The 71,854-nt window shown below is 43.9% G+C and overlaps 2 protein-coding genes across 3 annotated transcripts in view; both read right to left on the reverse strand.

The window, feature by feature from the left end:
• Positions 1-3,303: 3,303 nt before the first annotated feature.
• Positions 3,304-40,881, reverse strand: MAML1 (mastermind like transcriptional coactivator 1). 2 transcript variants are annotated; one of them, XM_046666738.1, is made up of 5 exons: positions 40,311-40,881; positions 13,850-15,265; positions 11,188-11,427; positions 9,126-9,222; positions 3,304-6,817 (listed from the first exon to the last, which is right to left on the reverse strand). In XM_046666738.1, the coding sequence occupies exons 1-5, from the start codon at positions 40,617-40,619 to the stop codon at positions 5,838-5,840; spliced, it is 3,042 nt and encodes a 1,013-aa protein (XP_046522694.1). In that variant the 5' UTR covers positions 40,620-40,881; the 3' UTR covers positions 3,304-5,837. The 2 variants fall into 2 exon arrangements, with proteins under 2 accessions (XP_046522694.1, XP_046522695.1); XM_046666739.1 differs by lacking the exon at positions 11,188-11,427.
• A 1,836-nt stretch (positions 40,882-42,717) lies between these two features.
• Positions 42,718-71,854, reverse strand: part of CANX (calnexin) — a 31,689-nt gene continuing 2,552 nt past the window's right edge. Inside the window, exons 2-15 of the mRNA XM_046666169.1 lie at positions 59,072-59,248; positions 58,713-58,786; positions 58,216-58,274; positions 57,604-57,745; positions 57,057-57,138; positions 56,383-56,575; positions 54,253-54,442; positions 51,339-51,452; positions 50,875-51,031; positions 49,369-49,584; positions 48,603-48,722; positions 47,244-47,373; positions 47,054-47,133; positions 42,718-45,081 (exon numbers count right to left, since the gene is read on the reverse strand). Coding sequence (XP_046522125.1) covers positions 45,028-45,081; positions 47,054-47,133; positions 47,244-47,373; positions 48,603-48,722; positions 49,369-49,584; positions 50,875-51,031; positions 51,339-51,452; positions 54,253-54,442; positions 56,383-56,575; positions 57,057-57,138; positions 57,604-57,745; positions 58,216-58,274; positions 58,713-58,786; positions 59,072-59,245 — 1,785 coding nt within the window. The 5' untranslated portion in view covers positions 59,246-59,248 and the 3' untranslated portion in view covers positions 42,718-45,027. The remainder of the gene's footprint in view (positions 45,082-47,053; positions 47,134-47,243; positions 47,374-48,602; positions 48,723-49,368; positions 49,585-50,874; positions 51,032-51,338; positions 51,453-54,252; positions 54,443-56,382; positions 56,576-57,056; positions 57,139-57,603; positions 57,746-58,215; positions 58,275-58,712; positions 58,787-59,071; positions 59,249-71,854) is intronic.

Raw genomic sequence — 71,854 nt, forward strand, 5'->3', positions numbered from 1 at the left:
TCCCTCAGGTCTCCAGCTCTGAGGGTGACATGACAGGAGGAGGGACAGCAATGTCTGCAGCTCTTGACTTTGAAGGTGACTATGTAGTTGGGCTCCTCCCCGAGTTGGAGAAAAGCACCTGGGTGCTTGGGAAAGTAGAGAAGCAATCTGCCACCGTACCATTCAAGACGAGAGGTGCTGACGGTGTCAGTGATAAATCCAAAGGGGATCCAGTGAGCGCTCATCTCGGCTGCATCAAGTGGAATTAGATCCTTCATGACTTAAGAATCTATCATTCTTTTCCTTCTGTAAACTTGAAATGTTCTGCTTTCCAGATACAGGGACAAAGGAGCCCTCTGCGTGGACACCTGTGACGCCCTAACATGCGCCCTGCTCCCCCCGTGCCGGCTGCACGGGGCCTGTCACCTCAGCGGGGAAGGCTTCCAACTTGGCCACACAGGACAGAGCAGGGAATCCTGCATCCCCATGCCCCTTGGGACACTGACATATGTCTCCTGCTTTCTGTGGCAGATAGCATCTCCTTTTCCTCATGCAGGTTTCCCCTCTCAGAGACTGCATTCCAGGACATTGATAATGAGGTGGATCCATGAGTTCTGTCCTTGTCAAGCTGGTTTCCACTTTGGTTGAGGGTCTTAAGTTATTCTTCCAATTTTCATGAAATGGTCTGCATGCACTGACTAGAGTCTGCAGCCCAGCTCTTGCAACCATTCAGAGAGCAAATTACCTTTGAAACATAAGCCCAGTCAATCTGAAAAGTGGCAGGTGCATTACCAGCTCGAAGACAAAAGGGGAAAGGTCCAGTAAGGCAAATTTATCCTGTGTGCAGGAGGACAGGTCTGTTTCCCAGACATCGCCCACCATTGCTTGTGCTGGCCTGGGGGGTGTCTGGAACTTTTAGTTGAATTCAGCCACCAGCCTTGGACCAAGTTCACAGGCAACCACCACTTTACATCTTTCAACAGCTTTACAGCCACAATGCCACTTCCAGGCCCTCATCAGCCAGCTGGCCTTAAGGCTGCCTTATTGATAATGCTGCTGCTGATGATGATAGGGGCAGTCCAACCCCAGGGTTGAACATGGGATCCAGTCTTACCTTGGGTGTCTCCTTAGCCTGGACTGGCAGAGGCCCCGGGGTAGCGCAGGCCCATATTGCAGACACTGCTGTGCTCAAGGCACCCCATAGCAGGGCAAGGGCCACTCCCCCACTATATGCAACAGCACATCCTTCGTGTTTTTAATTTCACACACGTTGGCATCTGTTAATTTTGCCTGTTCAGCATTCCTCCTGTTAACAGCACCCCTCTTCCTTTTGGGAACTTCCTTTCCTGTCCCTGTGGCCGTGAACTGCTCTTCCCCTGAGCTCTGGCTGGCTTTTTTTTTTTAAAGATTTTACTTTTCCTTTTTTCTCCCCAAAGCCCCCCAGTACACAGTTGTATATATTTTAGTTGTGGGTCCTTCTAGTTGTGATATATGGGACGCCACCTCAGCGTGGCCTGATGAGCAGTGCCATGTCTGCGCTCAGGATTCGAACGGCCAAAACTCTGGGCAGCTGAAGCAGAGTGCGCAAACTTAACCACTTGGCCACGGGAGGCTGGCTCCTTTCTAGCACTCGGCCTCAGTTAAATGTCTCCTTGGAGGGGCCTGCCCTCAGCATCATATCTAAAGTCATCTTGGGGTTCCCCTCTATCCCCTCAGCCCCAGCGCCTTCCATCTCCTCACCCTGTTTCAGTTTCTCCCTGACACTTAACACTCCAAAATCATCTTGACCTGTCTATGATGATTATGTTACACAAGACTGCAGACTCCAGGAACAGTGCCTGAGCCCTCCTATGCTGCTCCTCTAGTCCCTGGCTCCTAGCGCAATGCCTGGCCACAGCACGTGCTCCGTAAACATTTGCCGAGTCAGCTGCCTCCATCGCCCCAAGAGCCCAGCTGGAGGCCTGCAACAGATGTGGGTGGTGACCGAGTTCCAGAGATCTGAACTGCCTGGCTTTCGCCCCTCCTGAGGCCTGGCTGTTTAGTGCGTCCTTTGATCTGGGAGTTACCTGCTAACCTTAAGAACGGGCTAGGAGCAGGGAATTTTTAGGGTTTTATTAGCCAGATTTCTTTTCTATTGGCTGATAACACGAAGCCCAATAAAACCATCATTCCAAGTTACTTCATAAATATTTAGAAATGTTTAAAATAACTGTATCATATCTCATCAGATGGAAGTACCACAATTTACCTAATGCACTCCCTTTGACAGCTATTTAGATTCTCCTGGTTTTTGCAGTCACACACTGTGCCACTATGAACACCTGTGCTATGACCTTTCTTCTGCACCCAGAATTATTTTCAAGGACGGCTTCTCAGAGTTGGAATTGTTGGGCTGGACAGATGGCATTAACATTTTGAGGAGCTTGACGCCTTCTTTAAAATTTCTCCCCACAAAGTTCTACAGGAGCCTGCCTCTCCACTCCAGCCAGCAGAGGGTGATTACCCTTTACTCCTCTGATGGGCAGAATCATCTCATTTTCGTTCTAATTTGCGCTTCTTTGATCACTGGTGAAGGTGAACCGTCCCCCACCCCGCCCCAGCCCTTCTGCGCACCTTCAGCCAAGACTTCAGAGTCTTGAGTTTTTCCTTTCCTGTGCTTCCTATACGAGGCTATATGTAGGTTTCATTAGAACAACCACAGTTAATTCCATCACAGGACAGTTCTTGCCTCGCCTCCTGGAAGGCTGCTCTTCCCCACCCTTGCGGGCACTCTGGCTTCTCCAGGTCTGACCCACTGCTAGCCCATGGTCACCAAGGTGAGAGTTCACTGAGATCTGCTTTCCAGGCTCCTTGGAGTGGCTTCTGCCACCATCATCTCATGCCCCCTCACAGTTTGACACTGACAGCAATGGCTGGGTGAATGCGCCAGAGCCCATGTTCTTCACAATAAAAGGGAGACGAAATATGACCTGGAGAACTGCTTTGAGGGTAACCCTAAGAGCTTTAAGTAAAACATTTGATCTGCTAGGGACCTAAAGTACCCCTGAGTTACCTGGTCCAACTTCCCTCACGTTAGACACAAGGACACAGGTGAGCCCCAGAGAGGGGAGAGGCTGGTGGCCCTGAGTAACGTCAGTTCTCATTTCATAGCTGTCGTCACACAACAGAAGTTACTCTGAGGTAAATCAAATCCCCGGCCGCCACCACCATGCAATAAGAAAGCAGCTAAATCACAAAAGAAAGCCAACCACCAAACAAAGCAGTCACGGCCAGGTCCAGCTCCTACCTGCTGGCATGGCCATGGGAAGTCAAGTACACGGGCAGTTGCATACTAGCAAAATATTTTTATTATTTTATAATGATAAAACAAGGAAAGTAAAGATTTCTTTTTGGTGTATACCAGAGTTAGGGGAAGTAGAAGAATAAGGGGATTAATAGGATTTTTATGTATTCTGATGACAATAAAAAGTTAACAATACCAACTGTTTGCCATAAAACTTATCATAGCTCCCCCAAAACACATATATAAAGGATCATAGTTTTAAAATCTATAAAAGTAAAAAATATACAGTCAGAAGCTCTAACGCTTATGCCATCTTTAATAGAAAATTGTAAACATTTATTTACACAAAGCGAATGTGTATAACAAAAGTCCGAGCACCCTTTTGAGTCATGGTTCCTGGAAGATGGGGATCTGCGCTGAAGCCGAGTCACCTCCTCCCTTGCCCACGCAAAAACCAGACTCATGAATAAAGCCACGGGCAGCTCCCTGGGGGGACCCCAGGCGTCACATTTTATTGCTCTGACACTGCAGCAAGTGAGCAGCCTGCTGTCTAGGCAGCCTCAGGACTAAGGCAAGGGCAGTCCTCCCTGGGATGGGAGGCACAGCACCCCAGGACAGAGGTGAGCAGCAGCCAGAGGGAGACCAGGAGAGGAGGAAGTGCCCATCACCAGCCTTCAGCCCACGATTTTTGGTAGAAAACCTACTGAAGTCACCCTCCTTCCCCTTCAGATTGGGGAACTCACTCAGAGGGTGGAGTCTTCACTGGCTTAATGATTCATTCCCTTCTTTGAGAGCTAAACTCAGCATTTGGGCAAGGCAGGGAGGGTATTTAAAGGGGAAATGGCCCAAACACCACCTGTGGTGGCAAATGGCTATTAGAGAAGAGGATCTGAGGGCCTAAGTACCCCCATGAAAGGCACTACTGGTGCAAAATAATTACCGAAGTGTGTACAACCCTTCACCCCCTCAAAGCCATTCAGGCTGGCTGTGTGAATATGTTCCTTGGCTCAATTCTTTACATACGATACTCCTTGAATTATCCATTTTGAGGCTCCAGGGAAAACAAAGCGGGGTTGTGGTTTCTCCGAGACCACTCTGCATATAAGCCACTCTATTCAGTGTACTATCTTCTCTCCAACACTGTTTAAAAGGGTCTCACCCTGCGCTACCATTTTGCTTTTATTATACCGAAGTGCTCTCTCCGTCTTTGCTTTCCACAAATAGCCCACAGGTAATCGCCTGCTTTGTGGACTCTCAGCTTAGTCAACTCCACTAATTGAGAGAGAAATCCATTTGAATCTTTATAAAAGATGTATTAGTGTTATAAAGCAATTCTCTTTAAAAAGTGCAAATCATATGGTATGGGAGTGCAAGGAGTAGTACAGCAGAGCGGAAGGCCGTTCTCTGACCAGGCCTGCAGACTCCCTGCAAATGGGGCCACCTCTTTTCTCCCTCCCCCAAACCTTTCCTTTCTGGGGATGGGATACCTTCTTCCCTACAATGCCAGGGCCTCCTAGGAATTTCACTGACTCTCTCTTTTCCCCTCCAATCTAGTAAATCTTTGCTTTAGAGGTTTTCCATTTGGGCTGGAGAAAGGAGGAGAGGCAGGAAGAAAGGACATGGGAACTGACGATGGGGTGAAGGAAAGACATCTGTGCGCAACTCAACAATGACCACCTTCCTAACATGTTAAACGTAAGTTTTCAGAGAAACTGCAAATGGCGGGAAGTTACAAACAGAAGAACACATAGGAATCCCAAATATGCCATTTCAGCATTTAGCCTGGGGGTTGCCTAGGATCCCACTACCAACGCCCTGGGGAGGTCCTTGACAGGTCCTGGTAAATGCCAACCTGGAAGAAGAGCGTTCTAGAAGGAGGAGGAGCTGCTGGAAAGATCTGTCACTCGCTCTGCTATCTCACGGCATCCTGTTCCTTTTTGGCACATGCAGTCACAGCCTGCACTTACACAAATGATTTTCCAGTGACCCTCATTTTCCCCTGAAAGCTGACAAAGAGCACGAATAAAAAAGGCTCTTAATCAAAAGGAAACCCTAGGTTCCCAATGCCACTTGATCAATTTAAACCACCACCTATCCTAATCTGTTTTAAAACCTTTTAAAAAAAATTTTTTTCTATGCTACAATTTGCAAATAGTTCTGCTATATAAAGTTTCAACAGAACCTGTCCCCAACACTAGGGCACGTGGAGAAACCTTGGACTGAGTCAACATGATAGCAGACTTTTACAAGCCTGACATCGTGGGGCTTCACTGTCGTAACTGTTGGTTTTGGTCACTTGGATAGAAAACCACCTGTAGAACCCTGTCCTGCTGTCCCAATACCAGGTACTGATGCCAGCAGAGGGGCTGGGGCCAGCCCAACGGACCACAACTGCTGGCTCAGAGCCTCGGGCCCCACAGGTCCTGGCAAGGGCCGGGCCTCAGCCTCAGGGCTCTGGCTCTACCCGTCCAGCTCCCTGGGCCCTGTGCTTTTGGTCCAAAGTACTTGCTCTTTCTTGAATCTGAGAACAAAAATACAGGATGTATAAACACTGAAAACACCACAAATTCTGCTGTTACTGAGGCCCTAAAAGGTCATCCAAATCATTCATCCACTCTTCCGAAGTCCTGTTCTTCAGCAGGGAGTCGATCAGGTCGGCATCTCCAGCCATGCTGGCCAGCCCGCTGCTGCCTGGCTGCCCACTGTAGGCAAAGGGCAGCTCCTGGCCCGCGGTCCGCACGGGGTAGGCCTGGGTGCAGTGCAGCCCTGCCCGGCCGCCCATTGGTGGAGCGGAGCTCTGGCTGAAGGCTCCCAGCTCAGGCCCTGCTGGGCTCAGGCCTGGCAAGCCCTGCTGCGGAGCTCCCTGGGGAGGTGCTGGGGCAGGGGCACTGGTCCTCTGCTGTGTGCTCACAGGGGGCAGCATGGATCCCGCTGCAGCTGCCGAGCTCATGGGGGCCATGGGCCTGCTGGGCATCGCCTGGGAGAATTGCGCACTGGACATTTTCAGGTGGGCCTGCTGCAGGTGGAAACTGGAGGCTGCAGTGAAGGGGCTTACGGTGTTGTTCCCTGGGGTCTGGCCACTCAGGTTTGCCATTCCTTGATGTTGCCATGAGGGATTCTGGCCTCCCATGGCCGCTGACACCCTTGGGACCTGTGGCTTAGTTAAACCAGAGTTCAGGGTTCCCTTATTGTGCTGTTGGGAGAGGCCAGAGCTCCCCAGAGAGTTCTGCCCATAGGCAGCTGAAACTGAGGTGTTCTGGCCCACGCTGGCCTGCCGTGGAATGTGGGCATGTCCGTTGGTGACCTGTGGCGGGGGCTGGGCAACTATCTGGGTTATGCCAGAGGCCATGCCATAGAGGCTGCTCTGTGGCATGCTTTGGGAGCCAGCGAACTGAGCCACACCTCGGTCCTGCTGGCCTGAGTTCGAGGGGACAGAGGAAACTGAAGTGTGCCCAGGGCCCATTGGCATCAGATTCCCGGCTGAAGGGAACACTCGAGGACAGCTGGAATTAGATGGACCCAAGTTGTTCATGCCAGGCATGGCAGCAGAGGACCCTAGAAGACAGAGAAGAGTCTGTCAATCAAGCTGGCATTTCTTGACCACCACTGTGGAGACACCTTCAAGACCCAAGCTGCAGCTGCTACCCTACAGGGAAGAGAGGCAAAATCAGAACCCAAGATATCTCATGGTCAATGGAACCTCAAAGAGCGCACTGGGGGCCAAGGGGCAGCAGGTTTCCCACAGGGTGAAATGGAGGCTTGTCTGGAGCAACGAGGGGATTAAGACAGGCAGAGAGGAAGGGGCAAAGCCCAAGGGGAGGGCAAGCCAGTGGACTCGGTTCACCTTTCAAAGGCCCACCCCATTTCTGCTCTGTGGTAGGTCCTGTGCTGGGCACTGGGGACTCCAAGACGGATCCAATCTAGGATCTGCCTTTGGGAAGCACAGACTCCATGTGGTGTGACAGGGTTACACCAACAAAGGCTGGGCAGCAGGCTGTGGGAGTGCAGGGGACTGAAGGTTTAATGCCTGGGAAGATTTGGAGAAGGCTTCAGAGAGATGATGACAAATATATTGGGTTTTAAAAGCGTAGTTTAGTAATTAATAGTTTAGAGCAACAGTATTCTAGACAGAGAAAAGAACATGCAAAGGCACAGAGTTACGGAAGGCAGTCTGTGTGGGGACTCTGTGGCTGGGGTGTGGGGAAAGCATCCAGTTGGTTAGAGCTAAGACTGAAGAGACAGTCCTGGCCAGATCCAGAAAAGCTGCGGCTGCCACGTGAAGGGAAGAGCTGCAAGGCCAAAGGGTCACTGGACCAGGATTGTGGTTTAGACTCTGCTGGGCAGAGCTGTTAAAATCACTTAGGTGAGGGGCTCCTCCAATGTGGCACGGGGGGTAAAAGAGGGAGAATGTGAGCTCCTATTCCTTACACCACAGAACAAGGTGGTCGTGGGAGGGAGAAGTCTAGACTGACGTTGGCAGATGTTTCCCAAGCACCTGCTCTGTGCGAGGCGCTGTGCTGGAGAGATAGCAGGGAACGGGAGGACAGAGAGGTCCCGTCCTCAGGGAACCTGCTGTCTGGGGCTCTGCCTTCAGCAACAGATGCACAAGTGATAACACTGAGACAAGCTTTTGTGGGTAGGAGAGTGATTGTCCCAGGGCTGGCCACGGCTCAGTGCTTTGTTTCTCTTCTCTCCCTCTCTACTAGCACCTAACTGAAAACTGGGCTGAAGAAAAGAGGAGAGCTGAAATAGTCTGTTTCACTCCCACTGACAGCCCACAGCCACATTACGGGGGGTGAAGGCAGAAGAGCTGGCTGAGACCCAGGCTTCTGAGATGCCTGCAGATTTCGACTCCACAGTCTCAGTTAGCACACACATAAAACTCCATCTAGTCTCCTCCAGAATGCTCAGCTGTAGTCAGCTTCTCTGAGACACTTTATAGTGAGAGTCATTAACCAAGAAAGGAAACGTTTTGAAGATATTCCAAGAAGAGCTAGGAAGGCAGGTACAGACAACATTTTACTGCACCTGTCAACTAAAATCTATGTATTTCTGGAATGACAGCCTGAGCAACGGCAGTCAGGTTCCCTTGCATATCTGAGACATGACAGCTAAGACCTCAAAGTGCTTCCTGCCCTTTTCTGATGCTGCCACTCGTGACACCAAAGTGAGCAAACAGGAAGAAGTGTAAGGCCACACAGTGCGTTGTCTCTCCTTATCTGGAAAATAGGAGAGGGTCATTTTTTGAAGAGACAGATAACGGCAGAAGCAAAGAACTTTCTTAAGAATTACAGAAGCCGTTTCCTATTGATAAGATATTCTCCAACTAGAAATGATTTTGCTTCAGGGGCCGGCCCGGTGGCGCAGCGGTTAAGTGCACACGTTCTGCTTTGGCGGCCCGGGGTTTGCCAGTTTGGATCCTGGGTGCGGACATGGCACCGCTTGGCAAAGCCATGCTGTGGTAGGCGTCGCACATATAAAGGAGAGGAAGATGGACAGGGATGTTAGCTCAGGGCCAGTCTTCCCCAGCAAAAAGAGGAGGATCGGCAGCAGTTAGCTCAGGGCTAATCTTCCTCAAAAAAAAAAAAAAGAAACGATTTTGCTTCAGAAGAATGTATAGCCAGGGAACCAGTCAAAGTGCTTAGCCACAGCAGTCTGCCTCAATGACCCTGTTTCCTGGCCTGCGGGGTAAGTAGAAAGCCAGGCTCCTTAGGCAGACTGAATTTACTTGAGTGAGTAAATCCATTTAGCACCTAGCGTGAAGCTAGGCAGACAGCAGGAACTCAGCGCAAGTGGACCAGACCTTTGCTCTGTCGGTGCCTGCCTCCCCTGCCCCTACTCCATTGCCTCGGATGCCCCTCACCTGTGAACTGTCCAACCTGTTGTGGGAAGGTGCTCTGTGTCGGGTCTTGGTACTGGGGTGGTGGGCGGGTCAGATGGCGCTGGAACTGCTGCTTCTCCTAGAAAATGCCAACAACAACAGAACAAACCAATAAGATGCACATAAAACAAAAACAGAGTTAAATCAGAGAAAAGTGGACTACCTAACTTTGTTACTCACAGAAGGACTCCTGTGGAGATAACGCTGGTGATCTCATTTGGGGGATTTTACAAAAACAGTATAAAACAGAAGGAGGGGGCAGGTCTAAGGAACGACGATTTTAAAAAAAGGTGGTATTATCAGGTTAAAGAAATGGAGGGCAGATCAGGGAAATGCAAATCAAAGCCACAGTGATACACCACTCCACACCCACCAGCATGGCTAGAATCAAAAGCCAACTATATGGGGCCAGCCTGGTGGAGCAGCAGTTAAGTGCGCACATTCCGCTTCGGTGGCCCAGGGTTCGTCAGTTCAGATCCTGGGTGCGGACATGGCACCGCTTGGCACACCATGCTGTGGTAGGCATCCCACATAGAAGTAGAGGAAGATGGGCACGGATGTTAGCTCAGGGCCAGTCTTCCTTGGCAAAAAGAGGAGGATTGGCAGTAGTTAGCTCAGGGCTAATCTTCCTAAAAAAAAACAAGTAACAAAAAACAAAAAACAAAAGCCAACTATATGTGGCAAGGACGTGGAGAAACTGGCATCCTCGTACACTGCTGTGGGAACATAAAGAGTGCAGCCGCTTTGGAACACAGTCTGGTAGTTCCTCCAAAGGTTAAACATAAGAGTTACCATACGACCCAGCAATTCCATCCCTGGGCAGAACACTCATGAAACTGAAAACCTATGTCGACAAAAAGGGGAAACAACCCAAATGTCTATCAACAGGTGAATGGATAAATAAAACACAGCATACTCATACAACAGAATATTACTCAGCCATAAAAAGGAGGGAAGTACTGATACAGGCTACATGGTTGAACCTTGAATACATTTATATGAAATGTCCAGAACAGGCAAATCTACAGAGACAAAAAGTAGATTAGTGGTTGCCTAGGCCTGGAATGGGGCAAAAACTTTTAATGGGTATAGGGTTTCTTTTTAGGTGATGAAATGGTCTAAAGTTGACTGTGGTGATGGTTGCACAAGTCTGTGAATATACTAAAAACCAGTGAATTGCACACTTTAAATAGATGAATTGTATGTCATGTGAATTATACCCCAATAAAAAATGGCAGAACTGAGGCAGTGATGTGGGTTTTAAAGTCATCCTCAATCAACTTTATCCTCTGGGCAGCTAGTTCTTCTCTTGTCTTAAAGATGTAATTTAAAATCCTGAGAACTCTTGTACTTGGTGCCCGTACGCTACACTTGATGACCAAGTAGGTAAACTGCAGGACTTGGAGGGGGCTTGTCGGTCCTGATTCTAGGATCCTAGGACCTCAGGGACATCTTCATTTCCCTGCTTCACGTTCTGGCTTATAATAAACTATATTGGGGCCGGCCCCGTGGCCAAATGGTTAAGTTTGTGCGCTCTGCTGCGGTGGCCCAGGGTTTCACCGGTTCGAATCCTGGGCATGGACATGGCAGTGCTCATCAGGCCATGCTGAGGCAGCATCCCACATGCCACAACTAGAAGGACCCACAACTAAAAATACACGACCATGTACCGGGGGGCTTTGGAAGGAAAAATAAAATCTTAAAAAAAAAAAATAAATAAAATAATAACAAACTATATTTACAACAAAGCTGGGCCCTGCAGGGAACCAGCGGACCAGTTGGCTTAGTGCTTTGGTAGAGGCCAACAAGGGTCATGGAAAAAGGTTCCCAATACATTTAGCCACAGATTCTGCCTCCATTAATCCCCCCTAAGTGACATAATGCTGTTTCTGACACAGGCCACCACTGTCTGAAAAATGCCACACTCCTGGAAAGGGGTTTAAAAGGGCAAAGCACTTGAACAGTGGACATGCCGCCACTGTGCTGACCTGGGAGGCAGGCAGAGGTAAGGGTGGTGGGGCTTTTATTCCACCTTTCTTTTTACCTGTTCTGCCAGAAGGTGCTGCTGCCTTTGCAAGAACTGCTGTTGCTGCAAATGCTTTTGTTGCTGCTCCCTCTGTTTCTGCTGGTCCAAAAGCATTTGATGCTGCTTCATTACAGCTGCCTGCTGCTGGCTACTGAGATAGGGGGTGCTGCTGTGAGTACTGGCCACAGACGCAGTGGGCGGCTGCGCCCCACCGCTGGCAGCCTGGGCTGGCACAGGGACATTGGGAGGGTTCTGCTCCTGTCAACAGAGATAAGGGGGTCTCAAGTCAGGTGGGACACAGTGAAGTCTACAATCCCAGATTAGAGCAGATGAGCTCTGCCCAGTGAGAGCCTGGCTCAAGGCTTTCTCTTAAAGCCTCGGTTTCCCTGAAGACGATTCCAGTGCAACCATCCTCCAGGGCTGGACTGGAGACCCAAAGAGCTAACACCAGAGTGCCCAGGCCCAGCAATGAACAGTCACTGGCTCCAGGTTAGCTTTGCTTCCTATCATTCACCAGTGTTAAGGTGTGATTTTACACTTAAACTTGTATATCTGCACACAACAGTTCTAGTATGCAACTGTAGCTTAGAAATGCTTGCTTACTGGAATGCGTGAGTGCAGATGGGCCCCCAGAGGAGGAAGGCTCTGAGGGGCTCTGGTGGATGGAGACACTAAGTTCCACATGTGCAAAACGTGGATCCCTGGCCGAGGGGCTGGCCCTGAACCTCCTGAAATTGTATAGTTTGTCGACGTGTGTACAGCATTTCTATGGTTTGTCCACGTGTGTAGAGCATTTTCCTGGGAAGAGACTGCTTGGCTTTTGTCAGATACTCATGCTTAAAAAATACTGCATACTGATGAGAACTTTAACCAATATTCTCTATTAATACATAGACCAATAGTGACAGTCATGTCAAAGGTTACCACAATATTATCCCAACACCATTACTTACATTTTTAAAGAAGGGGAAAATTTAACTCAAAACAGGAAAAGGTAAAAAGCAATGATCACTTAAGTTCAACTTTATGAGCTCTTCTCCAATCCTCATTTGTTTGTATACCTAATCTTTACAAGATTCTAATGTCAGTGCAGATAGATTCTGATGTAATTTCTTCACCCCAATCAATGGAAGCGTATGGGCTACACGAGTGCTCCATGAAGGGCAAAGCGCTACTAAAATCGCAGTTGTCACTGTGCTGCCCTTCCTGAAGGTCTCTGTTAGTGGCTGTGCAGCAGTTTAATTGCTGAAAGTGGAAGTATCAATACTGACACATGCATTCTCCTGTTCAGAGATGCTTAAATTGCTTCTGGTTTTTGGCTATTAGAAATAATCATGCAGGGCCGGCCCGGTGGTGCAGCAGTTGAGTTCGCACGTTCCACTTCTTGGCGGCCCGGGGTTCGCCAGTTTGGATCCCGGGTGCGGACATGGTACCGCTTGGCAAAAGCCATGCTGTGGTAGGCGTCCTACATATAAAGTAGAGGAAGGTGGGCACAGATGTTAGCTCAGGGCCAGTCTTCCTCAGAAAAAAGAGGAGGACTGGCAATAGTTAGCTCAGGGCTAATCTTCCTCAAAAGACAAAAACACAAAAATTAAAAATTAAAAAAATAATAAAATAAAATGACACTATTAAAAAAAAAGAAATAATCATGCAATGAATATCTTGTAGATCACTTTCTTCGTTTTTTGGATTATTTCTTGCAGGGGTATAATGTGTTGATGCTTATGAAAAATATATCATGCCAAAATACTTTCCAAAAGCAATATACCCATTTAGACACCCCACCAGTATATGAGCGTGTCAATTTCCTCATGCTATCACCACTACTGAGTTTTTAAATTTTTTAGTATTTTAGAGTGTGCTACAAATACACAAACTACACACAAAGGTATTCACTGCAGGCTTACAGTAGTGAAAAACAGGAAGCAAGGCAGTACGCCTACACTCTGGCACATTACATACTGCTGTCACACAACTGCTAAAAAGTATCAATGGATCTGCATACACAGATGTGGAAGACAGTCCAGGACAGCGTGGAGGGAGAAAGCAAGCGTGCTTCATCTCTGTGGAAGTCCGTGTTTATTTACTGTACAAGCTGCAGCCACGAGAAGGCTTCCAGGGAGGAGGCAATTTAGAACATATTTAAACATGAGTGGAAATGCCAATAATGATCAGGATAAAACTGGTACTTGGCCATTCTCCACCCTACAGAGCCACGTGATTCTGTTAGGTTTGAGCGTCATGACTAAAGAATCACGGAGTTTAGATGTGCTGGGAAGCAGTACTCACCTAAAATGTTATAAGCGTTCTAAAACTTAAGGTAGTTTGAACATAGAGATCTGAATCATGGTTAAAAAAAAGCACAGCCTCTAAGAAGCAAATTAAATATGATCTTTACCTGCAAAATACAGCCACAAATGACTTAAACTGTGTAGTATCAAAGAGACATGAGACTAAGTGCAGTTGATTCCTCAAATGTGTGTATACTTAAAACCAAGTTATACTAAGGACTTTTACCCTATTTTTGTTTATTAAGAATCAACCCTGGTTTGCTCGACCAATTTTCACTGTCAAGGGGGTTAAAGGATGATGGTAGTTGCTCCCTCCCTCTGTTCCTCAACTACCTGGGAGTTGGTAACCAGATGGATTCCAGGAACAGAGAGTAAAGCCACATGCTCACCTGGCTAGGCGGAACCAGTGATCGGAAGGGCATGTTTCCCGGCGGCTTTGGTTTCATCAAAAACAAGGAGTTCTGCTCGCTGCTCAGATGGGGCAGCTGCTGGGGAAGATAAGCCATCAGGGCCGTCTTGCTCTGGCCAGACCCAGGGCCACTTTGCCCACAGTCTGCTTTGTAATGAGAAAGGGGTTTGGTATTGCCATAATCCAGCACCGACCCTTGGTTAGTCACAGCGTTCTGATTCAAGTTACTTGGTGGCTGGTGACTCAGCAGGTTCACATGGCTGGGCTGGAGGTAGGGGCCTCCGGGCCGAGGGGAGCTCTTGTTCATACTGGGCATCATGAGCAGTTTGGAGTTGGTGAAGTCTTGCTTATAGCCAGGAGGGCTGGCAGGCTTCTCCATAGGATAAGGGACATTTAAGGGACTGTGGGAGGGGCCTGTCTGCTGCCACGTGGACATCTGGCCTGGGGCTGCTGCTGGGGCAGCCTGCTGTGGGTTCTGGATCATCTGCTCACGCTTCTGCTTGGCAGCAATCTGCTGGAGCTGGTGGGCAGAGGATAGCTCTGAGGCCCCTCCTGGGCCCTGGCTAGGTAATACCACACTGGAGAGGGCTCTTTGCGCATTCTGGGCCTGGGCTGATGCTGGCATTAGGTTAGGACTGGGATTGTCTGGCCCGGGCTGACCAGAGGCATGGAAAAGAGGCTGAGAGGCCCCTAGGCTGGGTGAATCTGTGCTCACAGGGCCAGACGAAGGCCCCATAAAGGTCTGTCCTGCAGACCCAGCCCTCCCTTGTGGAGAGCCTAACTGTTCTTGCTCAAAGGCTGCTGGAGAGAATTCTGTCTTAATATTAATGTCCTGTGCCAAAGGGGTCTGTGTGGCAGAACCAGAAGACTCTGGGTCCTTCTTTTCTTCAAAGTCCTCATTAAACAGATCCTTCATGTCTTCATCGGGCACTGACCTGTTCAGCTCCTCAATGAGCTCCTTCCACTCCTGCTCGTTAAGGTTGAGATCAGGCATGAGGTTGCTTTGAGATATGGAGCCTCCGGCCCCTGCGATCATGCAAGGCAGGTCATCGACTGGCTCCTGCTTCAGTTCTTTATTCAGGCTCAGAGGAAAGGAGTCTCCGGGGTTGCTGCCTCCGTTCAGGTGGAGGCTTGAGTCTGCTAGACACTTCTTGTTGATGGAGTCCAGTCCCAGTGAGTGCTTCCCGCTGGCCTGGAGGGCCTCTGCACCAGGCTTGTCAGGCTGACCAAGAGGGGAGGCCGGAGGCAGGCCATTAGAAGAGACAGCTACTCCCAGAGGGGTCTCCCGGCGGGTCTTCTTGTGCCCAGGAAAGAGATCTCCATAGCCATTCTGTTGATCGCCATTCTGAGGGGAAGTGGCGCTATCGAGATTTCTCTTCACTGTATCGTGGAGATGCTGAAAAACATGGAAAAGAGTTACTTAAGTACACAATGTCATATATGAGGCCCCTCTGCTTCTAACAGTGACTTAAATCATGGGCCTTCTCCTGATGATTTTGCTTGCCCAGTTTACACTCCTCACTTCTGAGAACACACCCCCATTTCCCCTCTGGGGTTGCCTCTCCCTCCCCTAGGTTCTGTCACCTCGCCTGAGTCAGGATGACTAGCTCAGCTGTGGGAAAGCAACCCAGCTGCAGCCAATGCATCATTCCCTGGACTTGTACAGCCCTCTCTCTTTGCAGGATACGAGCCTGGTGCTGGCCATAGTCATCTAGTCTGAGGGTGTACCCAAGAATGGAGCCAGTGAGAAAGAGCCAGAGGAGACATATACCTTCTTGAGGGTAGCGTTGGAGTCCTGGATCTACTTATACTCAAGACCAGCCATTCCCCTGGATTTTTCACTTATGGGAACCAATAAATTCCTTCTTGTGTGTAAGCCAGTTTAACTTGGATTTTTCTTGCTTTCAGCTGAAAGAGCCCTGGCCAGTACAGTCCCTTTCTCAGACGTTGGTGCGGCTGACCACAGCCCCAGGCCTCCATCTTGTTACACAGGTCAGTTTTCATGCCCTTCTCAGCCTTTCTAGGATCCCTTGCCTAGCTCCACCTCTTCTCTCCAGGCTGGACAGCTCCTAGGCCTCCATTCCTGCAGGCTCTGCCTTTTGGTTTTTTTTTTTTTTTGAGGAAGATTAGCCCTGAGCTAACTGCTGCCAATCCTCCTCTTTTTGCTGAGGAAGACTGGCCCTGAGCTAACATCTGTGCCCATCTTCCTCTACTTTATATGTGGGACACCTACCACAGCATGGCTTGCCAAGCAGTGCCACATCCGCACCTGGGATCCGAACTGGCGAACCCCGGGCTGCTGAAGTGAACGTGCGCACTTAACCGCTGCGCCCCCAGGCCAGCCCCTGCCTTTTGGCTTTTGTCCCACTCTCCTCCCTGCCAACCCGAGCACCTTCCTGAGAGTGCAGGGGCAGGAGTGGGGGTGGGAGGAGAGGAGGTGGTCTCCTTCCACTCTTTCGCCAATCTGTGGTCAGCTGTCAGGACAGAACTCCTCCACTCACAGCCTCTAAACTGGTGCTACTCCTTTCCTATGTTCACTTTCATTACATTTTTGTCCTTCACCCCCAATCCCAATTCCATCCCTCCCTGCCAGTGATCCTAAGCATCTATGCTATTTGCAAAGCTGAGCTATTTACAAAGTGACAACAGCCTTCATGTTCTTTACACCAATTTCAGAGAAGTCAGAGAGCAGCAGGCAGCACTCTGCACGCAGTTCTCTGGCTGCAGAGAAGGGCCACACTGAGCCCCCACACCAGCCAGAGGAGCCTGAGTGCAGGAGGACTTCTCCCTGGGCTCCACGGCACTAGCTTTCAGCTAGACCCAAATGCTCAACGAACAAGAAAACAAGGAGGGCAGTTTTCTCAGTCTCTGAGTCCCAATTCTTTTTTCATTTTTTTAAGACATTTTATTTATTTATTTATTTTTTAAAGATTGGCCCTGAGCTAACATCTGCCACCAATCTTCTTTTTGTTTCTTCTTCTCCCCAAAGCCCCCAGTACATAGTTGTAGATTCTAGTTGTGGATCCTTCTGGCTGGGCTATGTGGGACGCTGCCTCAGCATGGCCTGACAAGCAGTACCATGTCTGCATGCAGGATCCAAACTGGTGAAACCATGGGCCGCTGCAGCAGAGCACGGGAACTTAATCACTCTGCCATGGGGCCAGCCCCTGAGTCCCAATTCTGATGCTCTCATTCCTTTTGTTCCTCCACTTCAAGACTTCCTTAACTGTTAAAGCCGACTACACAGTGCTCTATAAATCCTGGCTGAGACAACAATTTTAAAAATCCGTATCTTGGTACCTAAGTTAGCTCAGAAAAACTAGGAACATTCGGGAAACAGAAGTGCAGGGCAGAAGTGTGAACAAAAACACAATCCTAGGACCCAACTCAAGAACAGGGCCCTTCTAACAGGACATCTGCTGTACTTTCAAGTAGGTTCTTCTGCTTCTTGCTGCCACCTAGGGGTCAGAGGTGGGAAGGGAACCACGCTCCTAAAATGGACACGATAGATGGATCCATTGTTTGAAGTTTCCTTTGGGAAAGGTAATTTGTACTCATTTACTCAGTCTGAAGGAAATCAAAATTAGTTGCTAATTTTTCTAGGATTTTAATTCATTCTATTATTTAAATTCTTTTTGGAAAATCATTTGTTCCTCAGTGTCAGGTTCGGGCTGTCTATAAGCTCGGGAGCTCAGTTTTCCATTTTCCTAAGGGGAAGATGGAAACCTAAGACGTCAAGGCACTTGATGAGTCAGCTGGGTGTCCCAGATTAGAAACAGAATCCTTCTTTGCCCAAACAATTAGAAAGGCTATCACTCCCTCTTTCAATATCCACATGCAAACAGCTGCAGACAAGTTCCGAAGTAACAACCCACTTTTGCAATACCAACTGCTTCTAGCCAAAGGAAACACCAGGCCATTTTCTCAACTGCTCACAAAATGTAACTGGAATGGTGTAGGCGGGGGCTTGGAGTGTAGAGTGTGGTGGCTCTGGCAGATTTTTAAGCCTTGAGCATTTGCAGGAGTGCCTGATATATACAGGGCACTGGAGAAGAAGGCAAAGATGAGTAAACCAGGGAGCCTAATCCCCAGGAATTTACAAAAGAGATGGAAAAATGGCCTGAACAGATTATAAATTATAGAAGGACAAACAGAGTAGGAGCTATAAAGCATACAAGGCTGGCTGCCATGTATAAATGTGTGTGCTCGTCTCCAGCATATCTGGTACTTCTGGGCGCTCAGCTCAGAGGTTCCTATTTTAACTACCAAATGGTCTTGTGGTACACGGGTTCCAGTAGGATCCACTTGCAGGATAACATGATCTGGTGCTCACTTCCTCTGCAAGGGGGTTTTGCTGAAGAATACCACATGCCTGATGGTAAGCTGAAGGCCTTGAATGCTCACTATCTTCCACCAATGCATTCTGCAGGCCTGACTCCTACCATAGCCTGTGTCACCTGCCATCTTCCACTCTGGGAGAGGGGCCCCAGGATGGCAACGCTGCTCTCAGTCAAGCTGGAGTTGCCACACTTTGTGGACACCAAATCAGCATCTTGTCCCCTGCTTGATGCACTAGTCTAACTGGACAGTCCCTCACCTAGTCTCTACTTCCTCCCTCTTACATCACCCACTGATGAGGATCAAGGCCGCCCCAGGGAGAGAAGCCAAAGGCGTCCTGCCCTACATCCGATCTGCATCATCCTCCAGAAACATAGGAGGTCCTGGCCTGATCTGATCTGACTCTTATCTAAAGTTACAGGACCACCCAATAACCAGACCCCACCTCCTACATTTTAATGACTTTTTTACATAATCTGTCCTTTGTCTTGTAAAGAGATAATTCATATACCTATGCCTTAACTTTAGCCCTACCCTCAACCCATGTTTGCAGCTCTGACTGCCCATGGGTCCTGTCCCCATGCTATTCTCTGAATAAAGGAGTACTACTACCAGACCTTGAGAGTCCAAGAAATCTTTCTTTCGACTCCTCGGCTCGCTGAGCCCGCATCACCACCACTGAAATTCTAGTGTGCTTTGTAGTCCAACACTCCAAAATGATAACACCTATACTCTTCTACTCTGAGTTAACAGATGCGGCTGAGACACAGGGATGGCTCTCTCATCAGTGCTCCTTACACACTAGCAGCCACCTGGGGCGGCCACCTGTGCTTCCTGCCCCTTCTCACTGGGCATTCGCTTTTTCCTCCTCCTCCCTCTTCAGTCATCCTCCTATCAAACAATACCCCTGCCTCCCCAACAGCTAGCATCTTGGTCCACTGCAATATGGCTTCCATCCTTCTGGAAACTGACAGGATGTTGGATGTGGGGGTAAAAGAAAGGAAGATTTAGGAGGACTGCTTTCTCTGAGGCTGGCAATGATCTTCATGCTGCCAAATATAGTCCACATTTTCAGTCTTTCCTTTTCCTTCTCCCTCCATCATCTGCCACTTAATAATTCCCTTCATCTTTAAAGTTCTCTTTCTTCATATTTCTTTACCACATTATCTTGCTTTCTCTTCTACTTTTCTGGTTGTTTCTTTTCAGTCCTTTGAGGTAGATCTTCTCTTCAAATAAAAATATCAGAGTTCTCTCCTCTTTTCACTCTATACACACTCCAAGTGATCTCATCCATTCGCCTGTCTCAAATTCCCATGGTTGAACATCGCACTCAGAATAAACCCAAGTGCCCAGGGACCAAGTGCTGATCTATCACCTCCTGCCCGCCTCTAACCTCCTCTCACCCTCTCACTGGCCCTCGCTATTGTGCACCATGCTTGAGTCACTGCAACCTCACAGTTCCTCAAATGTGCCTGCTCATCCCTGACTCAGGGCCTTTGCACTTGCTCTTCTCCTTGCCCAGAACACTTCTCCCCGCCATCTTCCCAGAGGTGGCTCATCTCATAATTCAGGTCCTTTATCTCTACAGTCATTCTCTGATCACCTACTCCTCCACCACAGTCACTCTCTATCTTATTTCCTTGTTAATTCCCCTATGGAGGCACTCATTTGAATGGGTCAGCTCCCCTCATCAGAATGAAAAGCAAAGACCCCAGTACCTAGAACAGTGCCTAGCACTTAATAAATATTTGTGAAGGGGCTGGCCCGGTGGCACAGCAGTTAAGTGTGCACGTTCCACTTCAGCGGCCCGGAGTTCACCAGTTCAGACCCCAGATGTGGACATGGCACCGCTTGGCACACCATGCTGTGGTAGGCATCCCACATATAAAGTAGAGGAAGATGGGCATGGATGTTAGCTGAGGGCCAGTCTTCCTCAGCAAAAAGAGAAGGAGTGGCAGATGTTGGCTCAGGGCTATACTTCCTCAAAAAAAAAAAAAAAAATGTGAATGAATGTGCTATCTCTAACCCACTCACGTCTACAGAGCTCCAGACTCCTGTTTGTCCAACTACCTAGCTGGTGCGCTCTACTAGGGTATAACACAGACAACTCAGACTAAATCTGTCCAAACCTGAAGCAACTTCTCCCCAGTCACGTTTCCCTTTCCTCAGTTCTTGTCTCAGAGAATGTCACTACTACGCCCCCAGTCACATAAACCACAATCTAGAGAGTGGCTATTGCTCCTCCTTCTTGACTCCCCTCATCCAATCAGCACCCTAGCACTACTGAGTCCACCTCCTTAGCACTTCTTGAATCCATACACTTCTCTCCATTCATTAACACCAATTTCTCTTGCTTGAATTATTTTAACAGCGTCTGAAGCTAGTCTTGTTGCAACCCCAACTCATGTCTATGGTCCCAGTGATTGTGCCGAAGGGCAAATGCTCTTCAATGGCAGCTTGTTGCCCTCAGGTCTTAATAATCCTGGGCTTGGCCCCACCATCCTGCAGGCTCTGGCATGGGTTTAACGCCCCACTAACTTGCAACCACACCCATGCTGCTTTCTAGTAGCATGGCTCACTGGAACTCCTCAAAAGTACAGGCTGAAACATACAAAATTATAACTTAGGTTACAATGGTTAAATATTGGCAATTTCAACCTAATATAATGCTTGCTTTTCCTTTCCCCATGAGCTCTTCTAGCACCCTGTATGTATACTCAGAGGACCCTAAGGAGCCCTGATCATTATTGAAAAAGACCTCCTTTGGGTAAAGTGGACCTATTTTCATGCAACATTCAAGGTTTCAATGATTTGAGGAAAAATCCACTAAATCCACATCAAGCAGCAACTTTGATAAGGCACAAATCTGAGGCAAACGCTACAAGGACAAGTCATTCCTGCCTTGCTGTGCCTCACAGACCACTCAGCACCTGCACTCACTATGCATGTTGTTTCAGAAGCTCACTCGACCTTTGAAGGCACCCTGAGGAGGAGAATTATTGTTCCTGTTCTCCAGCAGATGGAAGTCAGACGGTGACACAAGGTTTCCTGAGGCTTGAGCATTCCAAGGTCTTGGGAAAGATCTGCTGCAGATCCCTCCAGCCCTGGCCCTCCCCTGCCAGACTGAGAAGGGCTCGAATTAATCCCACTGCTGAAAAAGGAGTTTGTATGCTCGTGGATGAAGCACCAGCAGCAAGGAGTGAGTCAGTTTCAAACCAGAGAAAAGGAGCACCTCCCTGAGGCCACACACAAAGAGCTCCATCAAGGTGTCGTTACCAGAAAAACAGGCTGTGCCACGAGGAAATCCACACACCATGGCCACAGACGATTCTTTGTAAAATATTTGAAGAAAAAGAAAAAATATCACAGAAGCTTCTATAATCTGCTACTAAAGATTTCCACTTTATGACATTACTTGTCTTAACAGTTTGGTGTCATCACTCATTCAGAAGCATGTGAACACCAAAGAGATCTATGAGCACCACTCCTTGCCACTGAATCCACCATCAAGGACATAACAAAAATAGTTCTGAAAAAAGCCTTTTCCAGAAAAGTTTATAGTTTGGTGCCTAGACAGTTTACCATCACCTTTTTTAACTTTTTATTTTCAAAGAATTATAGATTCATAGGAAGTTGCAAAGAGAGCACCCCTCACCCGGTTTCCCCCAATGGTGTTTCTTACATAATTAAAAGCACGCCTTAAAAGCAGGAAGAAGATATGGATAGTTCTTCTACCCCTGTGTGTGTGAATAGTTCTATGTCATTTCAGCATATGACTATCACTTTTTTTGACAGAAAGCTTTTTAAAAGCTTTAAAAAAAAAAAAGCTATTTAAGAAAGTAAGGCTATATATTTAACACAATGTAATCTCTTCCTGCATGATTATAAAGCAGAAAGTTAAAATTTATACTCTATATTGAGAAACAAAATTGCTAATAGATTGGTTCTTGTTGGCAGAACAGTCCATACATTCTCTTCGTGATAGAAAAACCAAATTGGGAAGCCCCATGAGGGTCAGAAGGTTGTGTGGCACAAATGAAAACACAGCAGATTATTGCTTGTTTATTTATTTATGTATATTTTTTTTGAGGAAGATTAGCCCTGAGCTAATGTCCGTGCCCATCTTCCTCTATTTTGTATGTGGGATGCATGCCACAGCATTACTTGATAAGTGGTGTGTAGGTCTGTGCCAGGGATCCGAACCAGCGAACTCGGGGTCGCTGAAGCAGAGTGCGCAAATTTAACCGCTATACCACTGGGCCAGCCCCAGCAGGCTATTGCTAACTGGCTCTGTAACCTTAGTTAAGACACAATCCTTCCAGGATCTGCTTTCTTGACCTATAAAATGGAGATGCTGGGTAAGATGACCAAAGTTCTACTCAGCTGTAAAGGTCCATATTCTACCCTTCTAAAATCAATTATTGCCCTGTGCAGGGAGATGCCCTCAGGGTCCATACAGTAGTCATTCACCGAGATCCTACTATGTGCCAGACACTGCCCTATAGAGGCTGTGCACAAAATGATGGTCAATTCAGATATTCACCAGATTTTTACCAAATTCTAGGTAGGGCAATAGGCACTAGGGATAGAAAGATAAATAAGATACAGTTCCAGCTCCACGCCCTGAGATGTGATGGAGAAGCTATGGAGGCAGGCCAGAATATTATGGGAGGAAAGAGAAGGGAGGGTAGGACAGGGTGGGGATGGCAGGGCTGACTTCCTGGAGAAGGGGACACCTGTGTTAGGTAATAAAGGAGCAGAGAAGTCATCCAAGAGAAGGGGGAAGGCATTTAAGGCTGAGAGATGAAGGCAAGGACACACAAATGAGTATCCAGTGGGACTGGATAGAGGGAGGCAAGCAGAAAAAAAGTTTCATGTTGCTGAAGTGTAAGGGGCACAAGACAGAGTGCTGAGAGAGAGGCGGGGCATGGACTGTGAGGGCCCCAAAGTGTGATTCAGTGGAAAATTTCAAAAAATACACAACACTAGAGAGAACAGTATAAGGAACCCCCATATGCCCATCACCCAACTTAAACAACTACTAGTATTTGACCATTTTGTTTCACTTCTCTCTCTCTCTATCCTCCCCTCCCCAAAACATGGATTATTTAAAAAACAATCCTAGCATAAAATATCATTTAATCCACAAACACTTCAGTATATAGCTCTAAAAAGTAAGAACTCTTAAAAATATATGCATGTTTGTATAATATCACAATATCATCATCACACCTAAAACATTAAGAATTCTTTATTATCACTACCTCAAACCCATGAGGACGGCTACTATCAGAAAACCAGAAAGTAACAAATGTTGGCAAGGATGTAGAGAAACAGTGCACGCTTGTGCACTATTGGTGGGAATGTAAAACGGTACAGCTGCTATGGAAACAGTATGGTGATTCCTCAAAAAATCAAAAAGTAGATTTACCGTATTATCCAGAATTTCATTTCTAAAAGAATTCCATTTCCAAAAGAACTGAGAGCAAGGACTCGAACAGATATTTGTACACCCATGTTCATAGCAGCACTATCCACAATAGCCGAAAGGTAGAAGCAACTCAAGTTTCCATCAGTGGATGAATGGATAAACAAAATGTGATACATACATACAAGGGAATATTATTCACCCTTAAAAAGGAAGGAAATTTGGACACGTGCTATGATATAGACGAACCTTGGGGACATTATGTCAAGTGAAATAAGCTAGTCACAAAAGGACAAATACTGTATGATTCCACTTACATGAGGTACCCAGAATAGTCAGATTCAGAGAGACAGAAAGTAGAATGGTGGCTGCCAGGGACTGGGGGAAGGGGTGATAGAGAGTTAGTGTTTAATGGAGTTAGTGTTAAGGTACAGAGTGTCAGTTTTGCAAGATGAAAAACATTCTGGAGATGGATGGTGGTGATGGCTGCACAACAAATGTGAATATACTTCATGCCACAGAACTGTATACTTAAAGTTGTTAAGATGGTAAATTTTATATTTTACCACAATTAAACAATTTTAAATTCTTTATTATTAACCTATATCCCATCAGTGTTCAGATTTCCCTCTCATCAATACCTTTTGCAAACAAACAAAACAGCCCCTTTATTACGGAAAATTTCAAACATACACTAAAGTAGAAAGACAGTATAATGATCCCCCACATACCCACTGCCCAAATGAAATAATACACGGCCCATCTTGACTTACTCACGCCTGACCCACGCCCACTGGGCTCACCTAGGAATCACACCATTCTCCTACTTCAGCACGGATCTCTGAAATATAAAAGCTCTTTAAGAAAATAACAACACCATTATTGAATGTTTAAAAAAAAAAAATCAAGCCAGCCCTGGTGGTAAAAAAAAATCAGATTGTTGTTAACAGGGGCTGGCCCAGTGGCACAGCGGTTAGGTGTGCACGTTCCACTTCAGTGGCCCAGGGTTTGCCAGTTTGGATCCCGGGTGTGGATCGACACACCGCTTGTCAAGCCATGCTGTGGTAGGCGTCCCACATATAAAGTGGAGGAATATGGGCACGGATGTTAGCTCAGGGCCAGTCTTCCTCAGCAAAAATGAGGAGGATTGGCAGCAGATGTTAGCTCAGGGCTAATCTTCCTCAAAAAAAAAAAAAAAAGAAACAGGTGAAGCTAATTTTAGTAATATATTTTACTTAAAACAATATATTACCATTTCAAATGTAATTAATATTTTAAAAAGAGAGATTTTGTATTCTTTTTTGGTACTAAGATATCAAAATCCAGTGTGTGTTTCACACTTTTGGCATAATTTAACTTCGACTAGGCACATTTCAAGCACTTAACAGCCTTCCATGGCTGGTGGCTACCGTACTAGCCAGTGCAGCTCTAGAAACTAGCTTTGAAAGTGAGTTTTTGGGACAGCACTAAGAAAAAAGTAGGCATCCCTGAACCTGCCCCCTGGTTCTAGCAGCAAGCTCCTTACTGCATACAAGGCTCCTCACAGCCTGCCCTCCTGTGTCAGGAGGCTGAACTTCAACACATCAGGCCCCTCTGCGCCTCTCCACTGGCAGCTTCCCTGCCTGAAAGTAATCAACCTTGGCCCTCCTCTCTTTTCTCCCAAGAGCCTTCTCACTACCTCACTCAATGTATTCAGTAAGGATCTACCGAGCCTCTTGGAACCGGCCACTGTGTGGGCCCTAGAGATACAGCAGGGAACAAAAGCAACGCTTGGTCTCCCGGAGCCTATGTTCTAGTTGGCTTTTGCTCCCAAGAAATTAAGCACAGAAAGGGAGTTTGTGGGGAGTTTTTAAAAAGGCACTCAGCAAAGGGCTTGTGGAGTGTGAGAAGTCTGAGCCAAAGTCTGCAGGAGATGAGAGTAAGCTGTACCAACATCCCCAGAAGAGGTTCCGGACCGAGGGAAAAGCAGTGCAGAGGCTGAGTGGGAGAGTGCCTAAGTGGTGATGGTGGGAGCCTGAAGAGAAGGTGACAAGAGGGGATACAGGGGGAGGGGAGAGAGCGAAAGCTGAAAGCAAGAGAGGGCAAGAAAGAGAGCAGCGCCAGACTGAAGAGGGCCTGAGGGCCTTGGTTAAGGGCTGGCTTTTCCCTCAGCTGAGATGGAAAACGCACAGTGGTATCCCAGCAAGGGAACAAGATCATTTTGGCTGCTGGGCAGAGAGTAGACCACAGGAGGGCTAGGGCAAACAAGGAGACCAATTAGGAGGTAATAATCCAGGTAAAAGTAACAATGGCTTAGACCCGGGTGGTAGTGGCAGAGGTGGTGAGAAGTGACCAGTTCTGGATGTGTGTTGAAGGTGGAGCTCCATGTCTGTCTCTGTCAGCTCTAAGGGCAGGGTCACTCCCTCATTCACCTCTGCCTTTTCAGCACAAGAATGGGACATGACTGGTCATCACTGTTCAGTAAACAGACCCTAAATTCTGCCTGTTGGTTGGGACTGGCTAATTTGCCAAACCAGGAGAACACCCCATGGTTGGCCAGGTCTTCTGGCAAAAGCTCATAGCCGGTTAACAGAGGTAATTAGGAGATCGAAAACAACAACAAAATAAACAAATGCTTAAAAAGAGATCTCCTAAATCAATGAGAGCTACCATTTATTAAGCACTTAGTCTGTGTTGGCAGAGCAACTCTGCAAAGGAGGTGTGGTTATTACCATTTCATAAGGAAGGACACTAAGGCTTGGAGAGGGTAAGGGGAGCCCAGAGGAACAGATCAGCGGTAACTGTCGCTGAGAAGCAATGTCAGTGTGGGAATGTGTGGAGTGAAGAGGGGAGTGATAGTTGCTTGCATCTTACCATCCTTGAAGGAGCAGCAGAGAGCACTGGGGGCGTGAGCTGCACACATCACAGCTCGCTGCCTGCCATACGAAAGGCTGGTAGAGCACACAGAACACACAGACGTTCATAACTCTCCACAGAACAACTTATGCAGGCTGAATGCATGTGCTCAAATTGTACCACAGATCCCAACTTATAACACGGATTCTAAAGTTTCTCTAATAAAAACGCTTAGGACAAAAAACAAAAAAACAAAAAAAACCGCTTAGGACAAAAGTGCAGAAAGGTTGTATTCCCTTGAGGTGAAATGGACAACCTGAGGGGTAAACTATAAACGGATCAGCGCAACGTTAACAGTGCCCCTTAGGCAAGGTTCCAAAGGGGCTGTGGCTCAAGACTTCTGAAGATTTGGAGCTGTGGATTAGCTCCACACCTGATGACCCCGCTACTCCTCTGCAGCTGCCTCAACACAGGTCACCCACGAGCCTCATACGGCTAAATGCAACTTCTCAGCAACCCCCAGCCTGACAGGGGCTCTCCTGATCCCTTGTGATCTGGAATCAGGAAAACGAATTTCAAAAATCAGAAACTCCTTATTCATCCCTAACTCCTCATACTCCTTCCCAAACTTGCAATCAGTCACCACATCCTGTTCATTTTACCATGTCAGTATCTCTGGAATCTGGCCGTCACCTCTATTGCCACACTGCCACTTTCTAGCTCATCATTTCTTGCCTAGATCAATAAAATAGCATTTTAACTGGTCTCCCTGCTGCCAGCCCTTCTCTACCACCTATGTTCACCCCCAATCCATTCTTCACATCACTGCAAAGATGACCTAAGGTACAAATTTACTCATGGTTCACCATTATTTAAATCCTTTAACTGGCTCTCGACAGTACACAGAAAGAATCAAGTGCAAGCTCCTTGCTACGGTATGCAATGGTTGTTTTATGCATCCACTTGACTGGGCTATGGGGTGCCCAGTATTTATTTATTAGTCAAACGTTATTCTGGGTGTTGTCTGTGATGGTGCTTTCTGGGTGAAATTAACATTTGAATTGGTACAATGAGTAAAGCAGAGTGCCCTCCCAGATTTGGGTGAGCCTCAACCAGTCAGCTGGGGTCCTGAATAGAACAAAAAGGCTGAGTAAGAGGAACTCCTCCTGCCTGACTGCCGTCAGCTGACACATCAGTATTTTCCCTCCTTTGGACTAAAACTGAAACATCGTCTCTGTGAGGGGGGTCTCAGGCCTGCCGACATTCAGACTGGAATCGCATGATTGACTCTCCTGGGTCTCCAGCTTGCCAAGTGCAGATTTTGGGACTTACTGGCTTCCATAATCACGTGAGCCAATTCACTATAATCAATCAATCAATCTTTCTCTCTCTATATCTCCTAATAGTTCTGTTTCTCTGGAGAACCCTAATACAGTATGTAAGGCTTTTATGATTTGACATGTTTGTCTCCAGGCTTATTGCTCAACACATCCTTCTTATATATTGCCTTTGCAATTATAATTTTCTTTGTTGTGAAAGGTATCATATGCATATGCATACATAACATTGCAAGGAGTAATAATATAATGAACACCACGTACTAACTATTCAAGCTAAGAAACAACAGCATTTGGGGCTGGCCCTGTGGCCGAGTGGTTCAGTTCACTTGCTCCGGTGCAGGCGGCCCAGTGTTTCGTTGGTTCAAATCCTGGGTGCGGACATGGCACTGCTCATCAAATCACACTGAGGCAGCGTCCCACATGCCACAACTAGAAGGACCCACAATGAAGAATATACAACTATGTACTGGGAGAGTTTGGGGAGAAAAAGGAAAAAAATAAAATCTTTAAAAACAAAAAAAAAAAGAAACAACAATACCAGCACTTTAGACCCCTGACAAAGTGTGGTCCCTGGACCAATGGAATCGGCATCACCTGGAAGGTTAAAAAATGCTGAATCTCAGCCTCCGCCTCCTTTGCCTCAGATTTTTAACAGGATCTCCAGGTGATTCATCTGCACATTAAGTCTGAGAAGCTCTCCTTAGAATAAGCCTCTGCCTACCCTTTCTTCAACTCCCCCAAGAGATACCTAACATCCTGATTTTGTGTCAATTGCTTTTCTTTCTAGTTCTATCACCTTCATGTAATCTATCCCCAGGCAATACACCGCCTAGTCTTGAAAACGGAGGGCAAGCACCCACCAGCCTTGTAAGGAGAGGGCAGCACTGTCCCGCTGGACAGAGGCTCCAGGTGGAGGTGAGCGGAACAGTCTCCTGGTCATGGTCTGCCTTCTGCTTCTCTGGGAGTTGACAAGGCCCCTTCTGGGGAGGTCGTGAGCAAGGTCACGAGCAAGTCTTGGGAAACACAGGGCTCTCTGCAGTCGGGCGCCCGGCAAGACGGAGGTGCACACCAGGCACTGGACACGCAGCAGGAGTACAGTCAGAGGGAGCGGGCTGCTCTGCACTTTCCGCTTCTGAGCCCACCGTGGCCTCCCTGCAGCCCTCAGGGAAAAGCTGAGAACTTCTGCGAGTGATGTGCGTGCCCTCAGCAGAGCACGAGGGAGAGACCCTCCTCAGCCATGGCCAAGACAAGCCAAGGGCCGATGAGACTCTGGGCCAAGCTCTCCTGGGCCTTCTGTCCTCGGGGTAAGAAGACGGCCCGATGGAAGTGGGGTCTTAGTGATGACAGTCCATCTCTTGGGACCCACTGCTGCAGTGTGGCTCAGCTGCCCTCCAGGTCTGGTGCAGAGCTGCCATCTGGGGATCGCTTTTCATCATCATTTCACCAAGGGATTCGTGGTTATTTTTTTCTCTGTTGGGTCTCCTGTTTTCTGTATCTCATGTCTTACTCTTTCTTGATTTATTCTTTCAATTTGGTGGAGTACATCTTGCAGTAGCTTCCTGAGAAAGGGTATGTGACAGTTAAATTTTTTAAATCTTTAATCTCTGAAAATGATTATTCTATACTTATTCTTGTATACTTTGCCTACATATAGAATTCTAGGTTAGTAATCATTTTCCTTCAGAATTGTGAAGGCATTGTACTATGGTCTTCTTGCTTCCTATGTTGCAGCCATGAAATCCAAACCAATTCTGATTCTTGATACGAGACCTAGTACCCTCCCCATCCTGGAAGCTTGTAGAATCTTTTCTTTAAACCCAATGTTCAGAAATTTTATGATTGGTGTGGGCCTATTTTCTTCTTCAGTGCTAGGCACACAGTGTGCCCTTTTAATCTAGCAACTCATGCCCTTCAGTTCTCAAATTATTAATCATTTCCTGTCCTGTTTTCTCTCTTCCTATAATTTCTATTATTCAGATGTTGGATCTCCTACACTGGTCCTCTAATTTTCTCTCCTATTTTCCATCCATTTCGTCTTTTTCCTTTACTTTTTGGGAAAATTATTCATATTTCATACGTACAGTTCACACACATATTTCATATTTTAAAAATATTTCCATTTTTTGCTTTCTGAATTTTTTTAAATTCTTTTTCCATAATTACAATATATCCTTTTATCTCTCTCATTAACATCTGATTTGTCAAAGCAAGTCATATGTCCAAGCCCCAAACCAGGGGTTGGGGAAGTATACTCTGCTTGCTATGAAGCTATGGCAAGGGTGTGGGTTTATAATATGACCTTAAGAGTGAAGAACTGAGACCAAACGTTTAACCTATCCCCACATAACTAAGGGATATGACATACTCCCATTAATAACAGAGACTCATTTTAGCAGCAATAAGGGATAAAAGACAGGGGACAGGTGAAGGACAGGGGGCATCAGTAGGCAAGCAGATATATAATTAAGAAGTGCCCCCAAGTAATTCTAATATATTTGACCCTCTGCCACAGACAGTGTCTTTGGCTGAAAATCACTGTTCTATACTAAGTAACATATTAACCAGTAATTTGTCTCTAAATAAACTTCTAATTTTTATAAAGTTCTTTCCCATGTATGATCTTATCTGCAGAAGCTAAACACATAGTGGACAAATAAGGAGCATTGGTACTGGACTTTGGTTTGGATTCTGGTTCTATCACTGAGCTGGCAACCTTGGCAGGTTAACTTATGAGTCTTAGTTTTCCTTATATGTAAAATTGGACACAGTAATATCTACCATATAAGACTGCTGCAAGGACTAAATGATAAGATATTTAAAGAGTCTGGTCCTTTTAAAATTTTCTTTTGATCTGACCAGCCAGGCTACTTACACCAAAGCAGACCTGACTGCATGCCATGATCCCAAGACAGGCACATTGTATATAAATAGCAGAAGCAACTGAAGGCAGAATCTCAAGACGGCTGCCCCATTACACAGTAGACCACCTCTAGCCAGCCCAGGGCTTCCTTAATGGAAAGGTCCTAATATCATCAGCGAATCAGCAACACTCAGAGACTTTGCTTTCCCAGTAAGGGAAGAGACAGTTTGTGGTCCTCTGACTTTAAAAGAATCACCCTATTTTTCCTCCCCTGACCCACTCCCCTCAAAGCCTAGACTGTGCTAGATTGGGTTCTCTGCTTGTAGGTAAAATTTTTCCACTTAGTTTACAATCTTTGGTCTCTTAGATTTTTTTTTTTCCTTAACACCTTCTCAAGATGAGGAAGTTGGAGCAGAGAGAGAGAACTGCCATGCCTAAAGTCACACAATTACTTTAGGCCCAAATTGTCACTGCTTTTGACTCCTGACCCATAACTAGCTTCATCCCTTCTGCATGCAAATCTTGCACTATCTTCTTTCCCCTCATTAGTAGCACCCTCCTTCCCTGAAACATAGGGCCTACTGTCTTTTTTTGTTTTTGTTTAGATTAACTGAATTTATTCATAACTACACAGCAAATCAGATAATATATAGCAATCGACATATATGCATATAAATTTTTTCCATGTTTTATATTTAGGCAGAAAATCTATCACATCTTTCTTTGATTGATTTTAAAAGTGACTCTCGTCTCTCCAATTTCACTGATATGCCTTTATTAAGCAGCCCTTAAAACTGCTAGAAAATTTTCAGGGCATGTGGTTTGTAAAATTACAATTTTTGTAATTTTTAAGTAATTTTTAAAAAAATTGTCGCCAAAACCCATATCATAAAATTTACCAACGTAACCGTTTTTAAGAGTTCAGTACAATAGTGTTAACTATACGCACATGGTTGTACAACAGATCTCCAGAATTTTTCATTTGCGTAATGTCCCCAAGGTTCATTTAGTATATGACAGAATTTCCTTCCTTTTTAAGACTGAATAATATTTCATTGTATGTATATACCACATTTTCTTCATCCATTCATCTGTTGACACTGAGGCTGCTTCCATCTCTTGGCTATTGTGAACAATGCTACAATGAACATGGGAGTGCAAATCAGGGCCTACTGTCTACCAACTCCACTTCTGAAAAGATCTCAGCCTAAAAATATATAGCTCTGACTCCCAATTCAGAGCTCCTTCTACAATATCATTAACATTCATTCAACAGATGCTTGCTGATGGCCAAATATGCGGCAGGTATAGTGCTAGACTCTTAGTCTTGCTCTCAGGTTGCTCATAGTCTAATGGAGAACAACAAATACACTAATTACAGTTCGCTGCAGTTGTTCTGGCAGAGGCTGAGCACCTAGTCCAGCCTGAGGAAGAACTTAGGGAAAGGGTTCTGGAGGAGATGACATAGGAGCAGAGTTCTGAATGGTGAGGAAGTGTCTGACATTACAAGACTGGTGAAGGATACATGTAAAGACACGAAGAGAAATTAGGCCATTTTCAAAGAACTGCATTCAAAGTATTTTTGGGATCTTGGAGTATTGAACATGGCCTTCATTCCCGTGGTACCAGACTACACATAGTGACATGCTACTCCAAATGTTCACCGTGTGCTATAGTTTCTTCTGCTGTTCTGCTCAAAAGTTCTCCACAGACCTGATAGCCTTGAGCACTTACATGGCCAAAGTTTGGCCTGTGAAGTGGGATGCTTTGAATTCAGATATACCAGAGAGTGGGCAGCAGGAGTTGTGATATTTTTCACTCAAAGACATTACTCTTCCACCATCAACTAATCAAACAATGTACAGCTCTTTGAAGGAACACTTCACAAGAACGCAGAGAGAACATGGGTAAGAAACATGAAGGCAATGCCCGTATTTAGTGCAGGCAACAAAACTCATGACAAGAGTCCATGCTCTTTAACTCTCTCCCTCAGAATTCAGAAGTGAGATGGTAGTCGTGGGGATGTATATTTATACGTATATTTGAAAAACGAAGTCAAACTTTTTCTGACACAGAGCTGAGTCTGATTTGGCTGATTCATTTGACAATGAAGACAGGTTTTGCCAATTAGGTTACACGGTAGACATTTTCCATATATTAAACAAGCTACAGTCACAGTTCTACTTTTGATGAAAAAAATACTTCTATATGCTTTAAATATATTATCAAAAATACTGTATGGGCAAAGGTGTATTGAAAGGAACAGTATTTTGATTTTCCCAACCAACTTTGAGTATATTAGCTTAAACAAAGTACCTCTAAGTGAAAGAAAAATAGGTATAATCAATAACCAACTGATAAGACTTGGTAAAGCCTTTTTGTTATATTTCTCAGTAAATGAGAAAGTGAATGAGTAATGACTAGATTCTTTGGTAAGTCAAATGGTTTCTAATTCTTTGCTTTCAATAAAATTGAAGGAGTACCTAAGCAAGTTGTAAGCTAATTAGTAAACTAATTTTTGATGACACGTTACGAGGCGATTTTTGGCATACAACTCAAATTTCAAGAAAATTAAACAACATTGCTATATATGTCTTCCTCTCTTTTATATTTATGTGAACAAATACTTCTGGGGCTTAAATTTATAAAAACAAAACATAGGAATAGATGGGGCTGGCCCCATGGCCAAGTGGTTAAGTTTGAACACTGCGCTTCGGTGGCCCAGGGTTTCGCTGGTTTGGATCATGGGTACAGACCTAGCACCACTCACCAAGCTATGCTGAGGCAGTGACCCACAAAGCAGAACTAGAAGGACCCACAATTAGAATATACAACTATGTACAGGATAGCTTTGGGGAGAAGAAGAAGAAAAAAAAGCTCAGGTGCCAATCTTACAAGAAAAAAAAAGGAATAGAATTGAGAACTCTCATTGTGTAAACAATATTCACCCATGGTTACATGAACAAATTGAGGAGGGGGAAGCCTTATCTGTCTGATTAAGGGAGTTATTTCTAATAAACTACTTTTTTGCCTAAAATTATTTATAAAAATTTATAATGCATTTGTTTTTTGCTGTGTATTAAATTACTACAACTCAACTTAGTGAAATAAATCTACATAACACACACAACCTTACAAATGCTACATATATTCTTCTTTCGCAGAAATCACCTTTAAAAAAAGCAAAAATATATGTAGAGCTTTATGGTCAAAGTAAATTGAAAAATTTTTAACTTCAATTTTTATACCTTTTTTGTTGCAGAGAAATATGCTAGAGTGAGCAAATAAAAGGTCTTAAAAAAAAAGCATACATTATGTTAGAATAAAACTGTGTGAGGCAAGTGTAAAAGAAATACAAGTTCCAGGAGAAAAAAGAATGATTTAAAATTTCTGTTAAAGAAAAGCATTCTTTACATGGTTGATGAAAGCGTATCACTAAGCTACTCAGAGTCCACTGGCTACATTTTAAAAAGTGACGTAACCTTGTTTTTATTTATTTATTTTTTCCTTTTTCTCCCCAAAGCACCCCCGGTACATAGTTGTATATTTTTTGTTGTGGGTCCTTCTAGTTGTGGCATGTGGGATGCTGCCTCAGAGTGGTTTGACGAGCAGTGCCATGTCCGCGCCCAGGATTCGAACGAATGAAACACTGGGCCGCCTGCAGCGGGGCGCGCGAACTTAACCACTCGGCCACGGGGCCAGCCCCTATTTATTTATTTTTTAAAGACTTTTTTATTTTTTTCCTCAAAGCCCCCCAGTACATAGTTGTATATTCTTCATTGTGGGTCCTTCTAGTTGTGGCATGTGGGACGCCGCCTTAACATGGTTTGATGAGCAGTGCCATGTCCGCGCCCACGATTCAAACCAACGAAACACTGGGCCGCCTGCAGCGGAGCGAGCGAACTTAACCACTCGGCCACGGGGCCGGCCCCGACGTAACCTTGTTTTTAAATGTTAGTATTTACAATTCTCTGAAAGTTACATCCCCTGAAACTATAAATAGCATTTCTTGCCCTTTTTCTTTTTAAAATAATTCATTCATATTAAATATATGTAGCACGTATAAGGTTCTATGTTACATAAATTTCTTATTTCATAGATTTCCCTTAAATTGAGTTACGGTAATTTAGTATACAATTGATTGACACAATAAATGCATTATAATTTTTGATAAGCTTAAAAACTTAGGATGAAAGTTTTAGATATCAACCTAAAAATGCATGAGGGGGTTCACAATGTTTCAAAATTATTCAGCCCAAACACTCAGTGTCAAATACAAGGCTTTTCACGATATGACTCCTACCCTTCCAGCTTTATCTTCCAGCCTCTGGCACTTTAAGTCCCAAATTCAAAGAACCACTCACTGCCATAATTTTGGCTTTTGCTTAGTTTCCCAAAGGGATCAAAGTCCTATTAGATACCCCCTGATAAGAGCTCAAGTCCCCATGCATATTAGCATATTAAAGGTTTGGAAATGTCCTGAATAAAGGAAACTTTAAATTTGTTTATCCCAGTATCTCCAGAATTTGTTCAATTCTAGACCTCTCTTAATAGCCCATGAGATTAGTGTGCCATGGAACATCCTTTGGAAAAAGCATCTGGCAAAATATTAAGATCCATTTTAAAAATCAAGTCTTTGACGCTTTTCTAACTTCACTCAAGAGGCATTCCTGCCCCCAATATTCCCACAGGTTTTGCAGCCTTCAACATGGCTTTGCAATCACCGGTTACCACGTGCTCCCCATCAGGCTTCGTGACAGCTCTGGGTACCAGCAAAATTTCTGGCTCCTAGGAGGGGGCTCAATGTTGGTTGAACAAATGACCAACTGAAAGCTAGAAGTGGAGGAAAAGCCCGGGTAATTCCCAGGATTCTACTTTGGATGACTGGACTAGGGAAAATACTCCTAAGGAAAATAATAATGGCAGGAAAAAGGGAGAGTCTATTTTGGACATGTGGGGAATCAAAGTGGAAATGTCGAGCAGACAGTTGGAGGTGAACACTGGAAGAGAGATCCGGAGGTCTGAACAACCTTGTTATTACAGGTGATAGATGAAGCCATGAAAGAATCAATGATATTGGAAAAGAAGATTGAGTAAAAAAAGTAGAGGATGTAGTTGCCTGGGGAACACTAGTATTTAAAAAGGATCCAAAAAAAGTTTCTCAAGCCAAAAAACTCGGAATTCCCCTCAACTCTCCCCCTTTCTCTCACCTCTCATCAAATCCACCTAGTCCGTCACCAAGCTCTGTCCCCTCTGTCTCAGGAGCTGTTCAGAACCAATCTCCTCTCTGCACTTCCATTACCACCACCAGCCCCAGCCTAGGTCACTGCAAAAGCCTGAACTGCATCCACTCTTGCACACACCAACCCCAGACATCCTCCAGCTAGCACCAGAATGACCTTTTAAAAAACAAGTTAGATCACATCTCATTTCTGCTTAAAATCTGGCTCTTGCTTCCCACTCTGTTTGATCTGATCTGTGCTCACCGACCTCTCATACCAGCTGCCTACCCACCAGACTTCTCTGGCCACACTGACCTCCTTTCTGCTCTGCATGCAAGTGCAGGGCGTTCCTGCCTCAGACACTTTGATGGTGATTCTCTCTTAACTGGAACGCTCTTTTCTGAGACTCTCAGCTGACTGATGACCTCCTGTCACTGAAGCCCAAATTAAGACAGGGTCTTATCTAAAGCTACTATCATATAAATCACATAATATTGCATTACTCTTAATTTTTTCTTGGCATCTATAACTTAAAATTAATTTTAAAATTATTGATCTCTTCTCCATTAGAGTCGAGTTTTAAGTTGTTTTGTTTCCTGCTGTATCCCTAGTGCCTAAATATGCTCTGGGCCACAACAGGCACCCAAATTTATTTACTGCATGAATTAAGGAAAAGTAGGAAGGAGACTAAGAAAAAACAGCCAAAAAGTTGGAAAGAAAATCAGAAGAAAGTAGAAGCTAAGAGAGGAGTCTTAAGGAGGAAGTGAAAAAGAATGATGACTAAGAAGCCACTGAATTTGGCAATTCTGTCTTTGGTGTCCTTTAAGGGGGCAACTTCGGAAAAGTAGAAGAAGTAGAAGGCAGATTACAATGGGCTAACAAGTAAATGGGAAGTTCAGCAAAAAGGGCAAAGGGAAGGAAGAAGATGGAATACTATTTTGAGGGTGAGAAAAGACAAAAGAAAGAAGACTATCTGCTCATGTTTTCGAGCTGCAGGGAAGGACCCAGTGGGAAAGGCGACACTGAAGAGAAAGAAGGAAAGAGGCTGCTAGGACAAGGTCCTGGATGTTACAGAGAAAAATGGAATCCTAAAGCCACATTAGTCATCTTTTCTCTAAAACTATGCCACGTGATTACAGTACAATGTCTGCTTTATGTTCAGAAATATCTACTCCCTGGAAATAACTTATTTTCATAATTTTTACATAAGTTCAGTCTACAAAATCATTATTAAAATTTTACACATCTTTCTTAACTCTTAGAAGGTACACACTGGGGTGTCTGAGGGTAGAAAGCCATGAGGTGTACAGCATCCTCAGGTGGTTCAGGGAAAAAAAGTGGTTTTTTTCCCTCCTTCTTCTCCCCAAAGCCCCAGGACATAGTTGTATATGCTAGTTATAAGTCCTTCTAGTTCTTCTACGTGGGACACTGCCACAGCACGGCCCGATGAGTGGTGTGTAGGTCCCCGTCCAGGATCGGAACCTGTGAATCCCGGGCTGCTGCAGCAGAGCACACGAACTTAACCACACGGCCACAGGGCCAGCCCCCCAGGGAACAAAAGTTTGAGAGAGAGAAACAGAGATGTAGAGAGGACAGACAGAGTATACATGCAAATGATAAAGCAAATGGGGCATAATGGTGATAATGGCTGTAATCTAAGTGGAAGACATGCAGATGTTTTTGTACTATTTGTGTAGATTTTCCCTAAGTTTTAAACTATGTACAAATAAAAAGTTAGAGAAATTTTGCACAGCTTAACTAAGCGGACAAGGCAACTTCCATGAGTAGTTGGCATGCAATTGTCAAATTTCTTTGTCAACTATCACCAACTATTTAAAGAGTAAGCAGCAAAAGTGTAACAATGGTGGATAAAGGGACATAGCAGAAACCTTTACAGCATTTTACCAAAAGAAAATGTTCAAGCTACTGCAAAGACTATTTTCATTACGGAATAAGTGTCTGTATAAAGTAATTAAATAATTCTCTATAATCTAGCATTCCTAATAAAAGGAAGTCAATCCTGTCATTAGAAAACTACTACTTGATTTTTTTTTTTTTTTTGAGGAAGATTAGCCCTGAGCTAATATCTGCTGCCAATCCCTGAGGAAGATGAGCCCTAAGCTAACATCTGTGCCCATCTTTCTCTATTTTATACGGGGGACGCCCGCCACAGCATGGCTTGATGAGCGGTGCATAAGTCTGCGTCTGGGATCTGAACCAGCAAACCCCAGGTTGCCGAAGCAGAGCGCCCAAACTTAACCACTGTGCCATAGGCCTGGCCCCACAACTTGGTTTTTAAAGAGCACACACAATATAAAGAAAACCTAAGGGCTGGCCTGGTGGCACAGTGGTTAAGTGCGCATGTTCTGCTCTGGCGGTCTAGGTTTCGCAGGTTCGGATCCGGGTGCAGACATGGCACTGCTTGGCAAGCCATGCAGTGGTAGGCGTCCCACATATAAAGTAAAGGAAGATGGGCACGGATGTTAGCTCAGGGCCAGTCTTCCTCAGCAAAAAAGAGGAGGACTGGCAGCAGTTAGCTCAGGGCTAATCTTCCTCAAAAAAATAAAATATAAATAAATAAATAAAAAGAAAACCTAATAAGGTCATTCCTTGACAACTAGAATAGAAAAAATGTCTGAAGCACTGTTTCTGATCCATCTTCAACAGAGTAAGCAGATAGTGGTTAAGACTTTGTGTGGTGGGACATCCTAAGAAGGGAAAACATAACCTGAAGGTGAACTCTATTAGTAAATTTGATCCCTTTTCGGTAGTGCAAATGGTTTGCTGATGGTAACTCTGGCTGTGAAACGCCCAAGTACTAAAAAGCACATTTGGAAAAAAATAACTAAGAGTATTCCTTATGTAAGGAATATTAATTAGATGAAACAATACATAAAATTGTCAAAAATAACAATGACTAAGAGGCACCTTCTCTCCTCCATCCCTCCGCAAAGCTCTGCTCTCTCCCCAAGCCACCATCCTACCCGGGCAAGGACTCTCTCCCCCTCCGAACTAAGGGAGCCACTACAACGCACGATGTCACTGTTTTCTTAGTGACACTTATCTTCCACTCCAAGGTCTATTCCAGGGCGGAAGAGCTCAGCTGGAATCGCTCGGAGACTGAAGTGAAGGGTCCCTCTCCCTAGCAGGGAGGCGGAAGAGCGCCTCCACTCTACGGTTCAAACGCCTGCAATGCACGGGTCAAGGTTCAAGGTGCCAAGACATCGACACAGCCCGGCGCATCTCCCGAGGCTCCGACACCCGCGGGCGCGACCGCCCAGCCGGCTCCAGTTCCAGCCCTCGGCAGCAGCCTCGCCTCAAGCGGCAGCCCAGCTTCTCTCCGGGGGTGGGGACCGAGAATGGCACCGAGGGCCTGAACTCACTCTCCGTCAACAAACGGAACCACTACTGACATACTTTCCAGGGGGTGTTCAAGGCAACCATTCGCGTGCAAAACTAAGGTTTCTATGAGCTTTCGGTATTTACTTAAATCGGAATGCCCGCCCAGTACTCTTCAAGTCTCTCCTTAAAACCAGGGCTGCTCGCAGCGGCGGCGCACCACGCGGAGCCGGCCGGCCCTGTGAGGCGGCGCCCAGCAGGACGGAGGACCGAGGACAGCACTGCCGAGCTTAGCCTCGCTCACTCCACAGGCACGCGCCCAGCCCCTCCGACGCGTGCGGGGCTCGGCCGAGGCCCCTGTCCCCAGGGCTTACGGTCCAGCTGGCAAGACACGACCTGAAGCAGTGTGTGGCCGCGCTAAAAATAAGAGACAGACAGCCCGCTTCCTCCGACTGACCACCGAGCCCGCCCGCAGGGAGCCGGGCCCGCGCGGCCTCCCGTCCACAGGCGCGGCCGCAGCCACACGCCTGCCTTCCGAGTCCCGTAAGAGTCTGCGGGACAAGCAGCCGAGCGGCTCCTCCGCTGGGAGGAGAGGAGCGCGAACGGGAGGCGGCGGCCGGGGCCGCCCGGACGCCCCACAGGCCGCCAGCCCCGCCGCCTCCCTGCACGAGCCAGCTTCAGGAGGAACGCGGAGCGGCGCGGCTCCCGAACGGCAGCCGCGAAGCCGCGGGGCGTGTTTACCAACAAGCTCACACCGTCGGACACTAAAAGGAGGCTTGCACGCCACAGCGGGCGCCGCCTGTCAACAGCCTCGGTGCCTGGGACGCAGCCGTCCAAGGGCTCCGGACCGTCCCCTCAGGACAGCTGGGTCCGGGCCGCGGGAGGCGACGCGCGCCCCCACGTGAGCCGGCCCGCCGGCAGCAGGCGCCCACGCCCGCAGGGCAGGGCGCCCACCCGCGGCGCGACGCCGGCCGCCCGAAGCAAGCCGGTCCCGGAGCCGCGCCGCCCGCCCCGCGCGCTTCCCGCAGCTGACAGGCCCGGGGCCGTCTCCGCGAGGGCCGCGCCCGCGCCCTACTCACCGCGACGGGGCGGCCGTGCTCCGGGCCGTCGGCTGCTTCGAGGCGCGGGGCCGGGGCGGGCGCCGGGGCCGGGGCGGGCGGCTGCCGGTGCTTGCCGGCGCGCTTGGCCTTGGCCTGGATGCAGCGCTGGTGGAGGGCGAAGGTGTGCTGGCGCTCGAGCTCCAGGCGCTCGGGCGACACGGCCTCGTAGCGGGCCTCGCAGGTGCTGTGGTGGCGCCGGCACAGCTCGATGCGCCGCCGGAGGCGCTCCATGACCGCGCTGTGCCGCGGCAGCGCGAACTCCGCCATGGGGCAGGTGGGCAGCACCATGGGCCGCGGGCTGCACGGGCCGGGCCCGGGGCGGGCCTCTCAGGCCGGCTGGCACTGCGGGCTCCGCTCTCGCCGGCGGCCCGGCCGCCTCACGGCCGCGCCATGGCCCCGCGGGGTGCGGGGCGGGCTAGCGCGCCGCGCAGCGGGTCTTCCTGCGGCCCCGCTCGGCCCAACCCGGGCCGGCGCTCGCTGCCCACCTCAGGCCGCGGCCTGTCCCCGCCGCCCCGACCCCATTGTTTTCCGCGCCGCCGCCGCCGCCATCTTAAAATTGTTTTCAGGGCTCTCGGAAGAGGGCGGGGCCCCGGCGGCGATCCCTGCGTCACGGCTGACGAGCAGGGACTGCAGCCAATCAGAGGAGGAAGAGCGGGCCGCCCGAGGGGCGGGGTCGAGCACGCAAGAGGCGCGGGGGGGCTCCCGATCGGAGTTTAAAAGGAACCCTGGCGATCAGGGCGGAGGGAAGCCCTGGGCGGCCCTCAGTCCTGGGCGGCGGGCCGAGGATGACCGAGCAGAGCCGGGCCTAAGCGCCGCCCTCGTGGGCAGGCCCTTCCGGGTCCCAGGAAAGCCGGGCAGTGGGCGCGGTGGAACCGGCCAGACCCAGACGCCCGCCTGGCACGACAGCGCTTCACCCTCTTCTCCTCCTGCAGCCTTTGTGAACTCGGCTTTGATAAGCTCAAAAGTAGCCGCGCTTTTCGATGTCAGCTGTTTTTCTTCGACCTCATTCCTTACACCCAGCCTCGTAATTGGTCAGAATGAGTGAACTGGTAGAGGTTTCCCCTTCCACCATTCTGAATCACTGGGACTATTTCCACTTACATAAAAGTTGAACACGTTTCAGAAGTTCAGAGTTACTACTTTAAAAGAAATCCCAGCAGATGCGAGGGAAGCAGCTGTGAAGGACAGTCTAGCTCCATTAGTGGGCACTAGAACCGCAAAGGACGATGCTTCAGGCAAAAACAGGAAGCCTGCCCTGCAAGCTTCCCATTTAAATGGTGACCGGTCTGTTCGGTAAAACTGAGTCACTCAACAAAATCCAACCAAAGACAATTAAGCTCTAGTATTTATAACTAGTCCATAAAGGGGGTAGGACACTGTAGGAGACAAAATAGGAGCAATGAAAAAGTATTAAAACTAGATAGTCTGTTTTGGCTCAAGAGATACTAGGAACAGGTACTGGCACCCTAACTGCTAAAAAGTTAGACGGCAGGTGCCAGGAGGATGCACCTGAGGGGCACCATCAACAGCTCTCACATTTCTTAGTTACTTTTAACTAGGCCCCAAGAAAATGTTTATTTTAAAATCAAAAGAAAAAAGTGAGTCCTTATTCAAACTGTTTTTATACAAATGCAATAAAAAATACAAGGGGCTCACTAAGGCAAAATGTGTCTAGGGCTCATAAATGCCATAATGTGGTCCTGCTTTTTACCAGTCTTCAAACATAAATTTTACACCAGCATTAAATAGTTTCTTTTCCAATCGGAAAGAAAATAGTAACTAGGAGCACTACATTTTGTATGTTTCTCTTCAGCAGGCAATCCAAAAGCCTAATAGCACATATGAAAAATTAGTTTTCAGCTAATTTTCAAAAACATCCCAGAAATATGTAAAAGATGGAGTCTGATTCTGAACAAGATTTTATTTTCTAATAAAAATTTAAAACTTCAATGGTTCCCAGAAATATTAAAGAATACAAATTACAAATTACTTCTCCCTTTTTGAGCTATCCTTTAAAAAAATAGAAACTACTGAACACTGATCCAGCAGGAAAAGGAGGCAAAACCTGCAATGAACTGATTGGATCAAATCCAGGTGCTGAGATGAAGTAATTATTCCACCGTTGATAATACAGTTGGGCCCTCCTTATCTGAGATTTCTGCATCCGGGATACTGACTTGAGCATCTGTGGATTTTGGTATTAGAGGGTGTGTGTCCGTGTGTGTGTGTGTGTCCGTCCGTCCGTCCTGTGGCTACCAAGAGAGGACTGTAGCTTCTGCAATTAGCAAACTCTCATGTAGCAGCCAATTAAAGGAAGATTAACCCACTTTTGAAACAGTAAAACAAGCCAATTGACGGTTACCATGAAGAAGTTGAGTCAAAAGCAGACACTTAACACAGGGCTTTAATGTAATACCATTTAGCAATGTGACAATTTGAGAAAAGTGGAGAGTATTTTGTGAATAAGAGGAAGTGAGGAAAACATCTGATAGAGTGGGCATTTTACAACAATGGGACAGATAACCAGCATGTAAAATCATAATGTAAGTGCTTTTTAAAGAACTGAAAACTGCTGCTGGTCGTTCACTAATGTGTAAGACATTTAATCAGAGCTGCACCTTCTACAAAGACAGTGAAAAAGAAAATCAAGAAAAGACTTGGTTTTTCTCTTTTTTTGGACCAACTTTGCTAAATAACCCTGGAAAGGCAAATGAACACTCTACTGATTTATATTTGTCATTACACAGCTCAGCTGGAAGAAACTGTGAGTGAGGTGTGAAATAAGGGCAATGCAGAGTGAAGAGAGATTTCTGGACATGCAATGATCCCACATATTTGCTTCAAGGAGAAACCTGCAGACGTATTTTCAGGTCTTGCTAAGTAACTGTTTATTTGCACTCAATACATTTGGGAAAGTCTGCTACAGAGCTAAGGTCACTGTGACCACAGAACAACAGATGAAAAGGAGAAAGCACTGAACAGCAAGAAAAATGCATCCTACCCTCATAAGAATTTAAGTGAACCAGTAAAAAATTGAAGATAAACAAAATAAACAGATACACCCTTCATCTTTTACGAATATACTTCCTCCCCAGCATCTCCCCAATATAAACACTCTGGAGTGTTTATATACTCAGTGCAAGGAACAGTATGATCGGTACATTTGAAACACCTCTGAAGAAAGAATAAAGCTAAAACGACATCTAATCTCTGAATACATTTCAATGTGGTGTAATAATGATATTATTACACTATAGTGATGGGGGAGAGGCTGTGATAGCACCCATCTGCATTCCACATGAAAAAACAGACCTAAGATCGCTTTTTAAAAAATTCTACAAGCCACATACTAAAAGAGAAATTCTTTTTGAACAGGACTGCTTTATCATGTAATTTCAGACGTAACTGTTACATGAACTGCAAATGAAGACTTAAAAGGTTTAGCAGCTATAAAAATCAGGTAACTCATGCTGTATGTCACTGCTCCCATAAATACTTTTAGCCTGTGTTCAATTACAGTCAATTCTGAATTGGCTTGCCTCTGGATTAGACTTCTGAAGTCTTTACACAGAGTAAGAGAAATGGAGAAAAATGAAAGATAGTATTCTATCCTGTACTTTGACCCTGAAAAGGTGTGGGTCTGCTTGAAAAAGGAAGAAGAAACATACACGTAATCACAATAAAGCTTAACACTATGCAGAGTTTATAATCATTTTCAGCAACGGACTGCAAGCTGCGCTGTGAAGAAAATGCATAGCAGAGGAGAAAGCTGGGAACTTGGGGAAACAGGGAAGGAAAACAGTGTCAACACAGTGGAAGAAGTGATCAAACATGTGCATCTCTCTAGGGCTCACAGGCCCCTGTAGCGTTCCTTACAAAGCCACCTGCTCCAGAAGGCTAGAGCCGAGACGCCCAGGGGGTGAAGTATGAACGCTCGAGTGCCACATTGTGCCTCCTCCTCTAACTGCAAAGCTGTCTGGGAAGTGAGCTGTTCCAAGGGCAAGAGAACACACACACTTTACAGTCTAACCAACATCAAGTGCAAAGATTTTTTTCTTTTCGTATGTCTATTTTTAATACAACTTCAACAGAACTCCTGAATAAATTTGGGGTTCCATCCAATCCTTCTCAATTTCCTTAGGAGGAACTGAGTAATGGAAGCAAGCAAAACAAGATTATAACCACAAGTGACAGCACTTTAAACATGATTATCAATTTTAAGGGATAGAGACACTTGAATGTTTTGTAATACCAAACTTAAAAAACAAAACTGGTTATAAAAACTGCAATCCATCCCCCTAGCATTTCTAAAGGTGGTGGTAGTTCTGCAAGGATAAATTAATATATTAAATTAAGCCAAGATTTTAAAGGCTGGCAAAGTTCTATCACTCTATCTTAAAAAACAAAGATGTTCAAAAACAAAAAAATACATGTTAGTTGCCTCATGTTACATTTCACAACCATTATGTTAAATGCTTTCTTTCTACAAAAACAGGGTCCTTTATGTCACAACTGGAATTATTTACTGCTAGATGTTTAAAATTACACGGGGCTAGTGTTCAACTGGAACCTGTTGATGGTGACATCTGGAGGTTTTCTGAGCTTCAACCTAAGGTGTGCCAGGTCCTCTCCTAGGACCACATTTGCAGGGAGAGGGGAGGGAGAGGAAATCACAGATCAAGTTCTTAAGATTGTTTCACTCTCTTCTTGGCTTTCTGTTTCGTGGTGATCTGTTCAAAATTTCATCCTCCTGTTGGTTGAATAAACAAGAAATTTACTATAATTAGCATATTAAGAAAAAGTAAAAGTTCACCAAGTTTTCAAGATCAGCCAGGCTGAGGCTAAGCCATCTGAAGAAAAAAACAAGAAAAATGATTAGAAGAAAATGCACCAAAACCAACGATTGTCTCAGAGGTAGTGGGATTATGTGTGTTCTAATTTATTCTTTTTTGTTTTCCATAAACATGCACTATTCTCAATCTAACCCATAAACATTTTCTTTAAAAAGGACCAGACACCATGCTTTCACATGTTGTCTTGCTTAATCCTGAATAATCTACTGGCCTGTGGCACAGCAGCCCCATTTTGAGGCTGACAAAGCTAGGATTCATGAGGACTATCCAAGTTGAGTCTCACAGAACACTCAAGACTACAAGCCCAGTGCTCTTTCTGCTCTACATACCGGCTTCCTATTGTGTAAGCAAGTTTGGGGAATATAAAGAAGTATGTGAGACTGGTTCCTACCTGAAAGAACTCTGCATTCTGGTTGAGACAGAACATATCCATTGAAAATATAAACAGCATTGACTGTCATCAATAGAAGGGCAGAGTTGTGATAGCTGGAAATGGAAACTGGGTAGTTTTCCAGGAAGGAACAGAATGACATAGAGAAATGCTTGGAACCGTGGTGAAAAAGGTGCCAGCCATTCTCTTTCTCTCACACCTCATATCCAATCCACCAGAAACCCCAAATCCAGAAGTCCACTGAGTTCTCCCACCCTCCTCTCTCTCACCCTGCTCAAGCCCACCATATCTTGCCTGCATTATTATAGCAGCCTCCTAACTAGTCTCCTTGATTCTCTCTGGTCTGTAGAAAACACAGCAGTCAGAGTAATCAGATGCGGCCAGTCCCGTGCAACCCCTGCCCATTTCATGAGGAGGAAAAGCCAAGGCCATATAACAGCCCAGGAGGCCCTCCCTAATCTGGAGCCTTGCTTGCTTCCTTTCCTCCACCCTCTTGCTCTACTGCCACACCATCCCTGTAGACTACCACTTCAGGCCCTGGACTAGCTCTTCTCTCTGCCAGGAATGCTCTTCCCATGGGCATGTCCATGGCAAAGTCCTTTATCTTGTGCAAGTCTTTGCTCAAATGTCACCTCTCCAATGAGGCCTACCATCTTTGACATTGCAAACCCTCCCCTCTTCCAGCACTTCTAATAGCTTTTCCTATCCTACTTTTATTTTTCATGGCCCATCACTTTTTTTTTAAATTATTCATTCTTTAAGATTGGCACCTGAGCTAACAACTATTGCCAATTTTTTTTTCTGCTTTTTCTCCCCAAATCCCCCCAGTACATAGTTGTATATTTTAGTTCTGGCATGTGGGACCACCGAAGCGGAGCGTGTGAACTCAACCACTCAGCCACGGGGCCCGCGCGGGCCCATCACTTTCTAACACACTATTTACTTCCTTATAACATCTACTGCTTATTGTCTGTTTCCTCCTACTAGAATTTAAACTCCCCTAAAGGCAGGGTAGTTTTGTCTTGTTCACTGATAATGCTTGGCACGTAATGGGAGCTCAAAATATTTGTTGAATGAATGAATCCATGAGCAACAGGGACAAAAATTTTAGAATGCAGTGATTTGTGCAAGAAATGCTTTTGCAGGGCAGAGTGAGGAGAGGTAGATGATGAGACAGAACTGTAAAATAATCTGAAGTCGCCATCTTAGGAAGCATTTTGTTAGTTTTCCCCAACAACCTTCTGCTTATTCCAGAAAACCATTTTCAGCACATGAAAATACTTCCAAGGTTAAGATGTAATGTGAAACTATCAAATGTTGACCTGTATTGCTAAGAATTCCACTTTTACAAAATTGGCATTACCAGAATTTTTACAGCTACAGCCATTGAAAATTACCTTACGAAAATACTCCTTCTACTTAAATGTACCTTCAACTCAGTTGCTTGAAATACAAAATGCACTCCCCCTTTCTATTACCTCTGCTTTAGGTTTTCTGTCTTCCTCCTCTTGACTGATCATGCCACCATCTTCTTCAGCATCACTTTTTTGCTTCTCCTCTAAGACAGAAGTCAAAGAAAAGCAACTGAGCAAGAACTTACTTCTAGGGGTTTGAAAAAACATCTTTGGGTCTCGGCTTAAAGCAGATATTTTGGGGTTTACTTCTTACCAAGTTTCTCTTCCCCTTCCTCCTCCTCATCTCCCTTGTCTTTTTCCTCTTCCTTTTCTTCTTCTTCTTCTTCCTTTACATCTGGTTGAGGAGCATCAGTCTTCTTGTACTCCACAGGACTGGACTGCTTCTGAAATATTCCCCCAAAGCACAACAACTTCGTTCACATTTTTATGTATTACATTATCACGTAATTACTGAATTACTGTTAGTGCCATCAAGTCAATTCCGACTCCCAGTGACCCTGAGTATACAGCAAAGCAGAACCCTACCTGGTCTTTCTGCAGCATCCTCTCAACCTTCTGGCACTATATCAGACAATGCTGCACTGCTATTCATAGGGTTTTCATGCCCAATTTTTTTGGAAGTGGGTGGCCAGGTTCTTCTTGCTAGTCTGTCTTAGTCTGGAAGCACTTCTGAACTTGTCCACCATGGGTGACCCTACTGCTGGCATAGCTTTCACATCACAGCAACATACAGCCACCACAGTGCGACAAGTAATAGACAGTGGTGTGGTTCCTTGACTGGGAAACAAACCCAGGCCTTGGCGGTGGCAATGCTAAAAATTAACCACTAGACCACCAGGGCTGGCTAATTATTGAATGCCTAGGAGGAAAATTCTGTACTATATACTGGGGTAGATATAAAGAAGTAAGTAAGATGTAATTCCTTCCCTGAGAGCTTTCTCTTCAGTGAGCGTCTATGTGGTTCAAGGCAGAAGGGACAGTAAGAACAAAGGGGTCAGGCAGGAATGTGCAGGTCTAAATAGTCTGTGTGAATGAGGCACAGACACGAAGAACAATTGCGGAGGATAAAGTTAGAAAGGGGACTTCAGGATCAGGTTAAGAAACATCGTGAACACATATTTCTTATTTAGTAGAAGTAGAGACCCTGAATAAAATTTCTCTTTTTTTGATTGTATATAATAAAGGCTAAACAAGAAGAACCAAAATAAGGCTGTATTACCCCTATATGTATTTGGGGGAGGGGGAACAGATAGTGAGAAATCCAAGATCAAATTATAAATGACTACAAACAGCTATGCCAGGAAATGCTGATTTGTACCCAGATGGCTCTTTTTACATCTGAGAGCCCCTGCTGCCCCCGGCCCCCAGAAGCTGCTGACAAATATTAAGGAGACTAATACAGTGGGCTTAAATACTAGTGGAAACTGCTCCCATCTGGGCACAATAAATGGCCACTGAGAGTAGTGAATAAAGTTTCAGAGGCTGACACCAAATGTGGCCCAGCCATTACTGAGCTGCTACAAAGAAAACCTCAAGCAAAATATTTCAGCTATTTTTAACATCATAAGAGTTCTTTCTAAAAGTGACTCAAAAAACCCCACAAAACTCGTACCTTTCCAGAACAGCAGAAGAGGATAACAAGAAACACGGGCAGAGCTACAGTCAAAATGTAGACCACCCAGAGCCACGGGCGCTCCTCAGCTGCCTCAATCATCTGCCCCACTACACCGGGCTGAAAAACAAGACAAGACTGATTTCAGGTTCTGGCTTTTGACAACAAATATAGGCTGCACTATTCAATTACTACACGGCACTACTCAGGCTCCTCCTTTTTCTACGGGTTCAAGCTGAGATGTTCATACAACATAAAAATGAACTATGAGAAAAGCCCCAATTTGCCTATCATCAAGGTGATTTCCCTTTAATAGATGTGAAAGATTGCTTCTTAATCATCTTTAACTTCAGGGACCAGTGAATGAACAATTTCTTGATCTCAATGTCTCTGGTTCTCTAATTTGCAGCTCAGCCATATGACCAGCTGTTTGAAAATTCCGTATTTTGGGTAAACCAAGATTCAATATTTAAGAGTGCATTAAAATATACCCTAAATGGCAAATTTTGTTAAATACATTCAACACAATAATAAAAAAAAATACCCTACCCATAACACAAATAGAGACTCTAAAGCTACTGCATTAGACTAATGAAGTCAAGCTCAAAATCCTGATACTTTGTCTTTGGCAGGCATATGATCACATTTTTTGTGACAATATTCCCAAAGAAGGGAAAGACAAACCCTAAAAATAGTTTTTAACAAAAGTTGCAATTAGTTACTGCGATAACAGATATAAATGCACAAGAAACAAGCAACCACAAACCTCGGCAGCCCCATCAGCAGCTTTCTTCAGACCCCATCCATCATTGGCCCAATCATCAACTACTCTTCGATCGCCACAAACAATAAAGTTGTCAAAAAAAATGTCTGAGGTCATGGACCACAATTCCAAACCAATCGCACTAAAAGGCGTCATTTTGAAAGGTTCCAGATCTTCAAAGAAATCTGGATTTGCTATTTTCCGGGGTTTCCAGATTCCCTAGAGAAAAATATTTTAAAAGTCATTTCAGATAATGATCAACACAAATTTATGGTGAACCTAAGTAAGAATTAAGATGAGTTCTGCACGGTCAATGAAGGTAAGTGCTGACTTGGTAAAACTTAATTGAGTAACAGGAAGAAAACAATAAATGCTACTGATGTTTCACACACTCTGCCTCTAAGATGCCTGGATTCCAACTACAGCCATGCGTCACGTAACGATGGAGGACGTTCTAAGAAACGTATCGTTAGGTTATTTCGTCACTGTGCGAGCACCATATAGAGTGTACTCACACAAACCTAGATAGTATAGCCTACTATACACCTAGTATAGTAGGCTATGTACATGTACAAAGATTATTGCAGCAAGGACTCATAAAGCAAAAATGGCAATTCACCAAATGGCCATCAACAGAACAGCCAAAGGGCAGCTTTTTCTTAAAGGGCAATTTTTAATTTATCTTATTGTTCGCACAATTAAAAATACGTTTATAGGGGCCAGCCCAGTGGCGCAGTGATTAAGTGCGCACATTCCGCTTCGGCTGGCTAGGGTTCGCTGGTTCGGATCCCGGGTGCAGACATGGCACCGCTTGTCAGGCCATGCTGTGGGAGGCGTCCCATATATAAAGTAGAGGAAGATGGGCACAGATGTTAGCTCAGGGCTGATCTTCCTTAAAAAAAAATAAAAAGTTTATAAATAGGAAAGTATACACATGGTGTATGCATATAGACACATACCTACACTTTACATTTTAAAGTGAGACAAAGTGGAAATTAATGATTATAAATAATCTGACCATGACAGAAACAGGAGAGAGACCAGGATCTGAGTGTTTACACGTCCATAATAAACTTGAAGCTGTATAACATTACCTCCTGTATTCTTATCATCTCATTTGAGCCTCACAGTCTTTTTCCAGTTGAAGATACTGAGGTCAAGGAGCCAACTCCCATCACAGCCCTCCACCCACCCATCACACAATTGCCAATTTGCATCCAGAGGCTGCAGCAACCCTGCCACACGATAGCAGGGTGCCCAAATTGCAAGTTTCCCATTATTCTTTTGTTTTTAAACATAAGTTACAAAACAATTATGAAAGCTCTTCTTTCCAGTTTCTAGATTTATCTTCTCAATATTTAACATATTAAGCTCAATTTATGAAGTTTACTTTGTTTTTAATTCAATAGTGTGAATATAGTGATCAACCTGGCAGCCTCACTACAGGGAAAACTTCTATCTGAACACAAACAGATCAATGAAGCAACTCAACCATCAAGAGGCACAAACCTGGTAGTTAGGATTGTCAATCATGGGAGGCTTCCATTTGCCCTTATAATTAGGGTTGTCAATCATAGGGCGCTGCCAGACACCACACCCAGGGGCCGACTCACATTTAGGATTGGCAATCTGAGGGGCCTCCCATTCTCCATCCATATCTTCATCCCTGTAGAGATATAAACAAACTACAAATGGGTTCTGTGATGCAGGACTGTGAACAGCTTTCCCTGGGCTCCCTTGAAATCCTGCAGGAATGCTTTCATACTGTCATACTGCAGAACATTATCTTGTTTCTGTATTCCCAGTAACAAGGGTTTTTCATGACTGATGCATTAACAGAACGAGAGAGAGACGAAAATGTAATTAAACTTGTTAAGCTCTACAGTTAAGTTTGGGCCTTTGACTGTATTTAACTATTAACTTTTACTTCAATAAAAAAGCAAGTAATTTAAAAAGATAACAGAAGCTCTTACCAATCCTCTGGCTTCTCTGCATCTGGATCAGGTACATATTCAGGTTCATCATCCAACCAGCCCTCAGGCTTTGTGGCTTCTTCATCTGGAATCTTAGCAGGGGCATCTTCATCCCTTAAACACAGAGAAAAAGCCAGTTATGACAACCCTGGGCCAGAGACCACAATGTGGTCCAACTGTGAGAATGTGAAACAGGGCAATCTCCAAGTATTTAGTTCTTACTTAACCTCAAAATAATTCTTCCTAGAAAATATTTGTGAATCATATACCTGATAAAGGTCTAGTATCCAGAATAAAGAACTCTCACAACCCAATAATAAAAAGACAACTCAACTGAAAAACCAGCAAAGAATTTGAATAGACATTTCTCCAAAGATATATAAACGCCCAATAAGCACATGGAAAGACGTTCAACATCATCAGCCTTCAGGCAAATGCAAATCAAAACCAGAATAAGACACCACTTCGCATACATTAGGATGGCTATAACAGACTTATTAACAAAAACAAGTGTTGGCGAGGATGTGGAGCAAATGAAACCCTCATACATTGCTTGTAGAAAGCAAAATGGTAAGCAGCTTTAGAAAACAGTTTGGCAGTTCCTCAAAAAGTTAAACGTAGAATTACCATATGACCCAGCAATTCCACTCCTAGGTAAACAGCCAAGAGAAATGAAAATGTCTATCTACCCAAAAACCTGTACATGAATGTTCATAGCTGCATTATTCACAACCACACCCAAAAAAGGGCAACAATCTAAATGTCAATCAACTAAGGAATGGAAAAATAAAATGTGGTATTATCCACACGATGGAATATTATTCAGTCATAAAAAGGAAAAACGTACTTCAACATGGATAAACCTTGATAACATTATGCTAAGTGAAAGAAGCCAGACACAAAAGGTCACACAGTATATTAGTCTATGTCCAGAATGGGCAAATCCATAGAGACAGAAAGTAGATTAGTGGTTGTCAGGGGCTGGTGGAAGGGAGAAACAGGGAGTACCTGCTTAATGGGTTTGGGTTTCCTTTTAGGTGATAAAAATGTTCCAGAATTAGACAGTGGTAATGGCTGCACAATACTGTAAATATACTAAACCACTGAATTGTAGGCATCAAGAGGGTGGATTTTAGTATGTGAATAACTCAAACAGCTACTCCTAAAATAAAAGTTCGTCAAGAAGTACCTAATTTTAAAGTTTTATGCAGTTACTGTAAGACAGTGCCACTTTAAAGATTTTATTTTTTTCCTTTTTCTCCCTAAAGCCCCCCAGTACATAGTTGTATATATTTTTAGTTGTGGGTCCTTCTAGTTGTGGCACGTGGGACACCGCCTAGCATGGCTTGATGAGTGGTGCCATGTCCATGCCCAGGATCCGAACGGGTGAAACCCCAGGCCGCCAAAGCAGAGCATGCGAACTTAATCACTCAGCCACAGGACCGGCCCCAGGACAGTCCCACTTTAATAGGTAAGCAAAGACATCTCCATCTTTCACCCTTGGTCAGGATTATGCTTATTTTTGAACTATGCTAGTTTGTTGTTGTTTTTTTTTTTCTGAGGAAGATTTGCCCTGAGCTAACACCCACTGCCAATCTTCCTCTTTTTGCTTGGGGGGAGATTCACCCTGAGCTAACATCTGTTCCAATCTTCCTCTATTTTTCATATGCGCGTCACTAACACAGCATGGCCAACAAGTGGCACAGGTGTGTGCCTGGGATCCAAACCCGAAAACCTGGACCACCAAAGTGGAGCGCGACTTCACTACACCACGGGGCTGACTCTCTGACCTATGCTAGTTTTAAATTAGTTGTGTGAGAACTTAAACTTGTATAACATTCAGCTGACCCTTTTAAGCTGAACATTCACTTTCAACCCCCAAGATAAAACAGCTAGTTAAGGAATACAATACTGAACTACGCTGAGTCCACATCCAACGTTCATCAAATATACAAATAAACTCAGCATTTACACTAGTGCGGCATGAAAGTTCAGGTACACATTTATCTTAACTTTAAGGAAAAATGTAAGCTAGAATTTAATTGCTAAGCCTAAGAGGATAATTTTACAAATGGAAAAGTCAGTTTTATTATTTCTCTTTGTTCACTTTCTGACATTTCTAAAAGTCGCTGACTGGAGTTCAAACATGGCCAACCCGTCCTGTTCTCATTTCTTATCACTCCCCAGCTTGCACCCTCTATGGAAGGCCACGTCTACTCAATCTCCCTCATACATGCCAAGCTTACTCCTGCTCCCCTACTTTTGCACATGATGCTATTCTTCAACCAGGAATATCACTTCCCATCTTCACCACTTAGTTAACTATCACCCCACTTTCAAATCTCAGTTTCATTTGCCCTGCTCCAAGAAACTATCCCTGGATTAGCTATACCTCGTGCTCTGGTCACCGAGCTAACATCCACCATGAGACCACTCACCATGCACATGCCCACTTTATTTGCCTGTCTCACAACTGTGTAGGCAGCTGGTGTCCTTGTGGCTTTATATTCTACTGCCTGGCACAGAGCCGACATCTCAAATACTGTTTAAATAAGAAAAAGTTATTTTTCAAGTTAAAATTTAAAATTTGAGGACTCTAGCTTTAAATGTGACTTCACAGAAGCATTGGAAAGGCAAGACCAAGAGACTCAAGGTTCTGCCACAACCAATCATGTTACCACAGGCAAACTATAGCATCAGCTTCGCCATTCTGTGGCTTGTAGAATGGTGTGAGGCAATCCAGATGATCACCACAGCCCCTTTTCAGCTACAGTAGTCTACATATTTTTCTTACCATTTAGACTGTATCACAGATTACTGAAATCATCAGATCTCAACCAACATTTAGTTGTTCAAGCCATATGGACTATACGAAATGCTCCAATGCACTCAAAGGCAGGTCCTAAGGACTCACCAGTCATCTGGTTTGATAGCATCGGGATCTGGTATTTTTGGTCTTTCATCCCAATCCTCAGGCTTCTGGTCCTCTGGGTCCTCAATTTCAGGAGAAGGATTTACAGGAGGAGTCATGTCGTTTAGCAAATTTCCACTGTTGACAACAGACTGGTCCACTAATATTTCAAAACTATTATCTGGATTCAAGACTGAAAAAAAATCAAATGCAATTTGAAAAAGTTAATTAACCACTCATTCTCTTCACCAAAGCACAGAAGATCACCTTTCTAACAGAGAGCAGAAGCACGGAGTAAAGACCTCGGCCTCAGAGTCAGAACATGGTCTCAGGGCCTTAGGCAAGTTAACCCTCCTTTCCTTATTTGTAAGTCATAACTATTAGTTCCTCAGGTTTTTAGGAATTAAAACAAAGGACAGATAAAACTTAAAACACCAAAATATTTCATTTACAGACATTAAAAACCAAAGGGACATAAACTAATGCACTAGTGGTCTGACACAAACAGTTACAAACCAGCCAATAGGCAAATAAATTTATTTATTATAACCACCCCTCCAGTATAAAAGGCCCATTTCCTCATTTTTTAGCTGGTATTACCACCATCTATGTTCTACTTTTGGAATCCAATGGAAAACGAAAACACAATTTGAAATCCGTGAAAGCATAAGTGTGACTTATGCTAAAGCCTAGATCCCACACATAAATGTCTCATGGGCAACTGACTAGGTGACAGCACGTCCAGAACACCAGACAGGACAAGAGTGCCATACTGCCATCCTCAGTGACAACAAAGACCAGCGACACTGTCAACGACACAGACACCTACAGAAAGATTCTCACACTTGTGTGAAGTTAAGAAGGCACGGGAAATAAAGCATATAAGTTTTACTTAAAAATTACGTGTCTTCTGTTGGTGGGAATGCAAACTGGTGCAGCCACTATGAAAAACAATATGGAGATTCCTCAAAAAGTTAAAAATAGAAATACCTTATGACCCAGCCATCCCACTACTGGGTATCTATCCTAAGAACCTGAAATCAGCAATTCCAAAAGTCCCATGCACCCCTACGTTCATCGCAGCATTATTCACAATAGCCAAGCCATGGAACCAACCTAAGTGCCCAGCAAGTGATGATTGGATAAAGAAGATGTGGTATATATATACAATGGAATACTACTCAGCCATAAAAAAGGACAAAGTCGTCCCATTCACAACAACATGGATAGACCTTGAGGGTATTGTGTTGAGTGAAATAAGCCAGACAAAGAAAGACAAACTCTGTATGACTCCACTCATAGGTGGTAGTTAACATATGGACAAAGAGAACTGACCAGTGGTTACCAGGGGAAAGGGGGAATGGGGGGAGGGCACTAGGGGTGAAGTGGTGTACCTACAACATGACTAATAATGATGTACAACTGTAATTTCACAGGGTTGTTAACTATCATAATCTTAATAAAAAATAAAAATTAAAAAAAATTGCGTCTTTATACACATACACATGTTTATTCACATATGGCCAAATACATATCACAATGTTGATATTTCAGATAATTTTAAATGTCTTCTTTTTGCTTATTTCTATCTTTTGAATTTCTATACTGAATATGTGTTAATTTTGTTATAAAGAAAAAAGGTTATTGTATTCTTTAGGAAAAGAGGCATATCTATATGTGATTTCAAACCAGCAGGAAAAGCTTCATTAAAATAAAAAACCCATTCCAATGTCCAAATGATCGAACTCAACTGCCCAACTGTTGGAGCATCCAAAGTGCAACCAAAAGATCATTTGATAAGATCGTATATATTTCCATTGTATGTCCTATTATTTAACACTTCATCAACGAGAAAATAGACAAAGGGAGGAAATGAAGGGGATCAACAAAGAAGCTCTTTATAGGAAATAAAAGCTTATTCTTAAAATTGTCTCAAACCCCAGTTCTCAATTCAACTTATGGAAGAGAAGCTTCTTTTAGTGCTGAGAAATTAAGTTCATTTCACCACTAAGATAGTAAGTCAACAGAGACTCTTATTGCAGGCTTGGGTCTTCTCCAGACATGCGGTCTTTAACTTAAATGGATGACGGACGTATAGTGTCATAAAACCCCCAAATTAATGTTTTTTCTTACTTAATGTATAAAGATGCGTTTTCTTATCAGTAAAATAGGTCTTCAGATCTGCATCTGGCCTCTTAGCGTGCTTTTCTTCATATGTCCCCGTTTTTGGGTTTTTGTGGCGGAAGATGAAGTGCAATTTATAGTCCTCTCCACATTTATCCGGACCAAACATAATCGTATAAGGGGTCTTGTCGTGGAACTGATCCTTAAGAAACAAAATGGATTATCTTAAGTAACTCAAAGTGTTCAAAAGCAAGCTTTCAAAGGGTGGTATTTCCTCTTATTAAATCCCAAATAAATTAGTGTCACTTTAAAGGAAAAGCTGATTCATTTATGACGTTTGTACAGATACCAGTGGAAATAACCAGAAATTACCAGGGAATTTTACATGAGAATATATGAAAGTGCTTACAAAAACAAAGTAATGCACACATCTAGATAAAAGAAATAAGTGTGCTAAAACTAAAAATTCCACAGAACAGAAATCAGGGATAAGAAAGCTTTGAAATTCACATTTCAAACAAAAAGCACAGAAGTGTCAAACTCAATATTCCCAATCCTCCAAACTATTTCAACAGCAGAAGAGGCCTTTATTTTCACAGGTCTTACAAAGTTTTCTTTCCTTTTCTCTGAGATTCTTAAAAGATAACTGTGGGTGGCCAGAAAAAAAAATAGGAAGCACCTACCAGGTTGAGTTCTGGGGTTTTAGAAAGCAGTTTCACATAGGCACCACCACATTCTATTCCATTCTGGAAATTAACCTCATACCTAATTTCAGAGAGAAAAGCAGAAAACCATATGGCATTCTGAAAGATCACATTTCTTAATTTATTTCCCCTTTCCCCCATCTTGGTCACATGTTTTATCACAGGTCACATGTTCACAGTTAAGAAAGATTCCATCTTCTATTGCTTTTAAATGGTTACACAAGACCACAAAAATAAGTAAGTAAAATAAAATAAAACCTTAACAGAGATTCTCAGTAAACACTTTTTGCAAAATCCAGAAGATCATTTGCTATCAGGAAGAAAAATAGCCAATTTGTTCCAAAATAATTTATGGAACAGGAAAAAAATGTTAGATCACAGGAAGCTTAAATGCACTCCAAAATCCCTATTGTAACATCTAATAATTCTCATAATTTTTTTTATATAGAGTAATAGTTTTACAATATAACGTCTTCTGAAATCACCCTTTGTAAAAAGCTTCTATCAAGCAAGCGTTTTCACTCACTGAACAATGAGAGGCTTGGTATCAAACAGGAAGGGCTTGTTCAGTTTAGCTGAGATGGCATGATGCTTGGCCCGAGACATCAATACCAGTCCTTTATCGCCTGGAAGCTTTGTTTCCTTCATTTCATCTACCTCCCATTTTCCTGCAAAACAACAAAATAAAGTTCCATTCCTGAACTATACCTTTGAAGGTCCCTTAAATGGTAACAAACAAAACTCCAAGTTGTGCAAGTCTGTCATACTAATTTCTAACATGTTCCATTTACCTAAAAAAGATGGCCTAATAATATCACACACACATATTTCACAAATATTAGGATGAGGTTTTTAAAAACTTGCAGCATATTCATTTTACCAATGCCTAGAAAAGACCTTCCATTTCCAACATGTAGCACACAGGTGATAAATTATCTTTCCACTGTATGGTATAAAACAAATACTAAACAGGTTTAACCCTATAAAATATAATGGAACATACAAAGATAGCAAAACATCCAAGGAAAAATCTTAAAATGTATACATGCTCCTTTTTAAACTAGTCTTAAGAGATACCATGGAAACAACATGTCAAACCTCAATCTGCTATTACATCTAAATCAAATGGAACTCTCACCATCATATTTGGCAATTTCATCATCAGTATCATCTTTCTTGGCTTTGGATAAAATCCACCTGTAATTAAGACAAACCCTAAAATTAAGATTCAAATGATAGCTGGCCTGTGAAAAGAAACAATGTAAATACAAATAAACGCAGGATCTATCCAGCTGTTCTTAGCCTACTTAATCACTCTTTCAACTTTTAAATCTGTCACACAAGTAGCAATAATATATCGTCCTCAATTCACAAACCTGTAAGAAAAAGTACTAAATCCATGAAATAGTCTACTCAAGAGAAAAAATTTTTCTCAAAGAACAAAATACAGGGTGGAGAAGAGAGAAATGGAAGCAGAAGCACATGTCTAAAAGACTGTTTTCCTAAATGGGCATGAACACTGGGGATATAAAATAGTATTTCACTATATAAAATGCTATACAAAAAGGAATCCACTATTCCATATTGTTTACATGATGTTTGCCTCTAAGATTTTTTCCCCTAAGAAATACTTACCCTGACAGAGTTCCTCTGTCAAAGGAATCAGCAAAATAGACTTCCCCTGTTGGAACTGGAGCTTTGTAGGTGACCTGTGTTAAATACAAAAATGAATTAAGAATTGAGACTTTCAGCAACATTCCTTTCTTAGTAGGATTTATTCTCCTGGGTTTCTGTCAATTATCACACAACTTTCACAGCTGGCCCCCAAATTCAATTCACATAATTTATCTTTGGCAAGATATAACAAAGGTTGCAACAAAGACCAATGACTATTTTAGCAAACTATGCTTTCCCTTTGGAAAGGATGTAAATTTACCTTCATCCTTTGATTATCTCAAGAGGTAAAACAAATAGATTCAAAGACCACATCAAACCTTTGGAGATGGAGGAGTGCTGGTCTCTGGTTTCGGTTTTTCGTCTTCTACCTCTTCAATCACATCATCGAGGTCATCCTCAATGTCAATCACATCATCGTCATGTCCATCATGAGCCTCAACAACAGCAGTTCCAAGGACCAGTAACACACACAGCAACCGCCTCCCTTCCATGATCTACATGGAAAGAGTAAAGTAAGTTAAACATATAGCCTTCTTTAAAAAGGTCTGTAAAGGCAACTAACTCCTCTTGATTAAAATTAAGGCTTTGGGGTCAGCCCAGTGGCACAGTGGTTAAGTTTTTGCACTCTGCTTCAGTGGCCCGGGGTTCACGGGTTCGGTTCCTAGGTGCAGACCTACATACCCCTCATCAAGCTATGCTGTGGTGGCGTCCCACATACAAAAAATAGAGAAAGACTGGTGCAGATGTCAGCTCAGGGCCCATCTTACTCAGCAAAAAGAGGAAAACTAGCAACAGATGTTAGCTCAGGGCCAATCTTCCTCACCAGAGAGAAAAAAGGAAAAGAAAAAATAAGACTTTAAAATTAGAGCTAAAGAGAACTTTATTGTGGATATTTATTTTTACAGATTAAAAAAGTGAACCCAGAGAGATTAAGCAGTTTTCCTAAAATCAGGTAGTTAAAGGATTCACTTTAAAGAAAATTTTAAACTAAAACTCAAACATAAACAATTGTCCCCACATAGAATATCATGCTGGCTACAGAGACCTAGGCCTAGGTGTTCAGTACAATCTCAGACTAACCTCCTGCGTTGTAAAGAGCTGGACAATGCACAAAAGCCCCTGCACATTGTTCATGTTACAATGAGTACTGACTACACCACCACAATGGATGATGAGAGCAGGGCTAACTAGCCTCACACTGAAGACTTAACATAGATCCTAACGCTGTTGTTCAAAGATCAAGTGTAGATGTGGTTTTAAATTAGCGATTTAAGACTCAACAAGGAAAATATGAAAGCAAGAACCAGCCACTTTTATCTCCTATTTTCTAAACACTTAAGTGCCTTGTGTACTGTCTTAGACTGTCAGGGGTAGTAGTGGGTCCTCTTTCCAAGCACCACAGATCTAAAGACATAAAAACTGAGCCACCTGGATGCACAAAAGGATTTGGTAGGACTTAGTATAGTTGCAATTCTGGGCTGGCCTGGTGGCACAGCGGTTAAGTTTATACACTCTGCCTCAGCAGCCCGGGGTTCGCGGGTTCAGATTCTGGGCGCAGACCTACACACTGCTCATCAAGCCACACCGTGGCGGTGTCCCATGTACAAAATAGAGGCAGACTGGCATGGATGTTAGTTCAGGGACAATCTTCCTCACACAAACACAAAAAGAGTTGCAATTCTGCAAAATGAAGAGAGTTCTGAAGATGGATGGTGGTAATGCCTGCACAACAGTTGAATGTGCTTCATGCCACTGAACCATACACTTAATAATGGCTAAGATGGTAAATCTTACGATATGTGTTTTTACCACAATAATAATAATAAAAAAAGATTAAACAATAAAAAGAAAACAGCTTAATTTTCTCGGTCTCTTGTTTACAAGGCAGACCTTTCTTTCTCTTGCAAAGTCCAAAAAAAAAACCAGGAAAGAAAGAACTTCTTAAAAGTAAAATAAAATGTGGTAAAGCACAAAACCAATGGATTAATTAGGACTAAGTACTGATGCTGGGACACACTGTTGCTCAAGGAAAAGCTAATCAGGAAGATGGGGTCCAGGAAGCTAACTCCACACTTACCTTTAAAAAATGTAGGACCAACTTTTTTCCTCAATAATTTTAAATTTGTTGATTTACTGTTGTTATGGACTGAACTGTGTTCCCACCCAAATTTATCCATTGACACCCTAACTCCCAATTTGACTATATTTGGAGATAGGACCTTCAAGGAAGTAATTAAGGTTAAAAGAGAGCATAAGAGTAGTAGTGCGGTGTCCACACAAGAAGACCAAGAGCCGCCAGGAGTGCTCATGCACACAGGAAAGTCCATGTGAGCACCCAGCGAGACAGCGGCCCTCTGCAAGCCAAGGAGTCCTCACCAGAAACCAACCACGCTGGCACCTTGATCTCGGACTTCCAGCCTCCAGAACGGTGAGGAAATAAATTCTGTTGTTTAAGCCGCCCAGTCTGCGGTATTCTATCACGGCAGCCCGAGCAGACTAATACAATCGTCCTTAGGTGTTTTAGGTATGATGTTGTGGGGCAGTGCTTCTTAAACCTGAGCAGGCTTGAGCGTCACCCAGGGGGCTTGTTACAACACGGCTGGGCCTCATCCCGAGTTTCTGATTAGTAGGTCGGGGCTGGGCCCCAGGCCCAGACCTCACCTTGCTAACAAGTTCCAGGGAATGCTCAAACTGCTGGCTCAGCAACCTCACTTTGAAAACCACTGATTCGGGTTTATGAATAATCCATTTTTGCTTTGTTTTCCAGTTTATAAAGCACTTTCACATACATTGTTCCCTGTAAACCTCCCATGAGACATTACTTTCATTTACTTTATACATTAGGAACAAAGACTTAGTGAAAGTATAATAATCTACTCATTATCACAACCACTAAGTGAGATTCAAAGAATCCAAGTCCTATATTTCTATTACACTAGACAAAATGTTACTATGTAGTTGAATACTGAAGAGGTGTGACAGAGACGGGACAGGAAAATGGTCTGGAAGAGCACTAAAGGGAGTGATCCAGAACGTGGTTTAGTGAGGGAGGGTACAACGGCAGAGCAGCCAGCCAGGCTGGTGGACCAAGGACCTGGGAGAAAGAAGGCATCCACGTGGGGGAGGGAGAATGGCCCAGGGACAGGAAGAAGTCTTCAGGCAGCAGAAGGGTACTGGCCCTGTCAGGAACAATACAGGAAGTCTCCAGGAAATGCCCTTCTCTCCTACCACCAATTCCCCTACACCCCTAGTTGCAGAATCTGGTTTTTCAGGTACGAGAAGTGCACAGGCACTCATCTGTCACTTTCACGTTATCCAGAGGGTTGTTAAAGCTGTGAGAAACCACTATTGCCAAACCACGAGAAATCAATTCTCATAGGTGTGCATGTATGAGCCTTAGCCACTGCTAGCTTTACTTATGCTGTTTTTTTTGTTTGGTTGGTTTTGAGCAAGATTAGCCCTGAGCTAATATCTGCTGCCAATCCTCCTCTTTTTGCGGAGGAAGACTGGCCCTGAGCTAACAGCCATACCCATCTTCCTCTACTTTATATGTGGGACGCCTGCCACAGCATGGCTTGCCAAGTGGTGCCACATCGGCACCTGGGATCTGAACCAGTGAATCCCGGGCCACCGAAGTGGAAAGTGCACACTTAACCGCTGCGCCACCGGGCCGGCCCCTACATATGCTATTTTAACAACCATAATTTGCCAATACTCCCAAGAAAATGCTACAGTAAATACATCTAGTTATAAGGGCCACTGTTAAGCTAGGTTAAATGTTCCAAATTTTGGCAGAGACCTGTTCACACAAACAATTCAAGACAATGTATTTTAAGATGATCTTAATTCTCTGCTTCGTTAATGAAAATCCAACATTACCAAGAAACAAAATGTCCCCTCATTTCAGTCCTGCTACTCACATTCCTTATATCAACTGAAGTCCAAAAGGTAGCACCTATTCAATGGGTATATAAAAAGGACATTGCACTATTATGCTTTCTAGAAGAAAACACAGTAGAAAATTTAGGTGATCTTGGTTTGACAATGAGTTTTGCATACATCAACAGCAAGATACATGAAAGAAAGATGAACTTTATTAAAATTAAAAACGTCAACTCTGTGACAGAGACTCAAAAGAATTAAAAGACAAATCCTACTAGGGGAAAATATTTGCAAAATACATATCTGATAACAGAGGGGTTTCCAAAATATACAAAGAACTCAAACTCAACAATTAGAAAACAAACTACCCAAGTGAAAAATGGGCAAAAGATCTGAACAGATACCTCACCAAAGAAGATATTCAGATGGAAAATAAGCACATGAAAAGATGCTCAACATCATCTGCCATTAGGTAACTGCAAATTAAAAGAATGAGATACCATCAGACACCTATTAGAATGGCTAAGAGCCAAAAAATGGCAAGGATGTGAAGCAACACAGGAACTCTCATTTCATTGCTGATGAAAGCGCAAAACAGTACAGTCACTTTGGAAGATAGTTTGGCAACTTCTTACAAAGCTAACCGTAGTCTTCCCATGAGATTCGGCGACTGTGCTCCTACGTACTCACCCAACTGATCCAAAAGCTTACAAGTGCACAAAAACCTGCAGGCAAATGTTTATAGCAGCTTTATCCACAATCACCCAAAACTTGAAGAAACCAAAATATTCAATAAGTGAATGATAAACTGTAGTATACCAATACAATGGAATATTATTCAGCAATTCAAAGATGAGCTATCAAGCCACAAAAAGACTTAGATGAATCTTAAATGCATACTGCTAAGTGAAAAAAGCCAGTCTGAAAGGCGACATGCTGTACAATTCCAACTATATGACATTCTGAAAAGGCAAAACTCTAGATACAGTAAAAACACCAGTGTTTGCCAAAGGTTTTGGGAAGGGGATCAGGTTGAATAAGCACAGGGAATTGTTTAGGCAGTGAAACTTTTCTGTATAATGCTATAATTATGGATACATGACACTGTGCATTTGTCAAAACTTATAAAACTTTATAGCATGAGTAAATCTTAATGTATGAAAATTTAAAAAATCATTTAGAAGATCGAGTGATCCAAGGATGGCATGCAGGATGTGAGAAAACAATCTCACTGTACTACAAATATATGAAATAACCTCACTGAAAGGGGTGGAGGGAAAAGATGCTGACTCAAGTAACTTTGGAAATGAGTGGAGTCTGTAAAACTAGACTGTATCAAAGCACTGTTTTAGTTGGCAAGTTGTTTCACATGGGTGTACAGGTCAACAATTCTGATACTGCCATACATGTATATTGGAACTGACAATTAAGCGGATGGTGGAAGCCACTTTCACTGTTAGGTGTGGGAATTTACAGGTAAGCAAAGTAAAGAGACTAGAATAATCCACACGTTAATGGGAGAGAGCTGGAGACATCAGTATAAACTCATGTTTGGTGTAACATACAGAGGGTTATATATAGAAGTATTTATAGATAGGTGCATATATACCAGTTAGTATATATGCATAAGTTTCCTTGCTTTGTCAGCTGAGAAGGCCTAAAACAAACTACACCCTAGTGGCAATAAATACTCCTTGTACTAAGATCTTGGTTTCTAATACTATCTCCAATAAAAGGAAACAGGGCTCCTTAGACAAACAGCTGACTGTAGGATTAGGGCAGGAAATACACAAGACAAGCCTGGAGAATCTTGTAAGGTCAAAAAGGAAAGAAGCGTCCAAAAAAAACCAGAAACAGAAACAACACACCCACAACGATGGAGGGGTCTATCTAAGGAACACGAGAAAGAACAACGGCCGAAGCTGGAACAACAGGAGCAATCAAGTAAGTGGTACTGGCTTATACCCCAAGATTACAACAAACGTCCACTCCTTACATGTGGGCTGCCCGCAGCAACTTCTTTCCAGAGAGGTCAGACAGGATGGAAAGCGGGAAAAACAGGGGAACTTCATGTGGACAAAAGGCAAACACTACCTCAGGTGATCAAGGTCAACGTCAACAGCGACAGGTCATGTTGGTAGCATTTAGCCCCAATACAAAGTGATAAAAACAGAACTTTAACCTCTGTGGTCTTCCTCCCCAAAATTCCTATCCCCAGTCTACTCACGAGAAAAACATTAAACAAATCCCAACAGAGGAACATTCTACAAGATAACCTGACCAGCAGTCCTCAAAAATGTCAAGGTCACCAGAAACAAAGCAAGTCTAAGAAACTGTCACAGCTAAGAGAAGCCTAAGGAGACGTGACGACTCAATGCATTGTAGAGTCCTGGAACAGAAAGAGGACAGTGGGTAAGACACAGGAAAGCCAAATTAAATATGAACTTTAGTTAATAACTACGTATCAATGTTGGTTCATTAATTATAATACACATACCATACTAGTAAGTTGTTAATAGGGGAAACTGAGTGTGGGTTACATGGGAAAACTCTGTACTATTCCCACAATTCTCCTGTAAATTTAAAACTGTTCTAAAAATTAATTTATTATTTTTTTTAAAAAAGATGTTTCACTACAATGCCTCAAATGTTGATCTCACCACTCCTTCAAAAAAATCCTGGGGCTGAAATACACTATAGGAATCTAGTCGAACTCTCCTTTTTGAGAAGAAACTGAAGTACAGAGATTGACTTGCCAAATATCAGTTGTTGGCAGAATCAGATGAGAAGCCAAACTTTCTGTCTCCCAATACAGTGCACCCTACTTCGTAATTCTATACTGCTTTTGTTGTAAAGACACAAAATGATTTTTCACATATTTTAATGTGTAAGAGAATGTCACACTTTTTTCCTCCCTTTTAAGCCCTCCTTTGTCTCTACACTTACAGACTCCTAGGCAGAGCAGACTTCTCTGTTGTCACCACTGTTTCTAAGACTATCTACAGGGAATCTGTAACAGTAGCTCCACCACAAAGCAATCCTGATTTTAGAAAACAAAGAGCAGCACACCTCCCCCCACCATCCCCAAAGCCACAGAGCAAGTGGTACCTAGATTTGGAATGCTCAAGAATAAAAGGGAATGAAGAAACTATCTTTAAACCAAGTAACAGTTTCCCGCAGTAGAGACACATTTACCACACTTGTGACGTCACAGCTCATGCTAAGATACATCAGCTCCGGCGGGGAAGCTTTCTCACACTCCTGATGCCATGACAGCAGTGTCCCTCATACTTTTACTTTCTGCTTGAAAGCCATCACCTCAGAGCACTCCATCTTCTGGTTTTTCGGAGACATTTTCTCCTTCCCTCTCAGAATTTTTATTACTGCAAGACTGTTACCTAAACTCTACAGCAGAGCCGCTCTGAGCCAGGGTGCAAAAGCTGGGTGGATGTATAACGCATAACAAGCTACTCAGTGCTACACAGCTGTCTCAGTGGGCACATTTAAATTCCTGTCTTGGCCAACTTACAAATTACCACAGGCATGGGCCTTCAGGAGAGCCAGCCATGAAAAATCAAAACCAAAGGATGAAAATCTTTTAACAGTTATGAGTCTACTGAAATGGAAAATTTTTCTCAAAAATACTAAGTTATATGAAAATATGAGTTTTGTGTGGCTTTGTCTTATGATATCCCTTAACATAAGCAAAGACTAACTGGATAAAACCAATACTATGGGGGCCAACACAATATAGTCCAAGCAATGATTTCTGTTGATCCAGGACTTGATCTAAAAATGAAACTTACAATACCTAGGTTCTAGAGAAATGAACAAAATGCACATTCCTCAAATACTCATCAATAAATCTCAACTGGGCTTTTGATAAAAGTGGGGTAGCAGCGTTCTAGACTGTCTTTTGACAGTCATAAGCTTGGACTCGGGAAATTCTGTCACAAAGGAGTTGACAGGGAAAATGCATATGGATCCCCAGCAGAGTCTGGCACATACCAGATACTCCATGAACGTTTGCTGACAGCATTCAATTCCATGAGTGCCAACTAGATATTAAGCATTAAAAAAAAAAAATTGGTCTTTGACCTTCAGGAGCTCAATCTATACAGGGTGTCCATTAAGTCTGGAAACAAAAAATTTCCATAGATTAAAGGTGACCTTTTTTTTTTTTGAGAAAGATTATCCCTGAGCTAACATCTGCCACCAATCTTGTGGTTTTTTTTTTTTTTTTTTGCAGAGGAAGATGGGCATGATGTTAGCTCAGGGCCAGTCTTCCTCTACCTTATACACGGGATACCTACCACAACATGGCTTGACAAGTGGTGCATAGGTCCACACCTGGGATCTGAACCAGCGAACCCCAGGCAGCTGAGGCAGAACATGCGAACTTAACCACTGTGCCAGCCCCTAAAGGTGACCTTGATGACAGTGGAATATTTGCCCATGTTTTCAGAGTTTATGAATATACTGTAGTATCAGTTCTACAAATTAAGTTTTTTGGTTAATATCACAATAAACTCATAATATTATAACTTTTGTTATCTAACTGGCAAAAAAATGCACACGTTTGTTAGTACTACTTATGATCCATGCTAGTACCTTCCTTCTATAAAAAACAATGCCAAAAAAGTAAAAATTTCAAAAACAAATTACGGACAGATAAAACTGCATAGAGCTATATACACACAAGGGCATGTAAAACCTGGTGAAACCTGAGTAAGATGAGCAGACTGTACCAATGTCAACTTCCTGGTTTTGATATTGTACTATCAGTTATGTAAGATGGCACCATTGAGGGAAGCTGGGTGATGGGCACAAGGGACCTCTCTATTTTTGCAACTTCTTGCAGGTCTCTATTTCAAAATTAACAGCTTTTGTTAAAAGATGTATTACTGGGCCAGCCCAGTGGCGTAGTGGTTAGGTTTCTGTGCTACACTTTGGCAGCCTGGGGTTCACGGGTTTGGAAGCTGGGTGCAGATCTACACACCTCACATCAAGCCATGCTGTGGCAGCAGCCCACATATAAAGTAGAGGAAGACTGGCACAGATGTTAGCTCAGGGCCAATCCTCCTCAAGCAAAAAGAAGAAGACTGGAAACAGGTGTTAGCCCAGGACCAATCTTCCTCACCAAAAAAAAAAAACCCCTCCAAAAAACAAAAAAAAACACGTATTACAGAATCAGCAAAGATGATTCTTTAAACTTGATCAAAGTTGTCTAGAAACCAACGTTAAATTGACCTGGTCCTCTAAAGCACAAAACTACAAAGGAAGAAGACTCAGAAATTTGAGCAATACTAAAGATTTTATTTTATTTTTTTTCCTTTTTCTCCCCAAAGCCCTCCAGTACATAGTTGTATATTCTTCCTTGTGGGTCCTTCTAGTTGTGGCACGTGGGACACTGCCTCAGCATGGTTTGATGAGCAGTGCCATGTCCGCACCCAGGATTCAAACCCACGAAACACTGGGCCTCCTGCAGTGGAGCGCGCAAACTGAACCACTCGGCCAGGGGGCCAGCCCCTCTGAGCTATATTAGAAATCTGAACTTGATATGGTTCAAGTCTTCCTCCCTTCCTCCCAATTATAAGAGTTTTGTTTTTGGTAATCAAATATAATTATCCACCTATATCCAAGTCAGAGAATCTCTACCTTCTGGGATCACATGATGTACACAAAGGCAGGAAAACACATGCACGTTTATAATATAAGTGATTTCTGGCTTATTTCCCAAGGCCAGAGCAAAAAGCCCAGCTCTCAAAATCTCAGGGTTAGAAAAATTCTTCGAGAGTACCTAATCTACTCACTTTTAATATTTGAAACTACTCTTTTAACTTTTTTTCCCCAACCTTCTTTTTTTTCCTTCTTCTCCTCCCCAAAGCCCCCTGGTACGTAGTTGTGTATTCTAGCTGTGAGCATCTCTGGTTGTGCTATGTGGGACGCGGCCCCAGCATGGCTTGACGAGCAGTGCCCTGTCTGCGTCTAGGATCCAAAACAGTGAAACCCCGGGCTCCCGAAGCGGAGCACACAAACCTAACCACTCAGCCACGGGGAGGGCCCCAACTCTTTTCACTTTTAAGAGTGAATTTATCTTGAATTCCAGAGATAGAAATTTCCTATTTTAAAACTGATGACTCAGAAAATTAATTCCTAATACAAAAGGCAGTGCAGTGTGTGTGGTGGTATAACCTGGGTTGCAGACTCCCGCTCCACTCTGTGGCCCTGCTCAGCTTATTGGATCGAGAGTCTTCTTTCCCTATTCTACAGATGGGGGCAATAATGCTACTGGCTCAAAGGCTTGCTGTGAAAACATAACAAGATACTACAGAGTCTATCAGAGTCCAGTATTTCACAGGTATATGCAAACGGTTTGCGCTTTGATACCTAAGTAAAACCACAGTGAATACATTTTCAATTCTCATACTGAATCGAAAGGACTAATATGCCTGCCTACTCCTCCAACATATTTCAACAAGGCTGAATGATTTTACATAACAAGAAAAACCCGCTTTGCTCCAACTGCATTACACGATTTCTCCTTTAACTCTTCTCTACAATGGTATATAAACAATTTTAGCATTTGGATACGGAAACGTCCATGTTTACCTGTGATTTGTTTTCTGCTGTCATCAACTACTTTTACGAATTCTCCTAAACTGAATTTATTTTTGGTTAATAATAATTCTGTTCTCAGAACACAGTCTAAAAAAAGACAGTCCAGGGGCCAACCTAGTGGCTTAGCAGTTAAGTTCTTGCGCTCCACTTGGGCGGCCTGGGGTTCACATCCCAGCAGGGACCGCCATACTGCTCGTCGAGCTACGCTGTGGCAGAATCCCACATACAAAAAAATAGAGGAAGACTGGCACAGATGTTCGCTCAGTGACAATCTTCCTCACCAAAAAAACCCCCAAAAACCACAGTCCATATTATTTTAATATACATGTTTAATAACGTACATGAGACTTCAAATGAACACAAAATGTTCTATATAACAGAAACAGATACATTCTGCATCAAATTTTAGCAAATCCAGACAACTATTTAGATCAACCTTAGGAATGGGCAAACAGTAAAGAAAGATTAAATCTGTCACATCTCAAAGGCAGAAACTTTATCTTCAGTAAGGGTCCACTCAGAAAAAAGATCTTTAAAACAAAAGGAGTCTCAAATTAGTTTTGTTAAATTTAAATTTTTATATTTTATCTTTTCAAGTTAAGTCTATTCTTGCCATCTAATTTCATAAGAGACATTGTTCTCTGCTTTTCTTTTCTTGTGAAGTCTGTCTGCTTCTAGTATCAGGGCAAACTGGCCTCATGGTATGGGCTGGGCAGGGTTCTCCCCACTTATCTTTCGGAAAGGTGTGTGAAGGATTGGTGCTAATTCTTCTCTAAATATTTGGTAGAACTCACCAGTGAAGCCGTTTGGTTCTGGGCTTTTCTTTGTGGGACTTTGTCTCTTAAAAGAAGTTAGGAAATTTCAACTCTAATACCTCTAATCCATGAGAAATTAGAAAGACGAACAGAAATCCCAGGAAAGGGATTCTCTGTCTCTTGATCAGGGTGAGGAAGTTCCTTTCTGTTCCTAGTTAGCTGGGTGCTTCTATCATGAAAGGGTGATGCATTTTGCCAGATGCTGCTTCTGCGTCTATTGAGATGATCACGCAGGTTTTGTCCTTCATTACTGTGATATATTACATTCGTTACTGTACGCTGAACCAACCTTATATTCCTGAAATAAATTCCAGTTGGTCATGATGTATAATCCTTTTATATGTTGCTCGATTCTGTTTGCTAGCATTTTGAGTATTTTTGTATCTATTTTCATAAGAGATATTGGTCTACGGTTTTCTTTTTTTGTATAGTCTTTGTCTGGTTTTGGTATCAGGGTAATATTAGCCTCAGAGAATAAGTTGGGAAGTGTTCTCCCCTCTTCTATTCTTCGGAAGAATTTGTAAAGGATTGGTCTTAATTCCTCCCTAAATATTTGGAAGAATTCACCAGTGAAGCCATTTGGTTCTGGGCTTTTTCTTTGTGGGACTTTGTCTCTTAAAAGCAGTTAGGAAATTTTACTCTAATTCTTTTAATCCACAAGAAATTGGCAAGAGGAACAGAAGAAATGACCTAGCTAATGTTCCCGGTTGCTTAAAATTTAAAAAAAAGAAAGATTTTTTTAAAGGCAGTGTGCAATAAAAAATGAGGCAGTCTTTCTTTCACATAGGCTATCCACTCTTCTATTAATATGCCCTTTTAAAATTTTAAGTCTTGTGGGTTTTAGATACCGTAGGTTGTCTAATTTAGTCCTCACAAAAACCCCAGGAGGGTCTATCATCTCCACCTGACACATGAGGAAAATAAGGCTAAGAGAAGTTACATTAACTGTCCAAGGTCACAGTTAAGCATATAGTAGTGTTTATGAGCAGGAACCCAAAAGTCACAATCTCTTGTCAGCTACTTAACACTTGGCATATTGGGTGAATCACTAACTTCTGGGCCTCAGTTTCTTCACCTCTAAAATGAGAACAACAACACTATATACTTGTTAGAATTGGTGCATAAACCAAATGCACGTAAAGTGCTTATGACAGTGTCTGGCTTACAGCACACGCTCAACATGAGCAGCGATTTCTACCATTACTAAGTAGTGCCCAGTCACATCATTTAAGTTTCAATGGTTCTAAAACTGAGTTTTAAGGCAAATCAGAAATTTTACGTTTTAGACTGGAAAGGAACCAGTTAATATGATCTGATTCCAAAGAAAAAGAATTTTACTACTACTTTTTGCATCTTCTGATTTTGCTAGATGTGCATCTAGTGGGGAATCTCCACTTAAGGGGGGGAAAAAAGTACGTAAAATTCAAAGTGGTATTTATTATAAAAGCTCATCCATTTAAAAATAGATCTATACTGCCTTGTCTACAGTTTTTAATTTTGTTTCTCACCGACAGGAACATTAGAATTCATTTTTCCACAGCACTTTCTTTTTTGCTAAAAACTAAGTAGGTTTAAAATGTTAACACTCAAAACATATTACTAAAGGGGCCAGCCTGGTGGCGTAGTGGTTAAGTTCATGCGCTACGCTTCAGCGGCCCAGGGTTCGCAGGTTTGGATTCTGGGCAGGGACCTAGCACCACTCATCAGGCCATGCCGACACCGTGTCCTACATACAAAATAGAGGAAGATTGGTACAGATGTTAGCTCAGGGCCAATCTTCCT

The sequence above is a fragment of the Equus quagga genome, chromosome 7 (assembly GCF_021613505.1).
Source record: "Equus quagga isolate Etosha38 chromosome 7, UCLA_HA_Equagga_1.0, whole genome shotgun sequence".
NCBI classification, from domain to species: Eukaryota; Metazoa; Chordata; class Mammalia; order Perissodactyla; family Equidae; genus Equus; species Equus quagga.

Excerpts from the sequence above, each read along its gene's own strand:
- MAML1 (XM_046666738.1), bottom strand. The coding sequence starts at position 40,619 with ATGGTGCTGCCCACCTGCCCCATGGCGGAGTTCGCGCTGCCGCGGCAC. Across the intron at positions 11,428-13,849 it reads CACTGGTTCCGCCTAGCCAG|GAGCAGAACCCTCCCAATGT; the intron begins GTGAGCATGTGG and ends CTCTGTTGACAG. Across the intron at positions 9,223-11,187 it reads AGCACCTTCTGGCAGAACAG|GAGAAGCAGCAGTTCCAGCG; the intron begins GTAAAAAGAAAG and ends GGCATTTTCTAG.